Source organism: Diadema antillarum, unplaced genomic scaffold (assembly GCF_040938485.1).
Source record: "Diadema antillarum isolate AM-2024a unplaced genomic scaffold, OU_Dant_1.0 seq00001591_RagTag, whole genome shotgun sequence".
NCBI lineage: Eukaryota > Metazoa > Echinodermata > Echinoidea > Diadematoida > Diadematidae > Diadema > Diadema antillarum.
In genome coordinates this window covers 53,243-125,331 of record NW_027272308.1, presented here as the reverse complement: position 1 = coordinate 125,331, position 72,089 = coordinate 53,243, and the positions used below count along the sequence as shown (strand labels likewise).

The window sequence follows — 72,089 nt, the reverse complement described above, 5'->3', positions numbered from 1 at the left end:
ATCTTAACAATAAAAATAGTAATAATTATAATAACCAAAAGTGCTTATAAAGCTTATGGAAACATTCTGTATTATGCCTTTTGTGCTCAAGGATAGAAATGATCGAACAAAAACATACAATTGCAATTACAATGATACCTTGTTTAACGTTTAGACTGTAATGACAGGTGTTTGCAAGACAGACTTAGATATGTCAACATTTGCAATTCATTTTAAATTCTGGGTAAGATTATTCCATATATGGTAGAGACATTACAAGCAAATGTATGCCATTGCTTTTTTATTCAGAATAACAAATAAGACACTACCTTTTGAACAAAGGTTTGTCTCTGGTGTGTTTCCTATTTAAAGTAGTTCTTTCAAATAGTGTGGATTCAAAAGTTAATATCAACATTTTGATCTGTATATGAATTTTGACTGGAAGCTAGTGCAAGCTTGTTAGAACCGGTGAAATTTTTGTTCATGTTTTTTTTTTTTTTTTTAGTTTGGACACTACTCTTGCAGCAGAGTTTGGAATAGCTTGTAATCTCTGTATCTGTTTGACTGGCAATCCACAAAGTAATTAATGACAAAATCAACATGTCACATTAAGAAACCATGAACTGAATGTACTGCTGTGCATTTATTAGTAAAGTCTCAAATTTTCCAAATATTGTATGTGAAAGAATCAAGGAGACATTAAGGGACATTAATCCTACATACATTGTACTGTATCTCTCACTGTCACCTTATTCACTGACATTACTCTTGATAACCATCAATCCATGGGTCTCTCTATACAGCTTTGTCACAATGATGCAATCCTCAATTTCCACTGTATTATGCTTCCCCTCTCTGACTTTAAACAGTGCTCTTCACAACAAAACCATACCAATGTTAAATACCATATATATGTCTCTTCTTTTACTTTGTTTATGAACCAGCTCTCCCATCAAACTATTCATTTTGTCTCCCTTAGCCCAGCCACCATTAGGCCAAACCCATAAACAATTTTCAGTATGTTTTAATTATGCCTACCCCAGCATCTGTGACACCCACAGCAGACGTAAACTAAAGCCAGGACCAAGTCAAGTCAAGTTGTGCAAGTTAGAAAGGTATTAGTAGACTGCAAGAGGGATATAAGCAATTGGTTGCTTACATTTCCTCAGCTTGCTCTCTCTCTGCAACTAAAAAATGACTGATAAACTTTGACAGAAAATGTTTTTTTTTTTTGGATGATAGATGTACTGCAGTACACAGCCATATTATTGCAGTCTGTGTCCACATCAGAAATTATGGCCTAGACATCATTATGTATGTCTTTTAATATTGTATATTGTTGTGGATTTTATTTTTGAAACAATGATGAGTAAATGCAGATCTGATAGCCACTTCTTACGGAGCTTAGATAAGGAACTTTGTATATGGTATCCTCTAGCAGTGAAAGAAAAGGAAGGGAAACATGAGGATTTTCATATCTTGCAAAATAACATGGTATGGTAATAAATTAAATTTCAGGCACATACTGTGCATAATATGAGTGCTTACAAACTTTTACAAAGTTAGGGAAGATCAAGACTGTTTGCAGAAGATTTATAATACACTTTGTGAACTATCACAGCAATTTAAACATCGATTAGTTCAGTCACTGTCTACAAGATTGTATTGCTTTTAATATGAAGAAGGTTATCCATACCAAATCAGCTAGTGTCTTTGTAATTATGTACTTGTATTCATATCATCAAATTCTAGATTGATTATAAAGTTAATGTTTGGTAAACAGCATTTGATCAGGTTGAAGTTAGGTGATGGGATATGGAAGGAGGTGGAACATTTTGATTATCATTTTGTAAGATTTTTTAGCTTTAAAGGCAAAAGTCAGTCTAGTCTCATACGTCTGACTAACATTTTTGAATCTACAAAAAAAAAAGAAATATTGTAGTACCCTGAATGCCATGAAATCTAGATATCAAGGTGGGTGATACATACAGAGCTTAATATAAGTGTTAGAACATAACAGAAACCTTCGTTACATCTGAAAAATAAATGAAAGGTAATGTACTGTACCTTAACTTCATTCAAGTTGGAATCTGCATTATATGAGTAGTATGATCCACGTATAGTTTATTGAAAAGCCATATTTAAAACTCGTGTACACACGTACAATGTAGTAATAAATCTATGAATGAGAAAAGATACCCAAATAAAACTCATTTAGTTTTTATGTAATTTAAAAAGTTTTGTAAGGTGTCACGTGTAGGAAATAAATAGAGAGAGAGATTGTGTGTTTGTTTGTGTGTATGTGTGTGTTTGCGTGTATGTGAGGGAGAGAGAGAAAGAAAGCGAAAGAAAGGGTGGAAAAGAGAGTGATATTACCAGCGCAGAATTATTTTCTTTACAAGAATGACACATTCACAAAACAATAGAGCAAATTGATTACATTTCATATTCGAAAACAACATGCTTCGTGGTTATAGCACGAGATACAGTAATGCTCCGAGGAAGAGAGTGAATCTTGAAAATTATGATCCGAAATAATGTGCATAAAGACCGATGCAATGAGCTGAGAGCAATGATCAATGTGTAACATATGAAGAACAACTCAATAATAATGCCTTTCTGCGAATGGATGAGAGATTTAGAAGGGGGAAAGAAAAAAAAAGTACCAAACAAAATCTTGATACCCAATTCATATCACTAGTATACAAAGGAGCATCGCTAATGCGCGCGCTCGATTATGTGCGCGCGCGGCTATGAGAAATGATGAAGATAACCTAACGCGCAGCGCGTGCGCGCCGATGGTGTCACTTCGTGAAAAATGAAATCCGCACCATGCGCGAAGAATCAAAGCGGCACGGCCGACGGTGCCGGTTCGTGAAAATATTGGAAGCGTTGTTTACGTGTTTTTGTGTTTTCACGAACCGGCACGACGGACTTTGCCCGATATTTCAACGAAACTTTTGTTTTTCACGATGAACCAAGAACATGAAACACACAAACAACTCCTAATCTGTCGTGCAGTGTGATATTTAGGTAACTGGACGTGAAATGTAGGCGCAATCATGGATTTTGCAAAGGCAAAAACTTCAAACGCGATTATCTCGAAACTTACTTTCGCGACTCCGGGGCCGGCTGTGCCGGTTCGTGAAAACACCAGCGAAATATGTATGTCCAAGCACTAAGAAAAAAAAAAGACCGATGAAAGATAGACAAAACAAGAAAAGAAAAACAGACAAGAAGATAAAATGTGCACTCATTGCTTTCTTTTCATCAACTTATCAATGTCGACGTACTATAGTGACAGTCACGTCTTCAGCGAGTTTCAAGGGTATACTGCTGCAGGTCCGTCGCGTCGGGACTCACGAGATCGTAGGTACGTGGAACGACCCCGGTACGGCGAACTTCCACACAGCATCCTGTGGATCGGCAATCAACAACGTAGTGACACACAGCAACAACCTTGAGAAAGATGGCGTCGGAAATTCCTTCGTGTGGACACCCCCTGATGTGGGTGTTCAGGGCATTTATATTGCGTAAGTTTTGTCCAAATGTATGCAGTAAAAGACTGTATCTGACGCAGTCAGTATGTGCGTGTGTGTGTGTGTGTTTACTGGAAATACATATATAGATGATGACTGGCGGGGGAGGGAACATACCGAATGTTCCACCTGAAGGGTTTGAAATGCTATTGAGGGAGGTTACAAATCCCGAGACGAAGTCGAGGGACTTATAGCCTCCCGAAATAGCATTTCAAACCCTGAGGGTGGAATGTTTGGTACATGTTCCCGACAACAAAAGTCATCATCTGTTATGATATGGGTTAGTCAAATACGTCAACGTCAATGTCAACCACCAGCACAACGAACGCACTCGATCGCTCGCTCGCGCAGAGCCAAATTCACTGTGCGCGCTGTCCTAGGCCTCCTGTCATTTGCTACGTGAAAATGTTTTCCCATGGGAGAACATTACAAAGAATATTCGCCCATGGGCGAACGTAACGAATGTGCCTCCATCACGTGACTGTGTTTAGCCAATCACTAACCGGTATTTGACTAACCCATTTGATATTGTACATTGAAACATACGCCAAAATAGTTTTATGCTCAATTAGAATGTGAGCGAAAGCTGCCTTCTGGATTTTTTTAATATAATTAAAGGACGAGACGAAGAAGCGCGTTCAAGTATATAACAATGCTATCTACGGGTACGATCATTTATTTTGTTCAAGAAGTGGCGCTTTTCATAAATTACTTTTACTAATTGACGTTCAATTGTATTACATTTGCTAAGAATTCTCAGATATTTGTACATTTTTGCGGACGATTCCTGTATATAGGCCCTACTTCATTGCTCAACACGTCTTTCTTTTGATAAATAATTACTCATAGAATTACCCTATTGAATTCCCAATTGAATCCCTTCCCCTGTTGAATCCCATGTTTCATGTTAACACCCCCTGTTTTAGTCCTAATGTATCGAGATCTGCATGACAAAGTTTCATTTTGAATCAGAGTGACATCCCATCAACAAAATGCATGCACAAGGACTAAAATGCCACCCCCTTTCTATATACACTTGCAGGTAATTGTGTATCATGCAGCTGGCGTGGATGCTTAGGCACAGACAGACACACACACATACACGTACACACACACACACACACACACACACACACACACACACACACTTATTACAGAACATGTGTATGTGTCATTAGCTCAATCTTATATCTTATCAGAGACGGCGCGCCATACTCTGAAACGGTTTATATACTTTACCATTTCCATAAATGAATCGAGACAATCAAAATCCTTTGCAAACGCTAATTTTCAACAACGGGATACTTTTTCGCTTCATCATATTTTTAAACAGAAAGCACTGAATTATCTTTCCAAAAAGACGTTAGTTAAGAATCATTGAATCAGACTGGAAAATGATTATGTCTTTTGACGAACAGTATGTTATAGGAATTATAAGTTTGAGTTTTTATCATTATTCTAACTACATCTTAACGAGCATTTATTTTGTTTTTGTTTTGTTCTCCACAGCGCAACATTTGTGCAAGACTTTGATGTGTTTTGGGTAAATGTGACTTCAGACATCATTGTAGGTAAGATTTTTGTTTAGTTTCTAAAAGGAATGTGTTTCCCATTATTGCCTTTAATTCCATGAATTCGGAAAGTAGCGTTTAGATTATAGATGAACGTGTGCGTATAAATGTCGTGATTTAAAGCTGTATGTAACTGAGCCTGCAGAGCTACAAGCCAAAACATGTCATTATTGTAACATTGGGCAGCAGATAAGGACATACTTATCTCCAGATTAACTGTCTCTTGTAATAACTTTCATGGGAGAAAATCTTTTTCTGTAAGGTAAATCATGCGAAAATTATCCACCTTAACACCTGTTTTATAGACGTGTGCGAGACACTCGACAGCCAGATATGTACAGGGCACGGCGCATGCGTGAGCGCAGCGACGGGGAGTGTAACCTGCGAGTGCTTCTATGGCTACACGGGTGCGACGTGCTCCGAAGGTAATACACGTTGTTATTTGACAGCAGAGTTTACTATTTTCCCTGCAAAAGACGTCAAACGATATGTAATAATCAATATTGCACTGATAAACGATGTGCATAAAGTCTGCAACTGTTATGTGACACTCAGGAAGAGTGCGAGTATATCTTTTTTTTTCACTTTCCACAGTTGCACAACAGACCCTGCTTTTAGCGATGAGGTTTAAAGAGGCAATTTCTCCCAAGTGACTCTTCATGCACTGAAAAAGATTCTGACCTGCTATGATTTTGCAAATTTAGCTAAGTTCGGCGTAACATCACATCAATAAATGACGCGACCAGCAACAGGGTTTTGTTTTGCTTTTTGTTTTGTTTGTTTGATTGATTCTTTTTTTCTAGCGTTGTTGGCATGGTTGGTAAAACTTTGCAGGTAAAAGATTACAGCTTTTTCACGCAATTTCTGTTACGTATGAATGGATAATTTCCAGTGTTTTTGTTCAACACGGCGTAAGAGTTAGTGAGTGGTGGAATGAGCAGGTAAATATTCTGTGCTAGAAATAGTAGAAGTATAGGAGTGGTGGTGACAGAATAGAGCAACAAAAAATACAATCAGTAAAATTATCGTGACATTCAATAAAAAATCAGTAGTAAGTATAAACATCCAATTTATCTTTACAATCAAAATGTGTTATATTGCTTAACTGTCGAGCAGTCACTTTTGGCATGAATATATTTGTATCCCAGAGGTACCCATGACAACAGGGAATCCACCCACAGCTTCGACGGAAGGAGGTAATTATTATATTCTCGGCACAATATTATTGACCATCCAGTGGGCACGTTTGGCCTCCAATGAAATCGTCATTAAAAAAAAAGTCGATGATATTTTTGAGATCCCGGTCCCGAGGAGGGAAAACGACAATCAGTCAATCTAACAGAATTCACCTTATTTCATGATGATAGCGATAATGATCAATTTTATAATAATATCAAAGATGATATTAATGATAATGATAATGGTAATTATGTATTAGGAGGCCACGATGCCACCACGATACCTTTAACTCATTTTTCTTTCAATGTTCATTTTATTGTCGAAACATAGCGGTGAGTGGTACAATTTAAACAGCACTGTTCAACAACTTTCCTTAACCCTAACTAGGCCGGGCTATCTAGGTAGATGATAGAGCTGGCCTCCCAGGCCCCCCCCCCCCCCCCCTCCAGATCTCGGCCGTCGACCGCGCGATCGCGACGAAAATTGGCACACACATTGCCTATGATGTAATCTAAAGTACCATGGAGTTAATTTTTTCAAAAATTATCATTTACACTAAATTATGCTAATTTATGCATAATGATGCATGAAATCAGACAATTTGGTATAGATCACTAAATAAAGCTCAAAACAGGCACATTTTTTGTGTAAATATTCTTTTTAGTGTCCTTAGCAAATGTAAGAGAAAAAAATTGCGCAATCACAAAAAGTATTTTATTGTGTTTTAAACTTCTTATGTATTTCCTTGTTTTTCGACTTAATGTTTTTCATTGTTTTTTCGATGAAATTTGTCCACGACATTGTTTCCAACAAGAAAATATGTAATTAATTGATTTTAATCGATAAAACCCCAAAATAATCTTGCTTTTATGAAATTTGCCTGTAAACACAGTTTGCATTGAAATTGTACACGAATTCACGTTTTTGAGCAATTTTTGGTCTGACATGCACGTGCATATTTATGCGCAACTTCGGAACCGCGCGCCCGGGCATCGCAAATTTGGTGTCAAAAGATGCGGGAGACTCAAAAGAAAAAAGTCATGAAACATCGCGGCGATAGCTTCTCGCGATAGCGATACATCGCGCGAAACGTCGAGGGGGGGGGGGGGGCTCGGAGGCCCCCCCCCCCGGCCTAGTTAGGGTTAAAATACAGTTATGGCTTAAATATCGAGCAGTCACTTTTAATATGTAATATTTGCATCCCAGAGGTACCTATGACAACAGGAAAACCATCGACAGCTCCGACGGAAGGAGGTAATTACATTCTCGGCACAATATTATTGACCATCCATTGGGCATGTTCGACCTCCAATCAAATCGTCACTCTGTCCGGTTTGTGCACGACATCGATGGGATTTTCAGATTCTTGTCCTGAGAAGGGAAAACGGGGGCATCCCACGAGACCGACACCCACGAGTCATACGGTCCACGAGACCGACATCAATAATAGGTCCATGAGTCATACAGCCCACGAGTTATACGGCTCAGGAGTCATACAGCCCATGAGTTCGACACTACGCACAAAAGGCTCATGAGACCGACACTAAGCAAACATAGCCCACGAGACCGACACTAAGCAATAAAGGCTCATGAGACCGACACTAAGCAAAGAAAGCCCACGAGACCGACAGTAGGCAAAAAAGGCCCACGAGACCGACAATAAGCTAAAAGGGCTCACGAGACCGACACTAAGCAAAGAAAGCCCACGAAACCGACAGTAGGCAAAGAAGGCCCACGAGACCGACAGGATAAACAGCGCCATCTACATTTCAATCACCTGTACAGGGTGTTCCATGAACGGAAAAATAACATACTGGCGGGTGTAATTTTGTAACGCTATCAATTGAAAGATGGTGACCATCTACATAATTATGAACTACATACTTCTGGGGAGGGGGGGGGGGAGTGTGTCAGGGAGCGACATTGTTATCAATTAGAAAAATGAATTGTATTCTTCATGCCCCCGCTTCCCCCCCCCCCCAAAAAAAAAGAATAGAAGAATTAGTATTCTTCATCCCCCCCCCAAAAAAAAAAAGAGACAAAAACACAAATGAATTTAATAGAGGACAATAACGATGTATGAATTAATTTTAGAGCATTGATAATGCCATCGTGCTATTTTTAATAGGCTTTCCCGGTTTTTAGCTAGAAAATGGACAAGATATAAATTGTACCTCTTCTCTTTCCCGATTTACTAGTTACTTATTCTATCTTAGATATTTTACTCTCCTGCTTTGACGTTTTGCAGTAAGATCTATTTGTAGTTTTTTCTGTAACTATGATGTAATTCTACTGATTAAAACGTTTTATGTCGCAGGGATTCACCTCAATTTTGTGGCTTGTGTTATTCTCCTCCGAACAGTACCGTGAAATACATTAGCTGTTTTCATGGATGCATCTGGTTTTTTCCGAATTCCTAACGCTACCTTAATAGACGATTACGTTATTTTTTATTTTTTATTGATACTAAATCAACACCCTCGCAAGTTTATTGTAGAAAGATCTGTTACACACTTTTAATGTACTTTGTTCATTTTTTTGTTCACAAACACACACCCATGCAAACACAATTAATGATCCTGATCATTTCGGGGGGGGGGGGGGGGGGAGGCAACTGATGGGGTAACACCCTGCCGGAGATGGCAACTCTTCTTTCCGATCTCTCATATCTTCCTATGCTATTATCAGGACACCCTATACAATTTATTGGTCTATAGGTGGCGCTGTTCATCCTGTCGGTCTCGTGGGCCTTCTTTGCTTAGTGTCGGTCTCGTGGGCTTTGTTTGCTTACTGTCGGTCTCATGAGCCTTTTGTGCGTAGTGTCGGTCTCGTGAGCCGTATAACTCCTGGGCTTATTTTACTTGATGTCGAACTCGTGGGCTTTATTTAGTCAGTGTCGAATTCGTGGGCTGTATAACTGGTGGGCTGTATGACTTGTGAGCTGTATGACTCGTGGGCTGTATGACTTGTGAGCTGTATAACTTGTGGGCTGTATGACTCGTGGGTGTCGGTCTCGTGACGTGCACCCGGGAAAACGACATTCAGTCAGGAACAGCCTTTTCTCGTGATGATGGTGGCAATGATAATAATCATCATAATAATAACAATAATAATAATAATAATAATAATAATAATAATAATAATAGTAATAATAATAGTAATAATGACAATTATACACAAGGAAGCGACCACGATGTCACCGTGATACTATTTTAACTTGTTATTTTTCTCAGTGTTTATTTTAGATAGTGGTGAATTGTACAATTTCAAAAGCACTGTTCAACAAATTTCTGTAAAAAAGATAAGTCGTATTTTCTTGATAACATTCTAAGAAGAGAGCATAACAAAGAATACACAAGGACTAATTAACATAGGGCCTAATTATAATACACGGCTTGCAAACTTTCGCTAAAGTTTTCAGTATTCCGTGTTTTCTAGGCGACGACGAGGTATATGTTGAGCCGACATCTCAATCAGGGAGCGAAGGTGACTCTTTCACTTTCAACTGTACTGGTCCCTCGACGCACAACATTACGTGGAAAAGGGAGATACCTTCGAGCAACATGAGCGAGATTGTCGACGATGTCAAGTTCGACTACGCCGAGGGATTCACTAACGCCTCAAAGTTTCTCGCCCTGACGATTAACAATGCAACAGCGGCAGACTCTGGCGTTTACATCTGCGTCAGTAACATGACTCGAGTTGAAGCAACATTGACTGTTTACGCAGGTTGGAGTCAGTGCTCAGTAGACGCATCCCATGGTCGATTATTAGTCTTGACAAAAATTCAGAGCAAAATGGCAAATACAACCTAACCAATAAACTGTCGATCCTGTTGTTGATTTGCAATGCACTTATAAAGCCGGTATATTCACGTATTTGTTACATAACTATGATTTCGCAGAAATGCCTTGGATCGTTGAGGATATCAAGATTAGAAAATATGAGATAAGATGCTGGGACACGATTATGGGGTTTGTACTTTATAGAGTATATGCACGTGACAAAAGTACAATTGTTACACAATTCAAAGTTGGCTAGTATTCAATCATAACCCGAAAAAAAAAGAAAAATTCTACCACTAACTGTTCCAAACATTGTATCCCCTCGCAGGTGGCAACAACCAGGACAATTCCACAATGGTGATGACTACAGGAGGGAAACCACCACTAACCCAGGACCGGTTGTTTATCTACTTTATGTCAGCTTTGGTATTTGTGTGGTATTTGTCAATAATAGGCTCCCGATAGTGCGAGGTATACTTGAAAAAGTGCAACCCATTTGTATCACAATCGTTGTTTACACAGTCGCATCTCATCGCACATCTTTCCAACTTAATTCACATTTGATTTCATTCCCCGAACGATCAAGGAGAAACACAGACAATAGTGGATGGGATCAACAGAATGTAAGGAATATAAATTCATATCATCAGTTCCATGCCAGACGACATTGCTAACTCCGTACCAAGTGGAGATTTACGTCTCTAGTTGTAATATTTGTTTACACTTGTTGGCACAATATTCCTATATCACCGTTGTTCGTAGTGGACATTTGTCTTGTATAATTAGAGTAGGCTACAGCCAACAAACCAAGACATTTAATAGTCCCTATTATCTTCCACAACAAAATATGCATACGGTGTTCTTACGCTATATCATGAATGAAATCGATCGGGTGTCATTTTCACATCATGAACAATACGTCGTACCTTTATCAACCCGACAAGAAATGACAAGGTATATCATAATTCATGAATCAGACAGTTTCCTGGCAGCATCGTTAAATTCAGTCGTAATGAAAGCTAAAATATGTCAAATTGATTAAAAGTGATATATTTGTTGATTTTTAATTCATATTCATTATTTTATCCCATTTGATCGTAGCACATGGAATTTTCGACTTATAATCAAATGCGATCATAATTTGATCGCATTTGATTGTAAGTGACAATGAATGACAACTGAAACAAACATGGTATTGGGGTATAGGAAGTCATATAATAGTTCCACGTACGTATATGTATTAACGTTCATGTAATGTGCAACTAACTGTGCATGAAGTGTAAAAGCTGTAAAGAAAAATGTTATCTCAGGCCGACCGGATCTTAGTAACGTTACCGTGCTCTACGATCAAATGAGACGATTCTTTTTTTACCATGATTTCCTGTAATCATATTCTTTTGTTCTCTAAATTCATTTTACTTTGGCCACCATGATGTTAGTCGGTGTCTTGTTCGTTTTGACCGATCGAAGTTAAATGTACGTAAACTATAAACTACAACAAATGTGCACATGATGCGAATATCTTATAGGCATTCATAAAATGCTTGGGCATTATACTTGCAGCCTCAGGAAATCACACATCAATGCGAAACAATAACAGTGTGTTCGGTTCAAGGGTTCTCCGAAATGTGCATGATTCTGCTCCACACAGGCCTACCTAAGTGTCTTTGTCTTTTTTGTTGTTTTTTCGACTACTTCCCTGTAGACCGAAAGTCCTACTGAAAGAAGGTCCGATAGACCGAAGGTCTTGTTCCATACAACAAACGAATAAACATTTTACATCGACATAGCAATAAAAGACATAATCATCTTTGAGGTTGTTCTTTTCTTTTGCGTGCGTGGGTGCGTGTGTGCGAAAGCATCCTCGTTGAGTTTGTATTAAAGCTTGAAGTCTGATATTAAAGACGTGCACAAGAAATGTCCCCTTTTTCTTTTTTATTGATCTTGATACACATGTATTGTGATTGTGTATGTGTGTCTGTGCATAAGCTAGTGGGGGATGAGGTGTGTGTGTGTGTGTGTGTGTGTGGAGGGGGAGGGGTATATGTGTGCGATTTCATGTCAGTTTCAAACCTTGAAGGCAAACTACGCATGGCGTGCACTAGATTATTTGATAAAGTTTTTTATGGTGTGTGACGGGGGGGGGGGGGTGAGCGTGCGTGTATTTGTGGGTGTGCGTGTGTGTTTGCCACATGTTATGTCAAGCATTTCACACAGAAATGTAATGAAATCTTCGGTCTATAGGTGCCTTTTTGTATTCGGTCTATTGGACCGCCGGTCTAAAGGGATTTCCCCCTTTTTGTGACGCTGTCTGAAAGAAAGGAAAACAAAATATTGTACAACCTTTGACGGCTTTTATTATAGTGTCTTGCCATCCATTCGTGTGTCTCATGCGATGATGGAAGTCGCTTTTTGTATGGGGGAAAATAGGCATAACGAGCCATGCACTGCGCGATTGTTGTCGTCGATAACGGACTGCGGGGCCAGGTTCTCTAAGTCTGGTGCCGTCAGGTTTAGAAAAGACTGGTAGCTGGCGTGTTGTTCCCTGATGGCAATTTATTTGCCACTACTTCCTCCTATCCGCTAACTCGCATTATCTGCAATGTCCGAAAGCTGTCCCGTCCGGACTATCACAAAAGGGAACAGAATGTGAGGTGATGATTTCCATGGAGCCGGGATTAGAGGGTAAGTTAAAAGGGCCGGGTGGATACTGAGCAGACACTAAGAACTTGTCGAAGTACTTATAGTGTTTAAAAAAGTGGATTATTGAAGCACTCCAGTGACATTGTGACGCTTGCTTTCTTAATGCATTTACGACGGGAAAAAAATCGTCAAAACAGTAAGTTGCATTTTCATTAAAAATAATCTGTATGCGTGTACATAACGTGTGTGTGTGTGTGTGTGTGTGTGTGTGTGTGTGTGTGTGTGTGTGTGTGTGTCCATGATGGTCTGTCAGAATAGTCTTTGAGAGACGGAGACGGAACAAATTGATAAGAATATAGTGATAGTTTAGCTAAATTTTGTCAGTAGCAGTATTTTGAGGCAGCTTGCAGATGTTTTAAAGTAAAAGCCAATGCAGCTGAATTATTCTATGAATAATGCACAAGGAATAGCGATTGGCGGGAAGAGTTTTGTTATGATGATCAGACTGCGCCTATCACTTTAATTATAATATCTTTCCAGTGTGTTTGGAACATAATTTCTGATTTCAGGTGGAAAACAAGATCATTTGTCAGCACAAACACCTCCATCCATGTGGTGTGTGTGTGTGTGTGTATGTGAGTGTGTTTACGTGTATAAGTGAGTGTGTATGTGTGTGTGTGTGTGTGTTTAGGAAACTATTACTAACAGTACTTCCAAACTTTTTTTCAAACATCACCAAACGCAGTGACAAACGAAAAAAAAATAACAAAAATAACAAAAACATCCTTTACGACTTTTTCACTCACATAAACAACACAAGCACACACACACACACACACACACACACACACCTTTGATTATATTCTCGCGATTAGCAACGTTTCGGATCAACTACAAAGGAAAACAAAATCATGCTGAAAATGAATATGACTGTCCTGTTGGATGAAGTGTGCTTAACCCCAATAATTCGGAATGGTCACGTTAATATCTGTAGTAAAATTAGTAAACAACATCTTTAGAATGACAATTTAGAAATTTTGCAAACATCAGGCAGAAAAAACTAAAGAATTTAGGGGGCTTTTACATTTCATATGTTGGCCGTTTCACAAAACGATAATATTAAGACGCATCCACGTATAAATGCAAATCAGATTAGGTGACATCGCACCACAGTAAACTTCGTACTTCCATTTTGGACATTGAAATCAAGAAGAATAACGTATCCTTAATATGTTACTGTCGTTTTGTTATAGTCTACAGTTTACAGTCTTATAGTCTATAGGCATTTCCGTGAGTTGTGCCACATGACCACCAAAATTTTACCCGCATATTTCAGGACAACTGATAATCTTACTTTGTTAGCCATAGTTTGAAGTGTGTGAAACCAACTTTACCTTTAAGAAAAGCTCCCTTTTGTGCATTTTTATACCTTTTGAAACCAGAAAGCATTTTTTGACCTAAAAATCCCTAAAAATGCATTTTTGTTGCTCTTTGTGATTATTTTTTATATTTGAGGCTCAAATCAAACTTTGTTTGGTTTTACAAATCAAAGATATACTAATCTAGCAGTAAATAAAGTGGAGACCTCGATATAAGATATGTACTTTGGACACCAGCGTGCTCTTACATAGCTCGAGAAGCTGCTGTAACGTGAGTTACCGAAACATGAACTTTTTAACCTAGCAATTTTACTATGCCCAATTGAGACATGGTATTTTGGATTATCAAATAACTATGCAGCACACATCCAAGAAATATGATGAGACTTCATAGTCTTTACTTCAAATTCTCATAACAGAGGTCTTAAAATTGTAACGTGAGTTACCATGTAACGTGAGTTACCACAATGTAACGTGAGTTACCGACATGATTTTTCTTTAATACCAAGAAATGATATGAAGGTTGTGATTGTAAGTAACCAATGAGTACATGATTACTGAACTCTTGTATTAAGATTCTATTTCCAGTAGATTGTTATTCTCTTGGTCTCTCTCTATCACCAAACCAACTGGTCTACATGTACAATGTATTAATTACACATGTTCATCACATGTTAACTTCTGAAAGAAACTGTTCCATATTTACTATTTACAGTGGCGGATCCAGAGGGGGCGCAACCGGCGCACGCCCCCCCCCCTTTATTTTTCGTGAAAAACAAAAGAAATAAAAAGAAAAAACATGAAATAAAAACCGGAAGTGCCACCAGAAATATTAGTCACGCCCCCCCCCCCTTTACAGAATTCCTGGATCCGCCCCTGATTTAATATTACAGTGCATGTATACTGATCTGTTACGAAAGTTGTTAAAAGACATTTCTTCTAAAGCTGCGTGGACCTTGTTCCAGCAAATTATCAAAATTTTGTGATAACTATTAATAGCCTCCTGATTGGGATAATCACTGCATGATTACTCTTGAAAAGTTCTTGTTTTTGTAATTCAAGTGATTACTATTTGACATTTCATAGTTTATACCTACCTGTATAGACCAAAGCCATTGTTTATGAGGCTGAAACATTTACATGTGTGAACAGAATTTTAAGATTGGAGCTGGCTTCCTGCTGTTTTTTCTGAGATTTTTGAGAACTGAACATTGTGAATTTGACGCGCTTATGTGTTTTATACTATTCTACTCTGAGGTTTTAGCTATATTGTTGCAAAATCCTACAATGAAACTTTTCCATGTTTACTATAATTTACTTTACATGCTGATCTATTACCAAAAACTTGTTGAATGTGAACCTCATTATCAGACATTTTCTTTAAGAGCTGGACAGTCATGTACCTTAAAGCAAACTATCAACATTTTGTGATATTAATAGTTAGCTTTCTGATCACAAAATATTTACTATTAATGTTTTTCATTGGGATTTACTGCTTCAGTCTGCTTGATTACTCTAGAAAATACTGGTATACTTTTTAGATGTATGTACAATTTGAATAATGGCTACTTGACATTTCATAGACCAAAGCCATTGTTTTTTAAGGCTTAAACATTTATGAACATGTTTTATTAAACTAATCAATACTGGTAGCAGATAACTAAAATTTATCTGCAGTTTCTGTAATTCAAGTCTAATTTCTGTACCAGTTTAGTATAAGAATTTGTAAACAAATCAAACATACAAACAACTGATTATTGAGTAATTCAAACAATTATCAAATAATTGGAATATAAATTGCATTGTTAAAAAGTTAAAAGATTTATTGAAATATTCATTTCTGAACCTTTAAACTCTCCACAGACTACATGTACAGGTCTCTAGTCTCGTGACTCAGTGTATTTAAATGGAATAGTTTATGGATGGCTTGTTTTATCTAGATAGCCTGAAATCCATTTAAATCTAGTAAAATAAAAAAACAATTAAATCAAATTCTCAATTAAATCCTCAATTTCTGATGCATTTGTTAACTGGAAAAGAGTGTAATTTAATGAAATAGACTCTGTTTCATATCATTTTGTTGAATACAAAATTGTCTCAGTACAAAAAAAAAGCTTGGAAAACGACTCAATTAAAAATGAAATTTATCTTCAAGTTGGTATTCTAAATGTAAAGTTTCCAGCCTTTTGGTAATCTCATGGATAAAATGGGATTAATTGCTGTCAGATCAATGTTCAAACCAATTTAGATTCTTTATTCATGAAGTTTGTCGTGAAAAAAAGTTGTCTTGGTAAGTTTTCTTTGGATTATTAAGACAAAAAATCGTCTTGTGATCATGTGGACAAACTGTAACGTGAGTTACCGTAACGTGAGTTACCGCTTCACATGACGATACCTGGAGAATATAAGACAATTTTAATTTTTACCATACTCGGTGATGTATGTTGTTAGTCCATGACTTTGACACCATAGACTTTAAAGTCTCTCTGTTTCTTGTTTGAGGAAACTTTTGAATATAAGACATGCCAAATTTTTACATGTCCAAATTATGTAACGTGAGTTACCGACATTTGTAGTGGTTTTTTTTTGTCATAGTTCTCATAAGAGTCTGTGGATGTAATGTTGCTGTGAGGTAGGATGGAGGTGCATGATACTCATTCACATATAGTAACTCATATCACTAATTAGGTTTTAAGGATATTGATATCAACGACCTAATTTTGAGTTCAAAATGTAACGTGAGTTACCATGGAAATGCCCCTATAGTCAGGGGAAAGGTATAACATTGGTTGCTTCCTCATAAACTAATAGCATGTTTTTATGATCTTTTTGTTTACAAACCAAAGATACACTTGTAGAATAAAGACCGTATTATCAGTGATGAAATTATCATGCATATGTGGTTGTGTAGTTATCACCGATCTGTAAAATATGTTAAACTTAAACATACCACAATATTTTTTTTAATGGTAAGATTCCCGTCGTCATGTTCTCATTTTCTTTTCTTTTTTTGAATCAAAGGCATTTTAGAAATTGGATGACATTTCGTATATCACATTTTTTTTTTCAATTCAAAGCACGTCACATATTTCAGCCCTGGGACCGTTCTTCCGTAGGTCCATCCAGCTAAGATGCAACACAGTCTAACATGAATGAAAACAAAACTCATACATTAAAACAAAGCAAAACAAAGCAAACAGACAAACACAGTGCTGAAACTGCTGTACACATAGACAAAAACAAATATGATCAATCAAGGATATTTACATACAAAATTACTATACAAGCACTTCGACGTAGTTTAGAGTGAAAGAGACGAAAACAAAGGAGAGTTCATGAGTGAGAGAGAGAGACAGACAGAGAGACAGAGAGAGAGAAGTGTATGCAAAGAAACCTGAGGTTAGCTATCCATTAATGGTTTCGGTCCAGGGCTCTTTTAACGTTGATTTTTATTGCACCTCAAATGGTAACTAAAATTGCAACATGTTGATCCGGAATTTGTATAACTTTTTGTTTCAGTCAGGTCTTAATCCGAGGTAGCACAAAATCTAACGATGAATTTCTAACATTATAGCTGAAAATTGGAAAATAGAACAAATCTAACATATATTTAGGACAAAGTTTGTGCGCAATTCTATAGGCCTATTATGTTAAGTATGTTTATTTCGTCTCTTACCAGGTTTATCAGTGGATAATGTTGTGTATAAACGTTCAGTAGGGAACCCCAGCTTGTACATGTAGTAAAGCACGCAGTGATCTATTTTGAAGAATATGAAACCTTTACCTTTTACAGTGTACTTTAAGGTCCCTTATAAACAGTCAGGTCTCGGGTGTAAAGTTCTGTTGAGACACGCATGTTATAGTCCATGGGCCAGGCCAGATATTGGTACCATCTGAGGTGGCAAAACCTTTTTGGTGTCATTTTGTTTGTCGGGCATAGATATGCTTATCAAGCTATGATAGCATTTCCAAATGAGTAGCTTAGTCATAGTAAATGAATTTTTAACCAATTTGGTCTCGTTGTTATATCCCTATACTTCTGAATCGAAACTAACCGTTATACAAAGAAGAGCACTGTCTTCTGTATGTTCCATAGAGCTGTAAAATGCAGCTCTATGGTATGTTCACAGGTGTTCTATTGTAAACGCGGTGCGCTTAGTCTTTATTCAAGGCAGCGAAGGGAATATCCAAAGGTTATGATGTCCACAGCGCTTAGTCCTTATTCTAGACGGCGAAGGGAATATCCAAAGCGTATGATACAGTGTATATCTTTTTATCTAAAAACAACACAACAACAAAAGCAATTTCTCGTGAATTTTGCCGTATCTTTCAATTATTTATCATTTTCCGACGAAAACGCTACGGTGAAAACGCTGATACCACGCCAATGTCGCTTTATTTCCCTCCAACAATATAAGATATGCAAAAACAATGTACCGGTACACTACAATACATTATAATGAATGATATTGTAAATGAACAGAGTGATTTTTGTTTAAAATTGATGTATTTGTTGATAGGGTAGTATAAAAACAGTATAGATAATCCCTTTTATGAGGAACTTTAGATATGATAACGGTACATTGGTCTAGATAAAGACTAAGCGCACCGCGTGACAGCTGTGGACATCATAACCTTTTGGATATTCCCTTCGCTGCCTTGAATAAAAACTAAGCGCACCGCGTTTACAACAGAACACCTGTGGACATACAGAAGGCAGTGCTCTTCTTTGTATAGCGGTTTAGTTTCGATTCAGAAGTATAGGGATATAAAAACGAGACCAAATTGGTTAAAAATTCATTTATTATGACTAAGCTTCCATTTGGAAATGCTATCATAGCTTGATAAGCATATCTATGCCCGACAAACAAACTGACACCAAAAAGGTTGTGCCACCTCAGATGGTACCAACAACCCATTTTTCGGGTCTTGGCCCATGGACTATTATGAAAAGCAGGCCTACTGGGTGTGCCAGCTCTTCAAGTACAGTATGTCCCAAAGAAAGTTACAATCAAATTTTCGCATTGATAATACCCAATATGATTAACCTGTCTAAATGCTACTTCAGGGTCTTAAAATATAACATCTTAGCTCTATTTTGCAGAGCCCCCCCCCCCCCCATTCAATTTGGTTAAGCGGTCACAGAGGATTGCGGAATGTTGTAAAGCATGTGGTGAGCCTGATTCTTCCAAGTTTAGCACTTTGATGCTTTTGTGTATGAAAACAAATAGACAGAACTTGGAGGGAAGAGATTCTTGACATCCTCTACAAAATTCCTCATTTCTCTTTGACCACTGAAGCAAATCGAATGGGGTTTTCTGTAAGATGTGGGCAATGAGTTATAGTTTCATACCCTGAATTTGTACTTGGATTGATTCACTATTTTCAAAGATATCGTTGCGGAGTGTCCCGTTATAATTTTCTTGAGACATAGGGTACTACCTTTATTCCCTGCCCCCACACACCTCACATTGTTTGCTCACAATCATCATAATGCGAGTTTCGTCATGCAAGAATGCATCTATACTCAAGGAGAGAGAGAGGAAGAGAATACTCTTTTGAATATGTTTTTTTTCTCCCCCAGCAAAAACGTTCAGGGTGGTTATGTCTGGATTTTTAGAGTTACAACTTCCCGGTTTAGCAGAGTGCATGTTAAAACGAAAGCTAAGAAAATTCAGTCAGATGCCGATGGAAAGAGGTGAATATTATTTACCAACAGTAAGACAATCAAGAGGGCCTGCTGATATCGTAATGTCGATGTTTGTAACTGCTGTAAACGAAAAATATGATTTGTTTTGGTTTTTTTTTGTGATCCACGTGATGACTTGATAATATTATTTACAAATTAGTTGCCATTAATGTTAATGAAACACAAGTTTTCATTGGTTTTTTTTCCTCGTCACTGTTGATAGACACAACTGAAAGGGAAGAAGAAAATTTTCAGTTTTTGTTTTTGATTCATTAGTCTCTTTCTGTCTGTTTTCAAATAGTAAGAAATTATCAATGAAGTAATCATTCAGATAAATTGTGTTCTGTCATTTTCTCCGGTCGAATGTCAAATTTGAAACTAACGTCATAGCCTGAATTACTGACACAGACTATGTGGAACGTAGAGGACTCGAAAACAATTGAATATCATAGTCGGTTGGAACCAATAGAGGATAACACATAACATTACAACTCCGATATGGATGTTAATCCACATGATACGCATTCAAATGCATGGACCATGAGGGCCAATTTCTAATTGTCAAATTCATTAGACATTAGAATTTGCTTATCCCTCGTAGAAAACTATGCTATGGAATTGATGGATTTCATTTTCTAACCTGCATAATTTTCGAGAGATTATCAAATATTCCACATGTCATACACGGCAAATTGACAGTTAAGGTCCGTTGCATGTAGTTACAACTAGGTATGAAAGGTGTTATCATATCGTAAGCACTCATCATTGCGATTTGTCAGGCAGTATCTAGCTTCATATTATACTGGACTGTATTTTATTTACTTGTGATACAGGAAAGTCCCTCGTGTGCTCCAGACGGACTTACAAATGCAACAGATCAAGCAGCAAGTGAGATTTTGTAAGAGAAGACAAAGAATGTATATGTTTTAAGGTGAGATTACTACAGTGTACTTTCCCAGTGCTTCGAATGTGTGTCTAAAAACCACGAATACACTGTAAAAACATCGGTGTTAGATTTAACACCGATCAAGCTTCAATAGAGGACCACACCAACAGGTGTAGAAAATGTATTGTGACGGTGTTAAAAAGTCTTCACTTGGCACTTCGTGGTGTTAATTTGACACTGTGGCTGGTGATATTTTTGACACTGCTCTAGAGTTAATTCAATAATGACACCGCATGGTGTTGATTTGATATTGGTGGTGTTAATTTCAATGGTATAACACCCGTCCAGCTTCAATAGGAGACCACACCAACTGGTGTTACTGTGGTGTAAATGTGTTTACACATTTTTTTTTCAAAAATTAAGTAGTTTATCGGAAAATTCTTTATCGTCTTGTTGAAGTTAAAAATTAACAAGAAGTGCAGTAACTAAGAAACTATTCAAAAAACAATTTTATATTTTGAAATGACACCCGGAGGTGTAAATCTAACACCATGAATGAGCACCGGAAATTTAACACCAACTCGGTGTTTCATATTTAACACCGGACTTTTTGCAGTGTACAATTAAACTACCCAACCTCAACACTTGTTAATGTGTTATTCTACAAACCCAAGATGTTATGCTATTTTTACTTGTTGCTGTTTCTTTGACGGCTATGTACACCTTTTCTGTATTCATTTCGTACGTGTTTCCTCTCTGATGAAAGGATTTTCAGAATGATTGTTGACATTAAAGGACGTATGCAATGCAGATGCATGTTGACTTGTTGATTCGCGATAACCTCAACATTACTAATCACAATGGAATGCGCTTTCCCCAATATACTGAGCATAACTTGCTTGTTTTCATGTCACAAAAGGGATGAACAAAATACATTGCAAGGAAAATTGCAAGTATGCTCAGTCTTACAGGGGAAGGTGGATTCCAGTGTAAATGTCAATTAGATCTTCATGTAAGTAGTTTATCAGTGTTTGAATGATGACGACATTGACAGGATCTTGGTTTAGAAGATTCGGGGGGGGGGGGTATCAAAGCAGTCTGAAAAAAAGTAGAACATTTATTTTTGTAAGATGTATGGCACATATTAAGATATCCTGTTGGCCACACACGTGATGATCAGGGTATTAATAGATCAACACAAGCATGACAAGAAAACATGCATTGCATAGCTTCCGTATTAAAGCCAATGCGCTGAGAACAAGTTAATTATTCTGATTTTTATCTATGCACTATAGTTAATATCGTGCCTTCTAAACACCTTATTCAATGTGTCATGTTGACTAACTTATTTTCTCTTGATTTCCTTTTTTACTTCACAGCAAGCAAGATAAACACTCATATCGATAATTCATTGTTCTGCCGGGAAAAGAATTGGACGGATACCGTTTTCTTTGTCTATACGTCTGCATAATTCTTTGTCTGTCCGTACGTCTGGCAAGCAGGCCGACTGTTGTTGTTGTTCTTTTTTTGTTCTTCTCAAATTGTCATTGTCTTTGTCTGTCGTTTCTCATTCTTGAACATTTTTCAGTATATTTTGATATGTACATATACTAGCTAGAATAATTGTTGATCATGGAAATGTTACTGTTCACAAGAGTGACTTGGACATCCTTTTCATATTTACATCATAATGACTAGTTATGCCAATACGATATCAATGTCGTATCGACATGACTTCGTCATCATCATAACTCCGTTATAACCGTTACTCATTTCCTTCCCCCAACAGCTAATAAAACCTGAGAATTCAAGAAAATGCAAATTATTCTTGTCAGTACTCGTTATTTTTCGTGTCTTCTGGTCAATCATTCATAGTATGTGTGCGCATGATTGCTGCTTTCACGAATGAATGTTTGTGTTATCATTTTATGTTTTGCGAGATTGTACTCATCTTGTGTCTCTTTTTGCTTGTTTTCGCTATTTTTATTCTTTATTATTATTTTTGCTGCCACTGTCCTTTATATTGTTCAGAATAATACTTGTACTTGTGCTTGTATATGTATGTATGTATATATATATATATATATATATATATATATATATATATGTATATACATATATACGTATATGTATATATATACGTATATGTATATGTGTATATATATATATATATATACATATATACATACATACAATGTTGGTATTTAACGTTAGTCATTTGTCAATGAAGAAGATTAATATCAATGTGTATCAATTTGTCAACTCTTTATATTACACGAATGCTTTCTCTCTATCACTATCCATGGTCGGTAAGTATCCTATCTGCTTTTTATAGAATACACATTTCTAAACATGTTAACCGTTTTGCTACTTAAAAGCTACGGCATATGAATATTAAAAGTTAGATGAAAAAATATGAAAATTTCAATGAAAATAAATGATTAAATGTATATATATATATATATATATATATATACATGTATAATTATGTTCCTTCATGCTCTTATGATAAAACGTGAAAGCTGAGCAATAAGATCAATGAATAGAAACGCTGATTTATAATGTAAGTTATCATAATACATAATAATAAATTATTACCTTTTCTAACACCATTTTTTTTATTTGTATAATGTTTTTATCCTACTTGAGCAGAGGCAGTTTCAACCGACAGTCAGATAGCGACATCTATTGAGCCGACGTCTAAAGCGGGTAACACTCTTATCTGATTGTCATTGAAATGTTCTCATTTACTTCTTATGTTGTTATAATGTTATAATGATGATGATAATAATAATAATAATAATAATAATAATAATGATAATGAGAATAATAATGATAATGAAGATGCATATGTATATATATATATATATATATATATATATACATATATACATGTATGTATATATACTATAATCTATATACTTATATTGTGTTATTGAATGCTCCTGTTTTATGTTGATAATAATGATAATAATACAGATATTTATAACGGGCAACATATCCACTCAACGGTGTTCAAGGCGCTCACAATTAATGTGTTTAACCAAATTTACAATCCGATGGTACAACACATAAAAGTTCCTACAGCTGCAACATGTTACTCCTCAAAGAAAAGTAGACCAAACGTGCATTTTTAGTTTTCTCTTGATTCCTAATTCCTTAAGTTATACATGTATAACTGTTTGTGTGTGTGCATGTGTATTTGTGTGTGTTATAAGATGCACGGACATGTGGAAGAACAGCCTTTGGTTGGAGCAAGTGACCGCGTGGAAATGTATGAATGAATGCATGAATGACTAAAGAATATAAAACATGAATAAGAATGAAAGTGAAAGTGTTTGCAGGTCTTTTTGTACACAAATCCTTGAGAATACATAGATTATTTCTGTAAATTTTTCAATATAATTCACATATTACATTCGCCGGGTCATCGATTCAGACGACTGGTGAGTATCCAGCATGACATTCTATTTTACTTCCTTACGCGCGCGCACACACAACACACACAACACACACACACATACATAATTGTGTATATATATATATATATATATATATATATATATATATACATATTTATCTATTTATTTATATATATATATATATATATGCCCGTGTATGTGTGTCTGTGTCTGTGTGGGTGCGAGCGCACGTGTATGTGTGCGTTCATGTGTTTGTGCCGATTAAGCAAGAATATGACAATGAAACATCCTTTTCTTCATATCTTTTTTTTTTTTTTGCCTAGGAACTACTGCGTCAACGAGCGAAATCACACCTCGCCCTCCTACGAGTGGTAAGATAGTTTCTGTGTCATGAATGAAGAAGATATTGACAATTTTGTTGTTCTGCTCTGTTTGCTTGCTTACTTGAGATTTAAGACTTGAGATGGTAGGAGCTAGTTATCAGGTCACATCAAACATGTCATTCAGTAAATAATTTTGTTTTTAGCAGAGCTAGATTTAAGTAATTGTCAATAAATAACATTCTTTCGGGTCTTTATGCACATGTACATATTGTTATGTATGTCCCTGCATAATCATTTCTGTGTCATGAACAGCGGTTACATTATCACTGGTGACATTTCTTCATGTTGATTAAAACGCTTTCTTCATGGATTGTTCAAACATATTGACATAATTATGTTAGTAGAATTCTATGCAGCTTTGGATATGAATGTGTTGGCTTGTCTCTGGGCGTTTAATCTGCATGTACCTGCATGCAATTATTTGTGTGTGTGTGTGTGTGTGTGCCAAAAGTAGAAAGAATATATTCATGCTTATGTGACATATCGATATGTGAGAGAGAAAGAGGCAGTTTTTTTTTTTATAGCAGAAATGAGTAAATAATCATTATTTGTTCAGTGTTTTGTTTTTTTCATTGCCTGTTGCGGAGTATACTGGATAAAGAGTCATCCCTTCTGGCTTTTAACATCCATCATCTCCGTTAATGTTTTGTTTACTGTTATAGTTGCATTTCTATATCTCTTCGAAGAGCTGGCAATAGCTGCCTGTACAAACGTTTACAGACAATTATTCATGATTTTTACACATTATGATTCGGCTTGAGCAGATCAAACTCAAGGAACGTTGAAAAAAAAACTAATATCCAGAATCTTTTTGTTTCTTTTCTCCTCTGCAGACAATATAATTTGGATAGTCGTTGGACTCGCGGCAGCTGTCATTGTGCTCATCATTGTCATAGTCATCATTAGCATGATGTAAGTACCTATGTTCTATGCAGCTATGAGATGGAAGAACGCGCAATATAGCATGCGTTTTTGTGTACAACACGTGGAAAATCGTCCAATTGCAAGAATACAATTATTGAACATAACGTATTTGTGTTCGTGTATGTGTGTGTGTGTGTGTGTGTGTGTTTGAGCGGACTTGTATATACCAAAACCCGTGGGTATAGTGAAAGGGAATGGGAAACTTGGTGATTAAAAGTTAAAGGGAAAAGATACCACGAACTTTCATCCGGGCTGACGAAAAATCGACCAGATCACCAGACATGACAAGTCATTAACTCTGTTGGCAACTTCTGTTCTACCTTTTGAAAATAATATAATGGAGAGCTGTAATGTATTCATTGACTGTCAGATAAGATCACAGAATAGATGATCATGCGCCTCCTCAAGATATCAATACCGTATGTATGTTTAATGTTTAAGTCACAATTTATTTTTCCTGAAAATAGCAACCTTTTGAACTTTGGTGTATCATCTACTCCAAACACTGTCGAAGTTCATATATCTTTGATCTGTACATCGAGAGTATCTGTGGATGTGTAATCTCTGATATATGATTACTGGTGAAATGTTAAATTTATTTCATATTGCAGTGCCCTAAAGATGCGTCGGAAAGCCACGGCGTCGGCAGGAAACATCAGAGTCATTTCAGTTCCTGTGGATAATCCTACGTATAATCCTCAGAGCGCTGAAAATGAACATGCTTATGAAGAACTTCCCGAAACAGGTGCTTATCATGCTTATGATCAGGTTATCGAAAGAGGTGGTTATGACGAGGTTCCCCCAATAGGTGCTGATGAAGATATTGCTGCAACAGATGGTTATGAAGACGTTGTCACAGAAACGTAAAGCGTGTCAAACCGACTGTACTAATTTGACTAGCGTGGACCCAGAGGCAACGCTCATTGACGCTTAGCGATATGAATCGAACTAATGTGATCACAAATTGTATCAATATGTTAGTCAATGACCCCTCTTATTGGTAACCAGTTTTGCATGTTTGTCGCCCTCAAGCGCCAATAATGAGTATAGACACACAGATAAATCGTTCTGCATAGTGCATAGTGCAGTAAATGGGAAGGCAGGTGGTCAAGCCTTAATGGCTTCTCAGGTTTTTTATTCCTTTTCTTTTCGTACCCTTTGTTTCTTTTGTCATGTCCCCATTTTTTCTCTCTTCCTTCTTTTCCTTATGTCATGTCCTAGTTTAATTTGTTTGGTAGTCTGATAATGACTCCTGTCTGGTCGACAAAAAAATGCTCCTTCGTTAAGAGAACAGAAGATACTAGATTACAATTCTTTTCCCCTTAACACTGTGGTTTGTTTTTTTTTTTTTTTTTAGTAGATTGCATATTGAACAGGGCGTATCCCTCTCAAGTTGTCTTATTTGTCACAGCTATGCACAGTCCGATTTGGTCTCGAAGGTACTACAATTTCGTTAGCCATAGCCCAGGGGCACCCAAGAGAGGAACAATACAAGGTCAAGCTGTATTAGTCGGGTGTTAATTTATTTTTTCTTGTTCTTGATTATTCCTCTTCATTTTACTCCTTTCCTCTTTTTTCAGATGCTGAGCAAGAGTTATGCACTTAGATAGGTATAGGGGAAATCATTGCATGTGTCCATTCTTCGTTAGTGCAATGCAGTGGGAGGTGGGGGGGGGGGGAAGACTCGTTTCGTTGGTTATGGAAGTGTACATGGACGTCCTTCCGGACTCCACAAGTGTAAGTGTAATTGTGAGTGTAATCGGTGTGAGTGAGTGTGTGTATAAGTGGTGTGTTTGTGTGTATGCAGATGGTAGCTGTAGATGTATTTCGTAGTCAGGTGAATTAACTGTGCTTGTTCTGGCGGTACTCGTCTGTAACTATGGCTTGGGATGATTTAGATATTCGCTGTAATTTCCTTTCGTTGAATGTAAAAGGTATTAGGGATGCAAGGAAAAGAAAGAACATTATTAACTGGCGTACGTATTAAAAAAGCAGATGTTGTGTTATTACAAGAGACGTATAGCTCTCCTGAAGTTGAAAAAAAGTGGAGAGAGGAGTGGGACGGAGTATCCTATTTTAGTCATGGTACACCACATAGTAAAGGTGTTTGTTTGTTGGTTAATGCAAATTTAAAATTGAATGTTTTATATGTGGATATAGATCATGAAGGTAGATATATTTTGATGAAATGTGTTTTACAAGGTATGGAAATTGTTATTGTAAATGTATATTTTCCAGTGAGGGGTAAAGAGACAGAGAGGAGAGACTTTCTGTCTGAAGTTGAAAAGATTCTGCATCCTTTTGTTGATAATGGAAATTTGATTATTATTGGTGGAGATTTTAACTTGATACGAAATTTTGAATTAGATTATAATGGGAGAGCAATGGTAAAGAAGTATACAAATTTTGATCAGTGTTTTGATAATTTTGTCGAGGAATGTAATTTGATAGATATATGGAGGGTCACCCATAATTTAGATAGACAATATACTTATCGACAGGTATTTCCGTTTATGCAAAGTAGACTTGATTATTGGTTTATTTCGAGTGAGTTGCATGATATTGTAAAGGAATGCAAGATATTAACTTCTATTGCGCCAGATCATTCAGCAATTTTTTTGCAACTTTTGAATAAACCTAATGATGATAAGGAAAATGATAGATGTTTTAAGGCGTCATATTGGAAATTTAATAACAGTTTGTGTAAAGATAGTGAATATGTTAATAAAATGAAAGATGAAATAATAAAATAATGAATAATAAAAATATTGGGAGAATTTCGGAATGAAATAGAAGATAAAAGGGTTTTGTGGGATTTTTTGAAAATGAAAATTTGTAATTTTACTAGGAAATATTCTATAAATTTGGCCAAACAACGTAAGGAAAAAATTCAGAGAATTGAGGAAGAAATTGAGTTTTTAGAAAATGATGTATTTTTGAGATCAGATAGTGATAGAATCACGTTGTTGGAAGATAAAAAGAAAGAGTTGAAAAAATGTTATGATTACGTGAATGAAGGGATAAAAATTCGTTCAAGGGCTTCGTGGTATGAAGGTGGAGAAAGTGACTCATCTTATTTTAAACAGTTAATGGAATTTAATAAGAGGAAAATGATTGTTAAAAGTGTACGGGTTAATGATGAGGTAGTTTGTGATTCTAAGGAAATAATTAGAGAAATAAAAAGGTTTTATAGTAATCTTTATTCTGAGAATTTTGATTTTATATCTGGTGATAGTAGATATTTTTTTCAAGATTTGCCAACATTAAGTAGGGATTCTATTCAATCCTGTGAGGGGTATATTTCAAAAAGAGAATGTGAAATTATTTTGAATCAGATGAAGTTGAATAAATCTCCAGGAAATGATGGATTAAGTGTAGAATTTTATATTACATTCTGGTCAGTGATAGGGGATGTGGTGTTGGACAGTTTTAATGAGGCATATAACAGAAGAGAATTGTCTGCTTCTCAAAAACAAGGTGTAATTACTTTGATTCATAAGGAAGGAAAAGATCCTTTATATATAAAGAATTACAGACCTATTTCATTATTGAATGTAGATTATAAGATACTTGCGAAAGTTTTGTCAAACCGTATTAAGCATGTTTTGCATGAAATAATCAATGTTGATCAAGTTGGATATATAGAAGGAAGAAATATTGGAGAGGCTATTCGATTGATTGATGATATGATCTTTTATACATCGAGCTGTGGTTTACCTGGTTATATGTTTGCTATTGATTTTGGGAAAGCTTTTGATTCGATCCGTCATACATTTTTGCAGAAAGTTTTGAATATATTTGGTTTTGGATCAATGTTATGTAATTGGGTTGACATATTGTATCTGAATAGCTGTAGTTGTGTTATAAATGGTAAGGAGTCTACTGGTTATTTCCCAATACAGAAGGGGGTAAGGCAAGGAGACCCTTTATCCCCGTATTTATTCATTATGTGTATTGAAATTTTGGCTCAGGCAATAAGGAAGAATTCTAATATTCATGGGTTAATGGTTGATAATGTTGAAATTAAACAAATTCTGTATGCTGATGATGTTACTTTATTTCTTCAGGATCGATATTCTGTTGAGGAGGTTAAAAGATTATTTGATGTATTTTATCAAATTTCGGGTTTAAAAGTTAATAATGATAAAACGTATGTGTTGTTATTAGGTATTCCGAGGGAGGATTGTGTGTTGCCTTTTGGTAGAGTAGAACAGGTGGTAAAAATATTAGGAATATATTTTTCTTTGAACCCTGATGTTAAAGAAGTTATGAATTATAAGGAGATTTTGAGTAAGATAAAGAGATTATTATTATGGTGGAAACAGAGAGATTTAACGCTGATGGGGAAAGTTCAATTAGTAAAGGTTTTTGTTTTACCAAAGTTGATTTATATTTCTTCACTCATGGTAACACCTGATTGGGTATTTGAGGAGTTAGATAAGGTGGTATTTGATTTTATTTGGAGGGGTAGAGATAAAATAAAAAGGAATATTTTGTATTTAGATTATGATAGGGGAGGATTAAAGTTCATTAATTTTCGAGTGTTTGTTAAAGCACAAAGAATTATGTGGATTAAGCGTTTGATTTCTGGGGATCATAGTATGAAGTGGAAGTTATGTTTTAAGTTTTTCACTAAATCGGTGGGAGGTATTTTGATTTTTTATAGTAAGGCAATTTTAGGGTTGTTGAGGCTAATTTTACCAGAATTTTATAATGATATGTTGCAGGTTTGGATGGGAAGTAGAAGTTTGATTCTGAAAGAGGATTCAAAAAGGAATGAGGTAATTTTTAATAATAAATTTATTTTGATTGATGGACATACAATATTTGATAAAGAGTTATTTCTTAGGAATGTATATAAAGTTCATCATTTGGTAGATGTAAATGGGGACTTTAAAGGGAGAAGGGAGTTTTTAAGATTAGGATTTAGTGAAGAAATGATTGGAAAAATGTTTGAAATATTTTTAGCTTTACCGTCATCATGGAAGGGTACATAAAGCGAGAAATTGAATTATTTTTGCAGAATAAAATATATCATATACAGGATATAACATCAAAATGTATTTATAAAGCATTGATGAGGGATGGAATTGAAACATCATCAGCATATAATAATTTAGTTGGTTTATATAATTTTGAGGAAATAGATATTAGATTGATTTTTCTGAGGCCTCGGAAGTCTACTCTTGATTGTAACTGCGTGAATTTCAATATAAAATGTTGTATGGTTTAATATATACAAAAGCTAAGTTATTTTCTTTTGGTTTTGTAGGAGATAATCAATGTACATTTTGTTATTCAGGAGGAGACTTATGAACATTTGTTTTTCCATTGTAGGAAAGTCAATCAGATTTGGAAATTGTGTATTGAAGTTTTTGTTTACCCCAGATGCAAAAGTTAGATTGGCAATCTGTTTCATGTTGGTATTAAAACGCAGGATATTGGAAAAGGACAACTTATAAACCATTTGATATTATTGATAAAATGGATGATATTTGTATTTTCAAAGGAAAAGAGCAAGCCCCCTTGATAAGAGAAATTAGAGAAAGAATGTTAGAAAGTAGAGAAGAAGAAAGGAAATAGCAATGAAACGAGGTACGCTGGCCCTGCACAGCAGGGAAAATGGAATCAATTAATGACACGGGATACTTACTGCACTACTATTTTGATACCTTTTTTGTGCTTTTGTTGTTGAGTGTTTGGTGAACAGGTTCGATGTTTGTGGCGTGTGTGTGTGTGTGTGTGTGCGCGCGCAAATATGTGTGTGTATCTGTGCTGGAGTGAGGTATACCTGGAGTATGCCTATTTAGAGGGGGAAGTGTTGTTGAGGTTATACGGGTGAGCGATGAAGGGTAATGTTTATAGGTATGAATTATGTACAGACATTGATCATGAGATTTGTAAAATGTTTGTATATTGGATTGTGTGTACATAGGTATGTAGGCTTTTGTGACAACCTGATGCATAGGTATGCAGACCTTGTGTTTGACCCCTTAACAATATCGATTTCATTATCTCATAATCACTGCTGTGACGAGTATACGGACGCAGTCAATGGGTATATTTTGTAATGTGTATTGTACATACATTTTGGTTTTGCTGACCCATTAGGCATTAACAATTGATTTTATAATTATTGCGGGGATGATTATATTTGTGACGCAGTTACTGTGTATTGTATACTAGTAGTAGAACAATCGGAAATTTACACAATGACAGTCCTCAGAATTATTTTGTAATATTTTGATATACGTTTGAAATGTCACGCTGCAAGCAACACAATTAAATATTGAATTGTAATCAATGATGGATGATGAAATCGAAATACAATATTGTTTGAAACAAAAAAACAAACAAATGGAGGTTAATGATCGATTCCAATCTCTTGTATAATGATCATACTACTCACACTCTTTATGTGTCACTACAAAATAATGCCATCCAGTTTGCTACCTATACTCGGATTGTCTGAAGTAGTTTGTATTAAATCATTTATACAAAGTAAAATAAAAGACACTTATGCCGTGGAGAAAGAGGTATTTAACTTTAATATGTAAAAATTCAATCATTAAATGCTTACACTTTCGTTAGATGATCACCATCTTGGGTTTTTACGGACATTCAGAAGTAATTTTTCTATGAACCAGAAAAGATGAACTTAAAGGGAATCTATACCTGATTTTAATCATGAGTTAAGCAAGTACGAGATTATGCAAGATTCATGCATTGTGCAGGAGGATCATCAGTCGTTCTTCACCAGTCACAGGGAGTTTCGGCTCGTTATATGAACAATGCTTCCTCTTGATCGAGAGCCAGCAGTGCAATAATTTGTTTGTTTGTTTTTTCTACAAAGCGAGTTCTCTGATACTCTGATTCGGAAGCGGGATGGAAAGGGTTTTTTTCTGTTTTGGTCGTGTGTGTGTGTGTTTTTTTTCAAACTACATGACTCTGAGGCTGCTGGTCTATACTAATAATATTTAGCAATGCAATGGGAATGAGAAACTGTCTTTTTTATAGGAATGTAAGTTTGAGACGCTGTGAGTGAATCGTTTTTATGAGAAAACACAAACAAACATATGAATAACATCATAATATATGAAGAGTTCATTTCCGCAATGTGCTGAATCCAGTTTTCATCAAATTGGACCTTTTTCAGATAGGTATTCATTTCTTGTAGTCCAATACAATAAACTCTGCGAAATTCTTGAGAAAATGGACAAATCAGGATATGAAAATGAGGGTTTTTTTTTTTTTTTAATCCAAAAGGTGTTATAAATACATTTCTTAGTTGATGCAAAAGTGGGTAAAACTTTGACCCCTGAGTAATGAAGTCTGGCTAGCTCTATATAGCTCCCAAAGGTATTAGCTGTAAAATGTTTCATTTCTTTACATAATCTAGATTCCTTGACGAGTTGAAGCATGCACAAGGAGAATGTGCACAGATATTATATCATTCCAGTAAAATACACAAAGTCAAGGAAATAATCGCTAAAACAACATTTCCATGTTGTCCTTCGCCTTGCTATAAGTCTTGCTCCAAAAGGTGTGAAATCCACTAAATCTCCAAAACTGTTCTTTAAATCAGTGCAGACACGTAGATATTTCGGAGGCACATTCCTTCATCCAATTATGGGGTACTTTTGTCATGGCTGTGGGATATATTTAGATTCATCGCATGAAAACACTTGGAAGCTTGGTTCTTATCCTTACCATTAAAAGTGGATTTAGCAATTTTGGAAATGAATTCTTCACGTAGTTGATTATAAAAGTAATAATAAACTGCGGATTTCCCAAAGATTTTTTTTTTCAATTTTTCATTTTTTAAATCTTTATATATTAATGAATATACATATATATTTTAAGTGAAATCAAAATAATCAACCGTTGCTACCTCTCCTAAAAGTCTGCTGACACGGAAAGGTCTTTGAACAGAATGAATTTGTTTGTGAACACTGGTATAGATTAAAATTTACCTTTCACAAATGATTAATGTTACATTAAAAATGAGTACGCAGCATTGGTTAGCAATCGTTTGCTATTCGGAATGTATAGAGACAATTTATGGTTATCCTGAAAAAGACATTCATACACATCTTAACACAGGAATAGTGCAGTAGCAGTTTAAAGTAATTTCAATTTAAAAGACCATCCTATATGCACTAAAGGAAACATGCCCGCATTTGAATTTTTCAACAAAATTATCATGTTCTTTTTGTGATGGACATGAAGAGACCAATTAGCATATATTTTTCATTTGTGAAAAATAAAGGTTAATATACATATAATGATATAGATAATAAGTTTAATCTACTGGAATAGTAAGCATAGACTTGGATGAAGATAACATTGATATAAAAGTTTGAAATGTATGGTAGGAGCTAGTTATCAGGTCACATCAAACATGTCATTAAGTAAATAATTTTGTCTTTAGCAGAGCTGAAAATAAGTCCCCAACTCTTCAGGAAGTCAAATACGAAATGCTTGTGATTGTCACCCCATTTTATAAGCAATGGAATTTTTTTCATAGATATGGGGGAAGCAAAGTGAATGAATCTAATCATGGAATGGAAGGAAATACGAAACAAGTAATTGTCTAAGGCTGCGATACGCTACGCGTACAGTATTCTGTACATATTAATTGTTTGTATGTTAATAGGTGGCATGTGAAGGTGTGTCTGTCTGTATCAGTGCGCTTCAGTGTGTTGTCATTGATATGTGTTATGCAAGGGCGTAGCGAGGGGGGTGTTTTGGGTGTTCAAACACCCCCCTTTGCCAAAATGGGGGTGTTTGAGGTGTTCAAACACCTCCCTTGGGCAAAAGGGAGGTGTTTGAGCTGTTCATCACCCTCTTCAACAATGTTTAGATGTTAAAAAATGAAACAAAAGCTGTCTTTACCGCTTTTATTTCCGTTTTGAATTCCGCCTTTCCTTTCTTTTGTGTTCATTTTCTTTCTCTCTCTCTCTCTCTTCCCTGCTTTGCTTTCTGGCCAAATCGCGAAGATACATTGCGCATAATGTTTACCGTTTACCGGTATTTATACCGTACGCGGTACCGTAAATTGTGTATGATGCATAATATTATGTGTGTGCAATGCATGCTATACCGATTCTGTGACGCGCTTTGTGTATTATCGAAGCATCGACGTTTCTACTTCTTCTCTTCTTTCTTTTCCTCACCTTTTTGTCTTTTTTACTCCTTTTTTTCTTCATGTTTTTTCTTTTTCTTTTTCTTTTTTTTTTTGCGTTTTGGGGGCGACCACACCCATCGTCCCCCTGGCTACACGGGTGTGGTCTGGGTCAGGTTCTCCCATTTGTTTATACACAAAATGCGTCGGTTACTTATCCAATGCTGTTTTGCGCCCTTTTCCATATGCATGGCAGGCGTTACACCAAAAACGGCGATCTATCCGGTCTTCCCCTCTCCATTATCTTTTGTAAAAGTAATTCATGAAATTGGGGTCTTAAGTCTTAACTATACTCAAAATATATCAAAAATTTCAAGCTCACTCGCATTTAATCGCTATGCCATTCTGCTGATGTTGGTACCAGTAATTGCCAGCAGTTGCGCCGGGTGCGCCCCCCCCCCCCTTAATTTCCAAAGTGAAAAAATACAGCTACACAAACGGCAGTTTGGGGACTGTAAAATGTCAAAATTTGCAGGCTCACTCGCTGCGCTCGCTCGCATATTATAATCTTTATGTTATTCTCCTAATGTTGCTGCCAGTAATTGCCAGCAGTTGCACCCGGTGCCCCCCCTTAATTTCCAAAGCGAAAAAAATATAGCTACAACCGGCAGTTTGGGGACTGTAAAATGCCAAAATTTTCAAGCTCGCTCGCATAATTATCGTTATGTCATTCTCCCGATGTTGCTGCCAGTAATTGCTAGCAGTTGCGCCCGTTGCGCCCCCTTAATTTCCAAAGCAAAAAAATATAGCTACAACCGACAGTTTTGGGACGGCGATCTATCCGGTCTTCCCCTCTCCATTATCTTTTGTAAAAGTAATTCATGAAATTGGGGTCTTAAGTCTTAACTATACTGATGCTTCATACATTTATTACAAGTAGTAACATTGGTTACTAGTATACGAGCACAATTTCACCGGCGGAGGGGAGGTGAGCTGAACCTTTCGGCTTTTTGCCAGATTATCAACTTCCTTATTTTCCCAAAATAAAGTGAGAAAAAATGCTACACAATGCAGTGCCTCAAATTTTGATTTTTTGTTCTTAATAATTGAAGTTAATTTAAGCTAATTTGTGTGTGGGGGGGGGGGATCCAGACTATTAACACTAATATAAAAACAAAAGCCTTTAGCTGCCACTTCCATTTCCGGAAAGTGAATAATTTTTATTCCTCCAAAGTTAAGCTACTATAGTACTCTGTCTCATGATTTGACCACAAATTTTGAAGATAAAATGATATGCAATAATTTGAATGAGTTTTGATAATATAATTATTAGACCCATTCATATCCGGGTTTTTTTCTTTTCTTCCTTTTTTTTTGCGGAGGCGCACAAAACTAAAAGTTCCTAATTTTTCCACGATCGAAACTCCTAATAGCCCTGTCATGACGTGCCAGTATCGGCAGACCTAAGTTAGTTCTGTTCTGTAGTGTCTGGTGTGGGAATATTTTATTCGCAAACGCAGTGCATCTGTGCAAGACGAAAATGGGAAGTTGTTGCAATGAAAGATTTTTTGTAATGATTCAACTAGGTATCGACTAAGATTTTAAACTTTATGTCTAAAATCATTTAATATAAAATTATTTGCATTTAATGCCCCTTTTTGAACACCTCCAATATTATTGGGGGATGCATGTATGTTCTTGAGGGACGCACATTGCACCGTGCATTGCCCCCCCCCCCACACACACACACACCATGGGCGTAAATCCCGGGGGGGGGGGGGATGTGGGATATATTCCCCCCCCCCCCCCCTGAAATGGAGGAGGGAGGATGGCCTGTAATATCATCCCCCCCCCCTGAAATTTGAGGGAAAAAATGGAGGAAGCAGAAATGTGATTGCATCAATTTTGGCAGATTGCATGACGTTCGTACGCCCGCCTCCAGACAGGTAACAGAGCTGAATAGTCTTGTAGGATAATGTATACATAATTTTCTCAAGCGCTCGCTCGCTTCGCTCGCTCGCAAAGACAGTAATATCGACATGACCCAGACGTTGACAACGTCAAATAGTATAGGCCTATACATTGTAAACATGTAAATCCAAAATTTCACCAAAAGTGTGCACCAGATCGCTTAATTTCAGGTCTGAAAATGCAAAATCTTCCTCGTCTGAGAGGGGGGTATCCCCCTCCCACACCCTCCCCCCATTCGGACGCTCCGCTCCCTCGCACAGATATTCCAACTCCAAGTCCCTCCCCCACCCACCATCATTACAGAACGATGCCTCTGGGATGATTGCTTTATTGACTTAAATCAAGAAAATAGAAAAATACAATACCTATAGGAAGAAAATATCAGCACGTTATTACATACAAAGAAATTGAGATCCATATTACCATTTCATTGAATATATTTGGGCATTATTCAGGGCTACTAGTATGCTACGTTTTTAAAGGGGGGGGGGGGGGTCAAAATCACCTGTCAGTCAAGAAGAAAGAAAATCAAAAGATAAGAGAAACAACAACAAAAATTCCTCGTTCTTTCAAGGTCTGATTTTCCGCCAAAAGTCGGCTGACAAGCAAAAGAAAAGAAAACAAACAAACAAAAACAAAAAGTCTTCATGTTTTTGCTGCCACTTCCCTCATACTTTATATTTCATGCAAAACAGTGGTACATTCGATCCCTGTTAAGTGTGTGTGTGTGGGGGGGGGGCGCCAAGCTCCCCCCCCCCCGCATCCGCTTGTAAAAAAAGAATGAAAAACTTACCAAAATGGTAATTCAAGGGTTACTAAACTGCTTTTGAAATCGACATGAAAGGGGGATCAAGAAATAAGATATTTTTCTAAGATTTCTTTTGACCATAATTAAAGAGGTATATAACGTGAAACATTGTGCAAAAAGTCCGGAGCCGACAAAAGATTGCGATTCAGCATGACTCCTGGTTGGCATTCTGAATATAAGCAGGATGTGCGCAATGTACTCAGAACATCCGAACGGCAAAAAGAGTCGCTGTAACGTTGCGCAATGTGATGTAGAATGTACACCTTTGTACCTTACGCTTCGTATATATCAAAGCTAGATCATTAATGATTTTGCAGTGTTGCTTTACATACTAGTCTATATCAAAATGCCTTGCATTGCCAGTAATAAGACTTGACCTGGGCTATTTCCTAACTTTTTCATGTATATAAAACACACACACACACAAAACACAAACAATAATATTAGAGGATGTTCTAAAGTGCAGATTTTGGATATCCTTCCCCCATTTGGTCACTTCGACGTCCCTTCGCTGGTCATACCTCCCCAAATCATGAACATAAACCGACTCCATTGACTACCAGTGGCGGATCCGCCCCCCCCCCCTCAATTTCGAAAGCGTAAAAATATAGCTACTAAAGACAGTTTTGGACTGCAAAATGTCAAAAATTTTCAAGCTCACTCGGTCCGCTCGGTCGCATTTAATCGCTATACCATTCTCCTGATGTTGCTGCCAGTAATTGCCAGCAGTTGCGCCCGGTGCGTCCCCCTTATTATAAAGTATAGCTACAAACGGCAGTTTTGAGATTGAAAAATGTCAAAATTTTCAAGCACACTCGCTCCGCTCGCTCACATTTAGTTGTTATGCTATTCTCCTGATGTCACTGCCAGTCATTGACAGCAGTTGCGCCCGTTGCACCCCCCTTAATTACCAAAGCCAAAAAAGTATAGCTACAAACGGCAGTTTTGGGACTGTAAAATATAAAAATTTTCAAGCTCACTCGCATTTAATCGCTATGCCATTCTGCTGATGTTGGTACCAGTAATTGCCAGCAGTTGCGCCGGGTGCGCCCCCCCCCCTTAATTTCCAAAGTGAAAAAATACAGCTACACAAACGGCAGTTTGGGGACTGTAAAATGTCAAAATTTGCAGGCTCACTCGCTGCGCTCGCTCGCATATTATAATCTTTATGTTATTCTCCTAATGTTGCTGCCAGTAATTGCCAGCAGTTGCACCCGGTGCCCCCCCCCCCCCTTAATTTCCAAAGCGAAAAAATATAGCTACAACCGGCAGTTTTGGGACTGTAAAATGCCAAAATTTTCAAGCTCGCTCGCATAATTATCGTTATGTCATTCTCCCGATGTTGCTGCCAGTACTTGCCAGCAGTTGCGCCCGTTGCGCCCCCTTAATTTCCAAAGCGAAAAAATATAGCTACAACCGACAGTTTTGGGACTGTAAAATGTTAAAATTTTCAAGCTCGCTCGCATATAATCGTTATGTCATTCTCCTGATGTCGCTGCCAGTAATTGCCAGCAGTTGCACCCGGTGCGCCCCCTTAATTTCCAAAGCGAAAAAATATAGCTACAAACGGCAGTCTGGGGACTGTAAAATGTCAAAATTTACAAGCTCGCTCGCTCCGCTCGCTCGCATTCATTTTAATTGTTATGCAATTCTCCTGATGTTGCTGCCAGTAACTTGTCTTTTCACACCGTCATTCCATAATCCATAAGGAAAAAATGACTGCGCAGTGGAATGTATCACATTCCGTTATGTATTGCAGTCCCCATTACAGTTTCCAGACTGACAGCACACGCACATACGCGCACACACACATACACACGCACGCACGCGCAAGCATGCATACCATAGAGATGTATACTAAGAACACTAGAGGGCGGACTCCGTAAAATCCCTGTGACCGATAGAGGGCTCACACGGGTAAATAATTCCCCATAGAGACGTGTGTTAAAATTCAAATTTCAAAAAATTCTGTAAAATAGCTGGGAGAAATCAGGTGTTTCATCTTCACTAACCTGAATAAGTGAGATATTACCTTTCATCCATCAGATTGCCAGGGTGGGTTGTTCTGCTCTAATTCTGTCCAGGGGTCCGCAAAGCCAGACTACGAGTTCTTGTCACTCAAAAAATCACCTATTTTCCGTACACGTACCCAATGAAATATAGTCCCCTCAAATTCCATCAGAAAAGCTTTCATCTTCCAACCAAAATGCAGTTTGTAGAGGAATTCATACTCAATATCTACAGCTATTCAGTTTTTTGCCAAACTACATCATTGATTTTTAATTAATTTTTTTCTTCATTTATTTTGGTATCTTTGGTACGAATTTGTGAAGGGGTCTGGGACAGTCCATTTTATTTACAGGTGTGAGCCCTATAGTGGAGGTCATATTTCTTATTTGACTTTTAAACATCATAAATGTGTTTTTTATGATATTTGCCCCTACATCATATGAGAAATTATACTTTCAACGATTATAAAGCTTCTCAAAGGGACACTTTTAGAAAATCATGCCCTTTAGGGTTTTTTTTTAAAATAAATCTTGCAGTTTTGATCAGTTCTTCATAAGATGAATACATAGATCCAGGCAGTTATCCTTGATTGTGGGTGTGTCATCATCACCTTATAGCCTACAAAGTACTTGATAAGACTTTGTTTTGTCAAACAGACTAACTTTATGTATTTTGAGCTGTTTCAGTGGTAGCCAAAACAAGGAAATACATTAAAATAACACAGTCATTCAAAGTTGTGTGATGCTGACGACTGACTGCTATATACTAAGATCTAGTGACAAGAACATAATATTAAGAAAAGAAATAGTAGCAAGGCAGAGTTGAGGAGGGGGGGGGGGAGTAGAGGAGAGAGGTAGAGAGAGGGGGTAGGGAGGGGAAGGGGAGGGAGGAAGAGATCTGACACTATACAAGATACACAATACAAGATTAACACAGTCATTCAAAGTTGTGTGATACTGATGCTTGCTATTTACTAAGATCTAGTACCACAAGAACATAATATTAAGAAAAGAAATTGTAGCAAGAAAGAGTAGGGGGGGGGGTAGTAGAGGAGAGAGGCAGAGGGAGGGGGGTAGGGAGCAGAAGGGGGAGGGAGGAAGAGAGATCTGACACAATACAAGATACACAATACAAGAAGTCATTCAAAGTTGTGTGATACTGATGACTGCTATTTACTAAGATCTAGTACCACAAGAACATAATATTAAGAAAAGAAATTGTAGCAAGATAGAGTTGGGGGGGGGGGGTAGAGGAGAGAGGTGGAGGGAGGGGGGGGGGGAGTAGGGAGGAGAAGGGGGAGGGAGGAAGAGAGATCTGACACAATACAAGATCAACATAAACCAGCAGAGCTTGTATGGGATGAATACTTCCCATAGACTTGCATGTATTGCGTGCATTCTCTATAGGGCTCACACGGGTAAATAATTCCCCATAGAGACGTGTGTTAAAATTCAAATTTCAAAAAATTCTGTAAAATAGCTGGGAGAAATCAGGTGTTTCATCTTCACTAACCTGAATAAGTGAGATATTACCTTTCATCCATCAGATTGCCAGGGTGGGTTGTTCTGCTCTAATTCTGTCCAGGGGTCCGCAAAGCCAGACTACGAGTTCTTGTCACTCAAAAAATCACCTATTTTCCGTACACGTACCCAATGAAATATAGTCCCCTCAAATTCCATCAGAAAAGCTTTCATCTTCCAACCAAAATGCAGTTTGTAGAGGAATTCATACTCAATATCTACAGCTATTCAGTTTTTTGCCAAACTACATCATTGATTTTTAATTAATTTTTTTCTTCATTTATTTTGGTATCTTTGGTACGAATTTGTGAAGGGGTCTGGGACAGTCCATTTTATTTACAGGTGTGAGCCCTATAGTGGAGGTCATATTTCTTATTTGACTTTTAAACATCATAAATGTGTTTTTTATGATATTTGCCCCTACATCATATGAGAAATTATACTTTCAACGATTATAAAGCTTCTCAAAGGGACACTTTTAGAAAATCATGCCCTTTAGGGTTTTTTTTTAAAATAAATCTTGCAGTTTTGATCAGTTCTTCATAAGATGAATACATAGATCCAGGCAGTTATCCTTGATTGTGGGTGTGTCATCATCACCTTATAGCCTACAAAGTACTTGATAAGACTTTGTTTTGTCAAACAGACTAACTTTATGTATTTTGAGCTGTTTCAGTGGTAGCCAAAACAAGGAAATACATTAAAATAACACAGTCATTCAAAGTTGTGTGATGCTGACGACTGACTGCTATATACTAAGATCTAGTGACAAGAACATAATATTAAGAAAAGAAATAGTAGCAAGGCAGAGTTGAGGAGGGGGGGGGGAGTAGAGGAGAGAGGTAGAGAGAGGGGGTAGGGAGGGGAAGGGGAGGGAGGAAGAGATCTGACACTATACAAGATACACAATACAAGATTAACACAGTCATTCAAAGTTGTGTGATACTGATGCTTGCTATTTACTAAGATCTAGTACCACAAGAACATAATATTAAGAAAAGAAATTGTAGCAAGAAAGAGTGGGGGGGGGTAGTAGAGGAGAGAGGCAGAGGGAGGGGGGTAGGGAGCAGAAGGGGGAGGGAGGAAGAGAGATCTGACACAATACAAGATACACAATACAAGAAGTCATTCAAAGTTGTGTGATACTGATGACTGCTATTTACTAAGATCTAGTACCACAAGAACATAATATTAAGAAAAGAAATTGTAGCAAGATAGAGTTGGGGGGGGGGGGGGTAGAGGAGAGAGGTGGAGGGAGGGGGGGGGGAGTAGGGAGGAGAAGGGGGAGGGAGGAAGAGAGATCTGACACAATACAAGATCAACATAAACCAGCAGAGCTTGTATGGGATGAATACTTCCCATAGACTTGCATGTATTGCGTGCATTCTCTATAGGGCTCACACGGGTAAATAATTCCCCATAGAGACGTGTGTTAAAATTCAAATTTCAAAAAATTCTGTAAAATAGCTGGGAGAAATCAGGTGTTTCATCTTCACTAACCTGAATAAGTGAGATATTACCTTTCATCCATCAGATTGCCAGGGTGGGTTGTTCTGCTCTAATTCTGTCCAGGGGTCCGCAAAGCCAGACTACGAGTTCTTGTCACTCAAAAAATCACCTATTTTCCGTACACGTACCCAATGAAATATAGTCCCCTCAAATTCCATCAGAAAAGCTTTCATCTTCCAACCAAAATGCAGTTTGTAGAGGAATTCATACTCAATATCTACAGCTATTCAGTTTTTTGCCAAACTACATCATTGATTTTTAATTAATTTTTTTCTTCATTTATTTTGGTATCTTTGGTACGAATTTGTGAAGGGGTCTGGGACAGTCCATTTTATTTACAGGTGTGAGCCCTAGAAGGAGGCGTTCGCCATTTTGGTCCGGGCAAATTTCGACTAGCGACCGTACCGATAACGTGTAGCGCTACGGAGCATGCAGGGAGATCGACGACGGGATGCAACGGCAGTAGGCTGGCATCTATGCCAAGGTCTCCATCGGAGTTTGGAAATCGAAAAATGTTCTTAAATTCGCAAATTCTACTACAAGTAGCATAGATCTATGTTGCAAAATGCCTGGTTCATGTGCTGCTTTTGGATGTAGAAACAGGAGAAAAGAAGGGGAGCGGAGATTACTTTCACAAGTAACTAAAATTACATTTATAGTGTGTGTTAAACAGATTGATTCAAGGCAAAAAAAAAAGAAGGAAAAAGAAAAGAAAAGGTCTTGCAAAATTCGTCAGGGGCACTCCGCCCTCCCTCAGCTATTCTCGATCTATTGCTACTATAATATAGATAGCTAATACAGTACATAACTATATGCAAGGTCGGCGGAACGGGGGAGGGGACATTTGCCCCATTAAAAAAAAAAAAAAAAAAAAAAAAAAACTCCCCATTTTAAGTTTAAAAAGTGCTCATTTCTAAGTGCCCTATTTGGCCCTTGAGCCCCCCCCCCAAAAAAAAAAAAAAAAAATCGTTCCTCCACCCTTTGCTATACCAGCAGTTAATTCAAGTTCACTAAGATAGTGTGAGAAAAGCTCAGAATACGTAATATATGCCTGGTGACAGGACATATGCTCCGGCATTGATATCTTTCTGAAAGTAGAATTACCATCATGGGTCTGATTGGGCTTTTGGTTCTTGTAAGAAAGGCAGGGTGAGGATTAGGATTAGGGTCACCGTGGGTGTTATGATTTGGGTTAGGGTTTATGTAAGCTTCAACATTAGCATTTCGAGCTTGAACATCAATATGTCATGGAACCAATATGCCTACACGTACTTATAAAAATGATTTATTTCATTTCCACCACCACCAGAAAAAAAAAGAAATACAATGAAACACTCGTATACACAGATAGGACTATAGAATGCAGTCCCCTCATACAGAAAAAAAAAATAACTGCAAAAAAAAAAAATACAAAAATTGACGCAGTATACTGTATCACAAGGGGCATCCGGCAGTCTAGAGACCAAGAGAACCCTTTGTATTGCATGGACCATGGTCGTGTTGGTCGGCTTGAAAGTATTACCTCGTTGAAAATAAAGTGATTTTTTTTTCATTTTCTTTACCACTCATAATAAGAGATTGCTAGCAACTTAATTTTTGAGTTGTTTCCTTCTCTCATCTCCGACCCCCTCATCTTTTTGCTGAAAGGCAATACGTGTTTGAGCGCTTGTTGTATACGTGTTCACGTGTCCACCACTACTGCGCTGCCCGGACCGATGCTTGTTTTTGCCCGGACAAAGATGGCGCGCGGCCTCTTCATCTCGGCACACGAGCACTGCGTACGCGCCACACGCAGTCCGCGCTCTAGTATATTATTAGTATACATCTCTATGATGCATACACATCCTCAAAATTACTTTTCCACGAGGTGCCCCCCCCCCCCCCCCCCCTTGTCTTGACCAACCCGCCACGGTACGTCACTGGCTGCAGCCGTCCGGTTATGGGCTTGTAATCGTGGTGATGGTGACTATCGCCGATCATCCCGCCCCCCCCCCCCCCCACTCCTCAGCACGGATTTACGCCGTTGACACACACACACACACACACACACACACACTTGTTCAACGTCCGTTGGCAAAAGTATACGGATTTGGGAGCCCACAGACACGACGTAGCAATTTTAGGCTACTGCATGAGAAACTTCTGCTGCGTCCGGGCTGTGTTTGGGCCGCGGATTCACTCCCCGTATGGATGATGCGCGTGCTCTCTACAGCCAACGAGCGCACAACGAATTGACACCGTGCGTCTTTTACGAAAAAATATAAAAGACGCCCGGTGTCAGTGAGTTGACCGTAGAGAGCACGCGCCTCACGCAGCTCGATCAATCGAAGCGAAAGATCTTCATGCACTAAGAGTGCCAAGACGTGTCTGCGTGTTCCAAAATCCGTACGGAATCGGTACTCCCCACGTACGGATCTCAAATTTTGCCCACGTTTTTGCACGTAAACAGCGTGCGGGCCACGTACTTACACCTTGCGCAACCGTACGGCCGACGTGCGTTGACGTACTCCCTTCCGGCGGTTGCCACTCCCTCCGTTTTCAGAAAAAACGTGGCGGACGTGGCCTCCGCAAGAAAGGTACGGGCAAAAAAAAAAACACGCATTGTGGGTTACCTGGGCAAGCTGTTGCCTTATTGAATTATTCTGCTATGTCTGAATTAATTTGGCTCTTTTTAAATTAATGATCCTTGCGTCGAGTTATTAATTTGAATAAAAATATGCAGCACTCGCTGCTATTAAGGGATTCGGACCAACACTGGCTATCGGGCGAAAGCTCGGTAGTCTAGTGGATATGATGCCTGTCTAGTAATCAGGAGGTCGTTTGTTCGATTCCCATCCGAGTATGTAAAGCCCATGATGTTTTTTTTTATATCATGGCTTACTCAAAACACACTGAATAATCGGTGTTTATACATGCTGAGAAGGGCGATTTGTCAATCAGTTGCATTCAACCACTCCAACCATGTTTAACCCAGTGACTTCCTGGGATACTACATTACATCTATAAGTTAAAGCAAAATTCAATGTAACTCGTAAGAAAAAGAATCAAGATAAATTTCCTTCATAACAACAGGGCTCTGGCACTGTAGAGGCGTGGGTCTGCCGCCTTCGACGGCCCTTCTAGTTCATATTGCCCATGAGTCGCATTGGCATAACTACGGGAAGGGGCATGGGGGGCACATGTCCCCTCAAATTGGCTGGTCAAAAAACCCAACAAAACATTTACGAAAATAGGAAAGGAAAAGAAAGGAAAAGAAAAGGAAAGAGAAAGGAAACTTGGAGAAGAGCAAACAAAAAGAAAGTGGAAGAGAAATACCCGGAAGCGTTCGCTACCTTCGCTCACTCGCATTTTAAGTATCTTAAGCAATGCAGGTTATATTGATAGTTACTATTCTTATAAAAGGGAATTGGTTTGTATCTTGTGTCTCTATCTAATGTCATATTATTCTTTTACTTATAAAGAATCTTAGTATATAATATAACTGCAAGGAATCGGGCGGAGGTTGACCTAAAATAGATGAATTTCAGTGGATAATGGCCTGTGACCAATAGCCTATTCCTATCATACCCACTATGAGAACGGAAGATGCCGATAAAATATACACCATCATTAGAATGGAGAAACAATACACTAGAACCTGGGGCGTTTCATGAAGGAACTTGTCGGATATTTAATGTCCGACAAGTCAATTATATCCGACAAGTTCAGAGAAATCAGCCAATCAGACTTGAGAATTTCTCAAAACTTGTCGGATATAATTGACTTGTCAGATATTTTATCGGACAAGTTCCTTCATGAAATGCCCCCCTGTTCTCAGTATACAAAATTCCAATTTTTTATCGCTCGTAAAATCTAGGAACAAGATGGTTTCCAGTAGCGTGATCTGCCCTGCCTGAATATCATAATACTTGGGTACCTATATTCGAATGCGGCATGAAGATGTACTTAATAAAAATCAATTATTGTATTTTGATGACGAATCTACGTTTTAAAGAAAATAAAGTTTCTTGTCGGTCGCTCGCTCGCAGAATGGTTACGAACGGCAAGCGAAGTGCCCAAACAGTCATATTCGACTGATAGCTTGCGGCTGATAGTATAGCTTAGGTGATGGAATTATCTTATAGGCTTATAGTGAATTTTGGTGACGAAATCACACTTCTATACCGTGAAAAAAGAGAAGTAAAGTTAATGAAATGTCAGATGAGATCACTACGAACACAATACAATACAATAATAATAACGATAATGATTGATAATAATAGTAATAATTATAATAAAAATGATTATGATGATAATAATAATGATAATAATAATAATGATAATAATAATACTAAACAGAATGACAGAAATAGTTAAGATAGATATGAAATAATTAAATCTGACATTTCCCTTTCCTTGTTTCCTGTTAATGTCACTTTCATATATTTGCATGTTTTATTTTTATGTCTACATGTCTCTGTATCTTCTGAATATGTAATTTCCATTGAGTTACATGTAAAGAGAACAAATTCCCATATGGACAATAAACGATGAATTGATTTAATTCACATTATTATCATAATTGTTATTGTCATTATTATTATCGTTATTATTACCATTTTTCATGTTCATCGGCAAAACTCCTTTGAGCTTCTTCCCGCTTCCCACCCCGTCTCTCCACCATACTTCCAAAGCGTTCCCGCTTCTCCTGTCAATCAATTATTTTCAGTTAAAATAAAGAATAGATCTAATCTTAAACACCCCCTCTAAAAATTCCTGGCTACGCCTATGGTGTTATGAATAATCTGTATAATTTGTTATCAATGATGTCAACAATTTGTATTTAAGTTGAGAGAAAAATAATATGTCATTAAAAAAATGATGATACATAGATTTCAATGTATTGTAAAATCCTTGAAATACAGACATGTAAAATGCCCTTTAAAAATCATAAGGCTGATACCAGAGCAGGTAAGAACTATTTGGGCACCCGTCCCGCTTCATCATGAATATTTATGAGGTAGTAAGATACTGTACTAGTAAATGACATAACGCTGGATATGTGCCATATGAATGTAAAAACGTATCGCCGGGAAATGTAAAATTCTCGAAAATTGCATCCACGGGGAATGTAAAAACGTCTCGCCGGGAGATGGAAAAATGTTCAGTTTTGCCGAGAAACTTAAGAACGCTGCCGGGAAATGTAAAAAATATGTATTTCCACGGTATTACGGCTACCTGTAGATGATAAATATTCATGATGAAGCAGGACGGGTGCCCAAATAGTGCTTACCACCAGAGCACATGTGAGTTGTAAGATGGCTGACCTAAATCCTGACATTGCTAGAGAAGTATGCAGTTCAGTCCTTATCTTTATTTTCTTTTTCTTAGTTACGATGAACCACCTGTTGGCTTTAATGAAACTTTTTTTTCCAAGTCTGATTATGTCAAAAATCTTGCCATGGAATACTGAAAGCAAGATATCAGATAAGTACAGCTTTGAGGAGTTCCGGTTATGCTGGCAGAATATGAGACTTTTTTTTTGGTATAAAACAGGTTAATGTGAAATGTCATCTTAACGTGTCCGATTTCAGATAACAAACTTTCATTCTATGTTACCAAAATTATCAATATCATTTCTTGTTATGTTAATCTTTTTGATATTATACTTTGTTGTATTATGCCATTATCGTAGCAGTTTTCTCGCCGTCAGTGCCGAGTTATTGTAGTAGAATCACTATTTTATGACTATATCAATGTACTACAATGCTATGATATCCTTATCGACTGAAAAACGATTATCTCATATTTGCCCTTTATCTGCTGCGTCAATATGTTCTCAAAGAAAACCCTTAGCACTGCAAACACTATCCAAAGCTTATAGCAGAAAAAAAGCTCACAGAATAAAATCATGATTTAACAAACGTGCGAGAACATACGTTACGATACGAAAATAGACTGAAGTTTGTCTGACTGGCTTTTTGATTTTGTGTGATATTTATGTGTATGAAAACAAAACAAAAATAACAAGGTGTACATATTTCACAGAAAATTCCTTTGAATTTAATGTTTACATATCTGCTTTTCAAAAATACAGTGTGACAGTGAAATTAATAGTCTATACGCGTATAAATAGTGTAAATAAAAATCATTGTACGTAATGAAATAGAACGGATTTCTAATAATGAGTGCAATGTAAACATTTCACAAACACATTTTTTTTTTAACCACGCCGTAATGACTGTCATCATACACATCTCTGATTGAATTGATTGAATATGTTTTTATTCAATTAGTTTAGTTTGGAATTCAATTGAAATCTGCCACACGCAGTTCAAGGCCGAAGAAGTTCTCTACATAGTGCTCTAAATAAAGATTGCGTATACTTGATAAATCACGATATATCACAACGTTGGTAAGTATAGTCTGTATTAATGTGTTCAGCGCATTAATCAATACGCTATGTAATGCTAGTAGTTTGTCACTGTTATTATTACTTATATTTTCACTAAGATTATCATTATCAAAGAGCAATTGAAAGCAATGTTTGATTCACAACTGGAATAAAAATTACCATGTTGGACCAAAAAGAAACACAACACACAGACAAGCAGTCATTTTCACGTCAAAGGATTCATATTTACACCAAACAAATTTGAAACATGTATACGTAAAGAAAGACAGAAAGAAGCTATTCCATATATTTAAACTTTTACAATAGAAATTTTCCAAATCAAATCGATATTGATGAGTAATGTCTATTAGGGCCACATTATGAGCTTAATCCAGTCAAGAAAAAAAAAAAAAAAACCAGTGCCAACGAGAAACAAAGCGCATTTTACTATTCTACGTAATATACAGCTATATATCCCAGCGCCACGAACCCAGATCACAAGTGACTTTCGAATGGGAAAGGTGTTTTATATATTCAGTAGCACAAAATGTATGATCATGCAACGGATATAATCACGATGTTTCATTTATGCCTTTGAATTCTTTTATTCTAGTTTCACATTAGGAATTTGCACCTTATTACATGTGATGGACATGCTCCAGCATAAATTAATTTAAGAACAAAATGAATTACATATCTTCAGGAAACTGTGTCGCCATACTTCCGTTTCACACTTTTATTTTCACATTCTTGAAATCTGTATACTGCAATGCATCAAACTAGTGGAATGCCTCTGATAAAAATGACATGAACTTATATAGAGAAGAAAAATTTGTTAACATATTTTTCTTTTTTCCCCTTGTTTCTACTAGAATAACTTGCTTGTATTATTAACAAAAAAAAAATACTACGGTCAGGTTCCATAGTCCATCTCTGTATTGTGGTACATTTACCTAGCAATGCATATATATCACCAAGAAAACGAAACAAGTTTTAATAACACATAACAGACTAAGGCAATATCAAGCTTATATTTGATTTTATTCATTTCACAAAGAACTATATACAAGACATAATCAATCGGCCATTCTCGACCATTGTTAAATTCATGACACTGATTTCTCAAATGCAAATATACATTTCATTTCAAAAGTCTCTATTGTTAGATATTTTTTTACATTTTTTTAATATCATATAATATATCATAATTAATATTACCCATGTAATGACATTGGTCACCTTTACACTTCGAAAAGGAGATGATAATAGATTACATTGTCTGCCGCGTATTCCACTGATTTGTTGCTTTAATTTTTTCCATCCTTAGAAGGCACAATTATGCATACAATGTTCCAGAATTACCCAAAGATAAAAAAAATATAAACCCAAGGTATCCTGATTACAAGTACATTAGTTATCATTATTGCAGATGTATCCGTAAATTTTCGTGTTCGAATCTCCTACACATCTATGTTTGTTCCCAATCCGAGCGTGTATGGTTCACTCGAGGGCAGAAGAAATCCAGACATCGGAGTTTCTCCTCTTCTTTTTCACATGCGCACAAAGGCAATTTCAGTCCGGCGGTGTCTCCTGATTGCGCTAAGGATGGACAGTAGACAGTAAAAACAAGATGTAATGCGTGATGATCTTGGTTGCCATTTTGTTTACTGTAATTTATGCCTCAAATTCAATACTCATAAATATTAGGAATGTTAGAAATACCTATCTTTATAACAGAGAAGAATCATACTTATTAAGCAAAGACTCTCTCTATTGTATATTATATTTTTGATTTCCTTTCATGTACAGTTGTATTTTCATTTTCAGCAAAGAATATAAGTGTCCATAACTTTGATATGCCAAAAAGCAACATAAATTCTCTACATAACAAAATATAATAGAAACACAATAAATTGTGAATCATTCTATATACAGAATTTTACACAATATACATGGTGCCCAAGACCTACTTTGGTTGGTACATTAAGAACTTTTCAAGCAGCTTGTATTTATGTGAAGGTATTGAATATCAAGTCTGATGTTTCTACTCTCAAACTTGGCGTATACATTGTATTCACAAAGAAAGCAAGGTTGTCATTTAATTCATCGCGTGATGTCATACATAATATTGAAAATCATCTTTTACAGAGAAGGTCATTGCCATGCACCATTGCTCTGAAATGATGTATTCTTAGTGAAGAAAAAGGAAAATGGACTTTCAATGTCAGTTCTGTATCACATTCTAGAAGCGTTTTGTTTGTTTGTTTTTTTTTTTTGTTTTTTGGTTGGATTTGGAGACTAAAGAGGGAATAGGAAATGCAGGTTTTCTTACACACGAATTATTCCGGAAATGAGAGACACCACAAACACTCCTGCAAAGATCCCAGCAAGAAGACCAATGTTCACCGATCCACCTGCAAGGTTGTTTATAAAGAAGAGATAAAAGTTTGATTATAAATCTTATAAAATAAAGCGTGGCAAAAAACTTTAGAAACTGTATAACTAATAATCTGTGTGCAAACAAAATCTGAAGAGATTAAGTCAACAGCCTCTATAGCAAGGGGCAGGGCATAAGAGTTTGTGACTTAAATCCATTTTCTTCTTTTTTTGAGGACATAGCATAAACTGTATAAAAAAAAAAGTGATATACTGACCAATTTTTGAATAGACTATGATAGGAGTTCCGGTAGATTCTTCATTCGGCCCGAAAGGCTCAATCGAGCTACGATCGAGCCGTGCAAACTGTTCATTGGCATTCCAGTCCAATCTCATTCTTAAAATGGGGGGGGGGGGGGGGCTGAAAATATGCATTCATGCACAAATAATCACACACGCACACACACACACACTCACACACACACACACACACACATTACTAACGCAGGAATCAACAACGATATTAATAAAGCACAGACACACTGACAAAGAAAAATACATTTTTCTGGACTCACTACTGGGGCAGTCAAGTTCGAAAGTGAACGCCCAAGAGAACCTCCACACGCCGTTGGCGGCGTCGCAGAAAATGCTGGCTGTGTCGTCAGAGTACTTGCAGCTCACTGTCATTTGACTACCGTCCGCGTAGGCGTCTTGGTGCACGTCGTATGTGGCGATGGATGGATCCACGTTCGGCTTGCCACAATGTGGGCCAAGAGCTGATCGCAGTTTAACAATATTAAGCATTATACAGTAGTATTACATCGCATCATTTCGAATAGACTATCACTAAGATACATTCACGGCGGTCGTGATATACAGTAATAGAATTTGAAATAATCTTAAGATTATCAACAACAGAAAAAGCAAGAAAAAATCATCAATGGGAAATATCAGTTGCAACCATAAAAAGAAATACGTACCTAAAAGTAGCTCAGATAATGATGTGGTAAATACACAAGTATAAGAATGAATCTGAAGAAATATGTTTTTTGTCGACAGTTTAGCACCAACAACCCTGGATTTCATCCCCTACCCCACCCCCCCCCCCCCCCACACACACACAAAAAAAAAACAGGTCACCTCTTCGAGATAATTATAGCGCAACAAATCATTGATGAGAAGGATACACTCTCCTTTTTGATATAACGTTACAAGGTCTTGATCGAATATTTCACTACGGAGAGGAAGAGAATTTTAATATCAGACCATGAAATGTCATGATTTTCAATAATCTTTACATGTGGCTTCTATAATCCCTGTCACTCTTTCGCGAGTACTGTGATATTTTTAATTCAATGACTGTCTTATCATATGCCCAGTTTGCTGAAACCTCACCATATTTGTGACCGTGCACCTCAAAACGAACATAAAGTCGCACACACTGATTTTGCGTGAGGACTGAAAATAAGTGAAATGGGTCAACCAAGCCGAACTTGACTTTTTCATATTTTCTGAAAGAGCGGGTCTTCTTTTACATTATGCTAAAATTTGGTATCATAAAACGGGCAGGAAAGTGTTTTTTTTAGCAGTTTATCTCGAACATTTTTGGTAGAATAGTGTGATTAGGTGTGTCTTTAGAATCCCTTTTTCATTTCTGAAAAACCTTGTCCATACTCTTCACTTTCAACTCTAATAACTTTTGAAAGGATAGTGCTACTGCTTCCAAAGTTGGCATTAATTATGGACAGAATGTGTTGATGAGGCACGCTTAATTTCAGTTTAATTTGATAATCTCTTCATTATTGTTACTCTGGTAGTTTACTTCCTTTTTTTGTCCCATTCATCACACAGCCAGCACGGTTTGGTAAAGATTAAGCGCTTGAATAGACACTGTACTTCAGAGCCTCTTTTCTCAGTTTACACTTTTCCTGAGTTTGTGCTTTCTTTCCAATATTTAGATAGGTTAGGAGAGTCCATTTGATGTGAGTTATACATCATTATAAAGCTTAAGGTCTGCTCTTTCAGTATATGGCCTTAACTAAAAATTCATGTCTGGCGACTTTTTGTTTGTTTTGAGGTGCAGGGTCACATTTTGTTCGATACTAATCGATCTATTACAAAGCCAAGTATATTAGAGTACAAGATTGATCTTGACGGTCAGTTTCCGCAGCACTATAGGCAGTGCTGGAAGATAGATTTTCCTATTAAATAAACTTCATCAAACATAATAATTTTTCAATAGAGTCCCCCGTCGAATCCTTTGAACCACATTAGCTATAAACCGTGCTTACCACCGTCTGGACTTCGTAGTGAAACTTACCGGGATCTTCTGGGCAGGAGAGGTCTCCAGCATAAAACTCTTCTGTGCCACTTTTCCAATCGCCGTATACCTCACAGTGAACGGTGAGTCTTCTATCGGTGTATTTGCACTCCAGGGTGATATTAGAGCCAGGTGGGTAGGAGGCAAGGGGTGTACCCATTAAGGCTACCCGGCTGGAGTCCACAGACGGAGGAGAACAGGGCTGCGGCGAGTCTGGTAGACGTCAGAAATCATGATGGAAGAACGGTAGCATAAGCTTCGAAGTCTTCTCAGAAAGTGTTCTCTCTTTGCAGATGTTACATGGAATAAGATCACAATGTGTGCATAATGTTGCACGTGGGGAGCTCTTTTTTTTTGTTTCTTTTATTGGAATACAATGTCTCACCTAATCAACATATGTGATTTCCTGCGATCTCCAAGATATTGTAGAAAACATCCATATTTTATACATACATAGCACATCCACTGTGGCATGCTTCATGGCAGTCTCAAATCGGGGATATTCTCAATGATGGAAACGAGCAAGCTGCCTAAATGAAACTGATCAAGGTGACTCGCGAGAATGCCGTGGTTTTGAAGCATATCCACATTGCACTTGCAAGTACATCAAGAATGTAAAACAAATCACTGGTTTAAGATATATTCCCATGTAGATCACAGTCACCCTATATATATATCAATATGATATGATTATACGGCCCAGATCCTGATGAAGGCCTACTGACAGGCCGATGCTCGATTGAAAGGGAGAAAAAGATCGAGTGCAACGTCCGCATCAAGTCTAATTTCTTTCACTACATGCTACCCACAATGAGGCATCGCGTACGTTTGGGAAAGGAACAATCTCTCACATTATATAACACACACACACACACACACACACACACACACACACACACACACACATATATATATATATATATATATACATATATATATATATATATATATATATATATACTGTATATTCAATGCGAGAGACTGTATATCATACACACAAACATACATACATAAGCAAGTCGATATATACTACGTCTATATGCCTGTCTCTATATACATATCTATCCGACTTGCTTATGTATGTATGTTTGTGTGTATGATATACAGTCTCTCGCATTGAATATACAGTATATATATATATATATATGCATGAGATTAAAACCTAAGCCATTTTAGGTTTTAATCTCATGCATATATATATATATATATATATACTGTATATTCAATGCGAGAGACTGTATATCATATACACAAACATACAAGTCGGATAGATATGTATATAGAGACAGGCATATAGACGTAGTTGTAGCTGTGATGACATATACTATGTAAGTATCAGTTTACTGCAGCAATATAGCAGATACAAATTCGTCAGCTCACCCTGGCAGGTCAAGACAAATGCTTGGTCCCTGGACGGATCATCTTTCCATATTCCTTTATCTCCGTCACAGTAGATCTGTGGCCAATTCGTCGAGTACTTGCATTCAACCGTTACCCGCTCACCTGATGGATAAACCTCCTGCTCGGGCTCGTAAGTTGCCACGGAAGGGTCTATGTCGGGTGGCAGACAGGATGGACTGGTCACTGGAAATATCAGAAAGAAACCCTCAGAATTATAACAGTGATGTGGAGTGAATTACAACATGAACTTTTGCTTTAGGGTCGCCCTGTTTTACAGATGTGTCTGTTTGTGCGTTTGTTTGTGTGTGTCATATACGAAATTATTGGCATTTAGTAACACATATGTGTATTGTGTGTATGTTTGTGTGCGTGTGTGTATGCTACCTTTTTGATAGCTCTGATGTGTTGTTTTTGGTTTTTTTTTCAAAATGGAAACAAATAGACCCCATCCCCTCCGTGTTTCATTCATGCTATACCGAGGTAGCTTTTGAAATACTAATTCGGCAAGCAATTTCTCGGACAGCGTAAATCTGTAGAGCCGATATTCAGAAACAACCACTACGGAAAGGGTGGGAATGGGTTAAGTAACAGATGCATGAAAAGACAGATTGATAGACATGTAGTAAACAAATATGGAGAGCAAGCCACACGTAAACAAAAATTGTGTGTGTGTGTGTGTGTGTGTGTGTGTGTGTGTAAGTGTGTGTACCTATACACAGTATATACGGCACTGCATATACATATACATATACATAATGCGTTTTCTTAGGTGAGTTTACCAGGATTTGTAGGACACTGGAACTTTTCATCTGCATTGGATAAGGAACCAGCTTTCCACTGTTTAGAGTCACCATCGCAGAAGATCTCGATGCTCTTGTCGGAGAATTTACACTCCAACGTCAGCCGAGTGTTGTTGTCATACATCTTCTGATAGCTGTCGTAGATTACCAGAGAATGGTCCACAGATGGGGCTGGACACGTAGCACCTGTAACAGTTCATGATTATGTTATTTGCCTTGTGTCGATCTCATGGGCTGTATGGCTCGTGAGCTGAATGACTCATGGGCTATACATGGCTCATGGACCTCTATTCAATGTCGATCTCGTGGGCTGTATGACTCGTGGGTGTCGGTCTTGTAGGATGATCCCGGTAATTCGAGCTTTGATAATCTTTAGCTTGTTGTCCATGTGATGATATTTGAATAAGCTATCATACAAAGAATACTCTTAACCTAACTTAGACTAAAATTAGAATACATTTCAGAGAGAAGACGTGATATAGAAAAAAAGAACAACTGAGCCACCATTTCAATTATAAAGGCCTAACAAAGTAGAGTACTTGAAATAGAAAATGAGTTTTGAGCTCTTGGCAAACTATAGATTCAACCTTCTTATCATTATGTGTTCAGCATCAATAAAAAAAAAAAAGCTCCAATGAACAGCTACAGAATACACATCTAACAAATATTATCGCTGTCACAAAGGTCTGAAATCTAAAGTAACTTCAGGGTGATATTCATTCTCTATATAATAAGAGCTTGCTTCCAAAAGGCGCTAAATCCATTGAAAAATGATGGGTTTAGCGCCTTTTGGAAGCAAGCTCTTCATTATGTGTATATGGGTGAGAATTTTGAACGATGTACAATTGCCAATTTTCGTACCTTATGACATTCTTTCCGTTAGAACACGCCAGGATGATCTAAGAAACCAGATTTTTTCATGTCATCTCAAAGATTGGTAAATTTCCTTTCAGGAAATATATGGTTTGGTTGACTTTTGCCTGATATTTTTCATTTCACAAGGACTTAAAGCGTAAAAATACGGTAAAAACGCTATTTTCACAATAATTTTTGTTTTTCAAACTAATGATGTGCATTTTTAATGGTACGTGGCATCTAATATCTGACCATGTTCTGGATCTGACATATCATGGGTATGTACCACAAAATTATAAGAACTTTATGAGCACGTATAAAATTACAGAGAACAATTAAAATATCAAAGTCCTAAACAGACGAACGTCCGTGATGCTTTTATTTCTATCGCTGCTGCAAATTCTACTTTGTTGTCCCAACTGTAACGTATACGAAAATTTGGTGTTCCACCTAATGAACATATCCTGCAAAAATTGTACGTATGCTGGCTGTACATGGGACGTAATATTCTTTTATGCAAAATTATACTCAGTTTTCGTCACGGACGTGCTTCCGCTATTTTCTAATAAAGATCGTAGCCCATGAAACGTTATTGGCGATATTGTTCTGAGTCGTAATCAACTAAGATCTAGCAACACGATAATATGTTTGTTTTGAGTTTCTGTCCATCCTATGTCAAATAGGAACCGAAATTATATTTTTAGACGAACCTCCAAGAAAAAAAGAACGTCCGTGATGATTAAAACGTTTTCGAGTGGGACACCATCTTGCTTCGATGGCGAAGGTGCATTTTACCTTTGGCTCTCTAGCCGAGGAGCTGCATGCCATTTTGGGAGCGGACTGAGGTTCGTCCGCAGTTTTTGGACCATGCAATTCACCAAAAACCAAGCATATAATTAATATTTTCTCTGAAAATTCACCTCCTGAACCCCCTCTGAGCAATACATATGTTGTAAGGATGTCAAATTTCTTATAATTTGCATTGACAATACCTTTTCAAATTTTTGAAAGAGTTGGGAAGGCTAGGTACTCTCTGCCGATTAGTTATCCGTTCTGGAACATGACCCTAGTAGTAGAACGAACGTCCGTGATAATTCCAGAGAACGTCCGTGACGTATGCAATCCCTCTGATAGGGATAACTTGTCCCGAAAGTGTCCTGTATTCTTTAAAACTTTTGGCTCGAATAGCGACAAATAAAGTTTTACAAAGTAGAAAATGAGTTTAGAGCAGTAGTTTCAGAATTTTTAAGGCGTTATGTGATCATGATGAACAAACAATTGAAAATTTACTCACAATTTTACGCTTGTTTTCCCTCTAATTATACAAAAAACAGCTAAACACTTAAAACAAAGTGATAGGAAAATGAAATTTTGCGTAATCTATAATTTCTGTGCGTTTAAATTTCTTTCTAATGAGGTTCTGGCGACAATTTGTACTGTTACAGGTTCTGAAAGTTTCGCTCACGGACGTTCTGTCCGAGGAAGGAAATTTCTGACAATTACAAATATATCACTGCACATAAGATTAATGTTAGTTGAAAATATTACCAAATCACCGAGCCGCTCATACCCGAAAGTGAATAGCGTTCAGCACTCAATTTACCTGTAATAACAAACGGAAAACGTTGTTTTCACGGATGTTCGTTGGTTGAATAAGTCAGTGTATTACATAGTAGGAGAAAGAGGATCAGTGCCACTTTTTAGTGACAGGTGCTCTAAGTGTTTATCTTTTGAGTATGGTAGCTGCCGTCTCAAACAGAACACATCCAGTTTTGGTCTCCATAACGGACGTTCGCTGTAATTGTCATGATATTAAATGCCTTAATTCATTCTTATTTTTCTCTTCATGACGATTTTTCTCTCATTCCCTCAATAGCATGAACATGCTACCACCAAATAGAAAACAAAAAACAAAACAAAACAAACCAAAACAAATCCGAAAAGTGCTACGCAATCACATTCAGGATAATGACGGAAGAAGTCTGTAATGAGCATGTGTTGAATAAGAAACGGAAAAGTTTCAAAAGGACGAGGAAGCAGTTGAATGAAAATGACTGAGAAACAGAGAAGGGATCGAGCTCCAACACACAGAAAAAAGAATTGCCAGTGCACTCCCGTTATACCAAATTCTTCTGGAGAAGTTTTTGTTTGTTTGTTTATGTTTTTTATTCATCGAAATGCCGTCACAAGCGAACAAAAATCATGCAGTATACAATTATTGTCTGATGAAAACACACAAATCCTCCGCTTATCATCACATGATGTTGTTTTATACTCATCAATGAAAAGCAATATTCATTTGTAATTTTTTCCAAGATTTTTTTTTTCATTTTACATTTAAGAGACAGAGAGATCGTCAATTTGTTTGTGCATTTGTGCTTACTTTGAAAACACATGTTAAAAAAGTAATGATTAAGAATAGGTTTAAGGTTGCACTTTGATACGTTCGCTCTTCCATAGAGTTGTTACTCCGATGTCCAAAGGTTTGTTATTCCAAAATGAAAAACAAAAATTGTAGTTAATTCAGGAGTTTTGTCATTAGAAATGTTCTTCGAAAAATAGATATTAAGGATCATTGTTTTTAGGTCCGTTCTTCTAAAAGTGGAATGGGCCTAATATTCGTTTAGGTGAAAACGGTTATTATGAGGTTTTGAAATGGGAGGATTTTAGTTGTTAACTTGTTTCTCCACATTTGGATAAGCGAACATAATTTTTCATGTTCCAATTAATAAGCCTTTCGGTTAACCTTCGGAGATTCCTATCATTTACCGAATAAAAAAAGCTTTATAATTATACGAACTCTATCAAATTTTGTATTGACAAACTGTATGAATAACGAGCCTCCGAAATGACGCGCTACAAAAGGTTTGTTATAACAAACCATATTGTATAATATCGAAGTCACAAACATCCATCCAAGTTATATGGACTTATTATGGACTTGTTATGACGAAACTTCGTAGTATCGAACCAATTATCACTTCTGACTCATATAATAACACAAATTCTCCTCGATAACAGTGTGTAACACAAGGAGCAAACACAGAGGGATTTCTTCCTAACGTATTCGTTTGCCCTCCACAGCTAAACTTCGTATTTCTATAACGGAGCACATTTCTGTTGTTTTTCTATATTAATTCTTTGTCATAATTTTAGCTGTGACCATGTTCGTTATATAAAAAGCAAATTTTGCATTGTAGACTTCATAATTATAACAACTTTAGGACCTGAATATTTACTTCATGAAAACGAAATTTTGATAAATATATTCGTTCTCAAGGATGGACTACGTCACTGAGATTACACGTACGTTTGTACGTTCATTTACGAGAGATGGAAAAATTGTTTTCTTTGATTCCCCAGTATGAGAAGATAAACAAGCTTGTATAATTGAGAATTGGTAATGTCTATTCAGGATTTTGCAGAGGAGTTTGTTCTCGACATGAAATTGCTGTTTGTTGTGAGTAGAATGCGTTTCCAACTCAAGAGAGCTGCATTGTCCAATGTCTTGTTTGTTCCGAACGTCCGTGAGCTACATGCGAACCTCCGTGATGAAAACTATGCTATGTTTGTTGGGTTATAGAGACTGCCCAGATGAGATACATCTTAAAAAGGTATATTGTTATTTGGGAGTGAGGATTAAAGTATGGGATAGTGAAATAAGAGGTGAAAATATTGAGTTTCTGTAAAATGCGCGTAAAGTTAAGAAAGTGTTTAGCGGAAGAGCAATATTTCCACAGAAATGACGAATTTAGTTAAATCATCAGTTGTCAACCATGACGAACAGGTTAAGAGTACAAGCTTAATATTCTGCAATCACGTACACATGTCCCTTAAGATATTTCGTTAGGATTTTGAACTGAATCAGATCTTTGGACACTATGTTAAATGGTATTCAAATGTATGTGCAGTACTATTCCTCACGGACGTTCGCTGCTCTGGACATGGTAAACTTCAGCGGTGAATAAAAACTTGTTCCTCTGGGAAAATCCTAGTATAATTGGGTTCATATTAAAGCTTGAGTTATACTCTTTCAGGTAAGATGAATGATTTGGAGAATTTCCTACTTTTTAAATTTTGCCTTGTTTTGGCTCAATTGTACATCGTTCAAAATTCTGACCCATATATATGTTTAAATGCATATATATATTATATATATATATATATTATATATGTATACATATATATATAATATACATTTATATTTGTTTGTTTGTTTATTCATTTACCTATCTATCTATTTGTTCTATTCATATCTGTTTTATTTCAACAGGGGAGCTCTTGCAACACTCACCACTCCAGGTAACATACTGAGATAGAAGGATGACCAGAGTTGCGGCAGAGGTACTGAGTCCTATCCGATCCATTCTGCTTAAATCAAGATATATTCTCCGCAGGCTCTTGAGTATGAAAAAACAAACAAACAAAAAGTCAGTATCGCATGATTAGATTTTATCATAATGCAGTGTTAAGAATGATAAGTGCCAAAGTAGTTGAGTTTGAAGCAAAATTTACTCATGAAATTCACTGGAGCGGGTGCTCTTTTCTCGGTTCTGTTCCTGCAATAGGCTTATGCACCTACATCATGATAGCCATGCAGGTTCAACATGGTTTCGCTATCATGAATGACATTATATTACACGGGTTTACATTCGCAAAACATATTTTTCTTTGTGGTCCTATCTTGATAATAAATGATGTAAATCTTAAGTGCAGATGCCTTTCATAAAAGAAAATCAGAAAGTTTTAAGATTCCTTGAATTTTTTTGGCTTTTGCTGTCCTCTCTGATTAAGTTCACATTTTCTGTACGTCATTTGTACGTAGCGGATAAACACCCAAATACGAATGTAGCCCCCTCCCCCCTTCCGCAGTATCATCTATCCTATTAAACAGCTCTAATGAATTGAAATGATAATACGAGATGGAACGCTTTCTAGCTTAGCGTAATGTCTCATACTCGACAAAATCAATGCTTGCCAGCATTACATGAGACTTATAAAGCCTACTTATAGCCGACTATATTATGAGATAAGACACTACAGTCATGACAGCATATGGTATAAATGGATGTAATTGCTGCACACATAGTATCAAGGCGCCAGTAGTATAGACGTAATGAATGAAAAAAGTAGCATAATGATACTAACCCCTTGTATTATGATCAGAATACTAGGTTAGTCACAACATGTTGTCTTGTAAACCTCTGCTCATTGACATTGTTTTGGATTATTCTATTGCCACCCGTTGGCTTCTTATAATTATCACTCCACAACAATCATGCAGAAAAATGACTCTGTTGATTGGGTTTGCCTAACTTGGTTTATCTGAGAAGATGAGAGTCTGTGTGACTGTGCGAACATTGTCTGTGTTATGTGTGCGCGTGCTGGCTTCACATTCCTGCCTATAATGGCGGCGAAGTCGTTATAGACGTGAGTGCGGGGTGGTGCAAAGGTTATTTCTTGAACAAATACACGTATTGTACATCATATTTGGCATTTCTCATTCTAGGCTCGACGACAAAGAGCTAAAAAAATGGTGGTCATGGTATTGCACGCGATGTGGTAACACAAAAGAGAGCGGGGCCTGAATAGATTTTTTTCATATCCATTTTCATCAAGGAAATGTCACGACCAACGGAAACAAATTTTGAGTATATGAGTATATCTATGTAATTCATAATGTTTCAGACATTTCAGTGGAAAGTGGTAGACAAACCGTTGCTATTTTAATCAATTACCCGGATCTAATTTGTTAGAAAAAAAAGCAAAAAAAAAAAACAGCATCAAAAAAGGGATGCATTGTACGTTTCAATCCCTAAAGCCCACTACTTTCACAGACAACTGAGAGCTTTTTTTTTCAGCACCATAATATTATCGAGGGAATCTGGCACGTCAAATGTCATAAACAGAATGATTCCTTGAGACATCGTTGGGAGTTTTGTTGTTTTGATGGATTACTGCGAATACAGATGGGGGCTGCGGCTGTCTGGTCGCACTGTTATGTCTTTTAATGTCCTATAAGGCAAAGGGTAACCAATCCTGACTTTTTGAAATAAATATTTCTAACAGCATACATTGTATTCCAATGTGCAATAGATATCACACTTTAAAGACGTTTGTAAGATTATCTGTGCAAATTGTGAAAGGATTTTCGAGGATTACTTTTCATTTCATTTCTTCATTAATTGTTGCACTAAGCTTTCATGGTCTGTTTCAACTATTGCTTTCCTTTTATTCACATATCATAAAGCAACATAAATATAAGTTAAATAGATTTACGCACTCACAGACTAAAACATAAACATATTCCCTCTACGTAAAAACGTATTTGTTCCACATATGCTTCGCATCATGTTTTTAATACCGTTTTGGAGATCATTTTGATCTCTATTTGAGCATTATTTGCATTGATGTATTTCTTTGGTTTGTTCTTACATTTGTATATTTGTTCATCCCTTGTTGTTTAAAAATATGAAAATGATTACCACCAATGCATTTTTTATTGATTATCCGGGTCGGCCAGATTTTAAGGAAACTTTTAATTCCTCGTTGGCTGCTTCCATTTAATAGCTTTATGTATTCTATAGATCCGTTTTTACTTTGTGCTTGTTATGGTTGTTAATCATTGTTATTCTCTGTTGTTGTTTTTATGCTGAACAAATAATTTCAATTCAATTCCAATTCAATTTAATTACTCCTAGAGGATGTCCCACTGGATTAAAAAAGAAATGATATCAAATGTGATGCAATTACATACGACTGATCAGTGTCACGAGAAGTGCTATAATTTTAGTTCATCTTATTCTACCAAGTTCATGGTGTATAACAAACGTTTAACACTATTGAATTAAAGTCATATGATACTCTTTTTCATTTTCAAGTGCTATAAATTCGTTATCAAATGCATTTTTATATCTGTATACAAGCGTATGATAATAACTAATATGAAATAATGGATGTACGACAGTGCCCAAGATTTCAACCTAAAACTTGCGCCTTTTTATCTTCTGAACGAATTTGATACTTTTAAATAGCATTAGTAAAAACATATATTTTCAGACATGATAAATTTGGTATTGACTTGCGTCTTCATGCTCAAACTGCAATAACAGTCACTATCTACGCGATGTCTGAAAAAAAGTTAGAGCTGTAGCTACAACCAGGACTGCTTTCTCAACGTTTCCACCTTTATCGCTTCTTTTTCTTCTCATCTCCATTCATTTCTCCTACATTTCTTCTGCCGCTTCTCTTTACGCTTATACTTCAGATGCTCATGGCAGTCACCGTGAATGTGAGGTCAAAGGGTTGCCTCTCTCAGTCTGCCATTACTGTCAGGGACCTGTTTGAATGGCATGTCACTGATCGAGATTTGGAGTTGTCTGTCCTAAGGGAGCGTAAGCGTCCCGAGGAATATTCCCCTGGTTAATTCATGTGAACCACCCAGGTAGAATCTGATCATGTGCAGATAAAGGTCATTGCAGACCTTCTCTTGTAATTGACTTGTTACTGAGGTATTTTAAAAATTGGATAGATCTTCATGAAAATTATAATATAAATATCAATGTATGAACATAGTGAATATATATGAATATACAGGTGAATATGTATTCGTTTCAACCAAAATTAACAGAAGATTTTGATGCAGAACGTACATTTAATTACTAATTTCTGCTCAGCTGTTTGTAAGGCCTCTTAAAGATATTATTTCAGTTTAGTAAAATCTATGGCTCCAGAGGACACTGCAAACTTGATCAATTAACTGTGAACTGGTTTATTAGCGTCTATGGCAGGTTATACCATTACCCTTCCTATTCCACCACAGATTTGGCATTGCTTTTTGCTAACCATGCTAACCCTTTGCGTGCGGAAACGTGCGAATTACCATGGAATAGGAAGTTGCAGCAGCTCGTAGTCGAAGGGTTAAATCTTTCCTGAATAATTCAATCACAAAGCCACACCTTCCATCCCTGCCAGCAATTTGCTGTGCGGTGTCATTTAAAAACATTCGCCTTTTCTATTGACAGACAGAAATGCCTGAGTTACACTCCATGGGAAGCCTTAATAGAAGAACCAGCTGTATTTAAAGGCATAGAATGTTGATAAGTCGTTACATGATTATACGTACACTGAGAAAGGCAATCCGCACTTAGATTGCATTTGGGTGGATACCATGTCTACATGCATATTGTACAGGATCTCATTATCAACACAACAAGTCTTGACACTGCAAACCATTGGTAGACAAACCTATAATATTCAATCCCAAAATTGTAGAAGGGATTGTCAGCATTAAATATGCCCATTTATAGAAAACAAAATCATAACAGGTCCATGGCTGAGTCCACAAACCACATCAGATACTTACCGAGAAAATCACGACTGGGGATTTCAAGCCTATAGTCCGCACAAAGGTGAGTTCTGTATGCCAACAGTATTCTCTTCAGGTAGCAATGATACCACACCAGAGACGTGAAGTATGGAGAGTCTAATACCAAACAGAGCGATGATGATGCATGGATCGTGCGATATGATTACAACCATGCAGGCTGCACGTCTGCGCAGTGAAAGGTTTGCGCCAAACGCTGAGTGTCGTGCTGAGTTTCTGTTTGGTTTGTGGCTCTCTCTCTCTGCCTATGTCATCTGTAATTTCACTTTGGCGGACTTAATGCATTGAATGTGCTACCTAAATTCTGTGGCGAAATGGGCGGGCGCATGCGGCATACCTCTTTAGAATAGGATGCTTTGTTCATATGACACGGGGAAATGGATGCTTGAGACGCTACACACCTTAATCACTCACGCATTTAGTAATCCACACACAACCCCCAAAACACACCCGGAACGTATTTGAAGTGATTGGCCATTCGAGCTCTGGAAAAGAATCATTAGCTTCCATGTTTATCATATTCTTAATGTTTTAGATTATGTGTGTCTGTATGCACAGTGTATGCACGTTATAAATGCATTATGTATAAAGTGTGTTTGTAATGTGTACAAATGACAATGCAACGGAAATACGGCATCTTTAGACTGGTGAAATCCTTTTGATGGACAATTACATGTTAAAAAAAATCTTAAAAGATATTTGTCCTGAATCAATGTGGATCCAGTGTGAAAAAGTGCAATTTGTCATTGTTGTCTAAAAGTTCATGTGCTCAGTCATGCATGACGTTTGTTAAAATAATTAGGTATCAATGGAAAGAGGAAGAGTTCCCCCTTCCTCACAACCAATATTGCCCTTTCCATCAAAATAGTAGCCCTCTAAAGTCGGATTACTTTTTTTTTCGATACGCACTGTACAACGCTAAAAGTAGAACCAGGCTCGGGGATAAAGAGTTCGTTGCCTAGAACGTGCGATTGTTGGTGATTTAGGTCGTTGATTGTAGGACTAGTAACTGAAAATAGTTTTAACTTAAATCGACAAGAGAAACCCATCTCCTCTTCATGTCCACGGATTAATCGATATTAATATATATATATATATATATATATATATATATATATATATATTATATACAATATATACGTGTATTTATCTTTGAAGTGTTCGGAGTATGCCAGTAGAGTAAGCCAGAACACGTCTGATTTTTTCCCCCTAATTGTTCCTAGTGTGCTGGCCTCGGGTTATTCTAGGTACCACCAAGGAGCTTGAAGCTCCTTGGTATCACTAGACCCTATCCAGTTAGCTAATCGTACAACAGAAATAAAATTGCAGACAGTCGAGTCGTACGTTGCACTCCAGGCTTTATTCCATTCTCCATCTTGTTGTGCATGCGCAAGTGCCCAAGTGCGTGTGCGCATGTGTGCGAGCGGTAAAACTGCAAGTGAAATAATGAATGATACACTGTATGAACATACATTTCAGCAATCACAGTAGGTTTAACAAACATAGTTCTCCATATAAAAAAAAAGTTGGCTTCTTCTTCTCAACAAACAGTAGTACACTGTCTTGCACTCCATTATCATTGTACTTTATAGGGCCTACACATTTAGTATCCATGTAGGCCTATTCACTAAGCATTAAGAAACGACAGCTGTGTAATTACTGTTTTACTGTAGCAATGCCAATACACTGTTACATTATCAATTCACTGTTTTCAATGTCAAAAAGACTTTGTTTACACTGTAACAGGTCGTAATTAACATGTAAAGACCTTATAACAGACTTTATAGACTTGTCTTCCAAGCCTAGAAGCTATAGGCCTATTTACCCTTCTGACGCATTCGTCAGATGTACATGTATATCGTGTCCCATACTGTGAAAATGATGTTATGATATTGCAAAAGTTTATTTGAAATATCCAAAATACCGTACCGGGTACACTAAAAGGGTTATGCACAATATCTTCCCTTAGCCAGCATTGTTTAGAATCCTCTAAGTACCGGTACACAATGAGTAACTGTCAGACCTATACGTGCCATACCGTATGTCTAACCTACGATAGCTTTACTTACGCTATACAGTTCATGGAATTCTTAGCACCCAAAAGGTAATTGAATTCTCTTTCATGGAAAACTGTAAACAAAGTGATAGCCTTTAAACCTCCGCAGAACTAACAGATGAAGGACTTCCATCCTGAACCGTGTGATTCTCGTAAGATAATTTACATATTTGCTAGGAGGCACAAACGATCAATCCCTCGTTTCGTGCGCCATTTTTCCAACCCATTATGGAAGGCCGAAATTTGCATTATTGCGCTTTGCGCGCATTCCATAACACACAACATCGCTTTGTTTGGTATGCTATTTTACCAGCCTATGTACGGGAAGCCAAAATTGTTTACCATCAAATACGTAATAATACTCATGAAACTGGTATTGTGGTCCCTTTCAAAGACTGTAATTTCCTAAAGGTACTTTGGAAATCGGAACATATCAATCCTCCCAGTAACATCTTTCATGTGGGATTCGCATGGATAGTGTATACACATAGCTCGTCGATGCGGGCTAGTGGTGCCGTTCCCTACTTCAATATGACGTCTCTGCATAAATTATAGATCGACAGCCCTTTTCCGGTTTTGGCGAAGAAGCGCTATGTGAAACTGTTATTATTTCTTCATAATTACAAACGTATATAGTATAGTGGAAGACAAATGTTTTATACTACTGAGATCTAAAGATGTTTTTTTTTTTCGAAAACTGAAACAGCTAATTTGATGAGGCTTTCTTATCGCCGCTGGATGAGATCGACTAATTCAAGATTTGACAAACTTCGGAGAACTGAATTTTGATACCGCAAGTCCATGAGTCCAAAGCACATGAACTCATGAATGTACAAAATTATTCATAACACTTAATAATTCAACGAATGTAAAGAATTTAATCACCATTTAGACATTACGTTTGTTTTTTATCCTTCTATTGTAGTTTTATATTTTTACATATCCACCTTTTGATTGGCATGGGGATGTTTCAGTATAGAACTCAAAATGACAGATCATCTCAAATAGCGACCGAGATGTTTTTCTTTTCTTTTCTATCAAGTATGAACGACATCATCCTTCAGTTTTGCATCAGGAAAATGCGGGATATGCTTTCATTTCACATCAGTTGTATTTTGACATTCTAGAAATCCGTACAATATTGCACATTTATATATCATAATTATGCAACGCACAGGGATGTCTTCAGAGCACCTTATAAGGGAGAAGGATAATACTACCATGGGATTGTCTTCTAGATGTTGGTGTGTGTGTGTGTGTGTGTGTGTGTGTGTGTGTGTGTGTGTGTGTGTTTATGGTTACACTTCGTTATTCCGAAGGTTCCTTATTCCGAAGGTTCTTTAGTCCGAAGGTTCGTTATTCCGAAGGTTCCTTATTCCAAAGATTCGTTATTCCGAAGGTTCGTTAATCCGAAAATGTGATAAGGTTTGTGATTCCGAAGGTTCATTCATCCGAAAATGAAATAAGGTTCGTTGTTCCGAAGGTTTGTTAATCCGAAAATGAAACAAAGCTCTCTATTTCGAAGGTTCGTTACGGACCCTATATTTCATTGTCGGATCAACGAACCTTCGGAAAAAACGAACCCTATTTCATTTTCGGATTAACGAACCTTCGGAATAACGAACCCTATTTCATATTCTGATAAACCAGCCTTCGGAATAGCGAACAGCACCCGTTTTTATTACTTCCTGCAACAAAAGAATTAAACATATACCGTTACAAAACTGTTATATGGCTATAGAGTTCCTTATTCTATCTTGCCACTAAGGTAAATAAGCACAGCTACAATACAATCAGTGTAATATCACGAAGAAAGCTGAACAAGTTCTAAAGAGGACATAGCCCAGTTTCTATTTTAAAAAGTATGCAGCTGGTACTAGCAAGAAAAGTATTGTTTTGGATAGTTTTTAATGATATAGGATCATATTCAATCATTCATAGTAATATACAGAAGAATAAACGTCGGAAAATGTATCGTGACCAACGCCTTTCTTCATTGATTCTTCATATGAAATACACATTTAAATTGGAAAATCTCTGTGATCAGAAATCAATGCATTTTCAAAATCAAAACGGACAAATACACACCCTCGAATATTTACACTACTTAACAACATAAATGGTCACGTTCCATCCCACCACTAAAAAAAAAAAAGATAAACCTGTAAATAGTCATTTATTGGGATTTTAAACACTTACTGGTTACTTTGATTTTCTCATCCCTAGAAGACACAAACCTATGACACTCTAAGCTTATGTAACTATATCTAAACCAGGTACTAGTATATCCTTGCAACTTGAATGTGTTCTTGTGTCGTTTCATCCACAGTCAGTCATCATTTATCGTGACTGCAGATTTGTCCGTACATTCTACTCTACGGTGATTCTCTTCGGTGCTTCCAAACATTTAAGTTGTTCCCAATCCCTGTCCCAGCATGTCATGGATATCCTACGAGAACTGGAGGGCAGCGTATTAATCATGCAGGATTCGAAGTTCGTCGTTCCTTCATTTCTTCGCTTTCACGTGCGTCAAAGGTAATGTCAGTCTGCGTGTGTTGTTTCCTGATTGCGCTAGAGATGGACGGTATAGATACAGAACAAGATGTGTTACGTGTGACGTCACATGTTCATTTAAACAATACTCACAAAACCGATGCCAGAAATGTATTTTTCGCCGCGAAATCCATGTACTTCCATCTTGTAATGTAAGCACTATAAGTCAATGCGAGGAGGAAAAAGATTTGCTTACAACGGTCACAAACCAGCACCTGTATTTCAGAGTGTTGATGTCCTAAATTTTCCTTAATGTACGGATACAACGTTTACCTCGCAACGTCACGTGACGAAAATCTGACTAAGATTAGGTTTATCTTCAGTCCCATCATCTTCCCCAGTTGGTAGTTTATTCTGTTAGTAAGTTCGATGAATATGAGTGGCCCCCATTCATACAAACTTGTCTTTTACGTGGGTCGCTCTTTTTATTAACGCTATCAATTTGAATCTGTATCGATTACAAGCATATTATGTTACTGGAAATTAACTTTCATTTTAATTAGATTTGAATTGTAGAATGCATTTATTTGCACTACGAAAGGGATAACTTCACTTCTTCTCGTTACAACGACAGCAATTAACATATCCCAATAGTTTATAACCGCCAACACCTAGAACCATCTCTGTAGGGTATCCGGTAGCTATGGGTCCATTGTAGCACAGAACAACGACTCACTTGGTGTGCATATCCACATCGGGTGCACGTCACGAGACCGACACCCACGAGTCATACAGCCCACAAGTCATACAGCTTACAAGTCATATAGCCCACTAGTTATACAGCCTATGAGTTCGACACTTGAGTAAATAAAGCTCACGAGACCGACACTAGGCAAAAGAGGCTCCCAACACAGACACTAGGCAAAGAAGGCCCACGAGACCGACAGGATTAACAGCGCCACCTATAGACCAATTATTGTATAGGATGCCCAGATAATGGCATAAGGAAGATAGAGATGGAAAAGGAGAGTTGGTAGGGGATTACCCCGTCAATTGCCCTCCCTCGCCCCCTGAACTGTTCAAGATTTTTAATTGTGTTTGCATCTTTGACTGTTTGTAATAAATATAAACAAAATTCAGTAAAAGTGCATGAGATATTTCAACAATATTTTCTAAAAGGCCAAAACACCCTGGTTTCCTTTCTGCAAAAATATTATACTGGTATACACTTGCTTAGAAATAAAATAAGATTAAAAAAAAATGAAATAAACTGATGTGGACATTCACAAGAACTATATCATAGAATAATACCTAGATGTGAAATGAAGTTTACAAGAAAATATTTCACAAAATGGTTAATGTCGCAGTGCATACTTGCTTTGCATGATATGGGAGGGGAGTAGTCATCTGCAAAGCTGCTGATTTAGTATAAATGCGCAGAAATCAAATGTAATCGTCAATAATATCAAGGTATCTTTAAGTATTCGGGAAAAGAACATGCATCCATGAAACCAGCCATTCTATTTCATGAAATTAAACCATTTTGAGAAGAATGATTTTACAAATATAAGCTACAAATCGAGGTGAATCACTGCGATATAAAACGTTTTCATCCTTTGAAATGTCATGTATACGTTATATTCACAGAAAAAAATTACAAACTGAACTCTAAGCAGGCGGGTACAAGCTGGACGATGTTGGGAAGGCCTATCAAAGATAGCATGATGGCATCTAAAATCAAAGCATACATCGTTCTTGTCCTCTATTATTTTTTCATTTTTTTTTTTTTTTTGGGGGGGGGGGGGGGATGTGGGCCTTGACGAGGACAATTTTATTTTTAAAATAGAGATAAATTGGTAACAATTTCGCTCCTTGTAGCGTGACAGAACAGCCCTCTAAAAGCCACACGTGTAGAAATACAAACTTGATGTCGTTGATATGTAGATGGTGCTGTTCAATAAGTTATTAGTTACAATCTCTCTCTCGATAGCGTGACGAAATTGCACCCACCCCAATGTAATTTTCCCCTTAATGGAACACCCTGTACAGGTAATTGACATGTAGATGGCGCTGTTCATCCTGTCGGTCTTTATTCTTTGCCTAGTGTCGGTCTCGTGAGCCATCTTTGCCCAGTGTCGGTCTCGAGCCTTCTTTGCCTAGTGTCGGTCTCATGAGCCTTCTTGCCTATTGTCGGTCTCGTGAGCCTTCTTTGCCTAGTGTCGGTCTCGTGAGCCTCATTTGCGTACTTTCGGTCTCGTGAGCATTTTGTGCATAGCGTTGAACTCATGGGCTGTATGACTCGTGAGGCGTATAACTCATCTGCTGTATGACTCATGGAGCTATTTTTGATGTCCGTCTCGTGGACCGTATGACTCGTGGGTGTCGGTCTCGTGGGATGACCCCATCCACATCAATTCGGTTGTCGAGCTGTACCCCTTTATTCGGGGGCATCCCACGAGACCGACACCCACGAGTCATACGGTCCACGAGACCGACATCAATACTAGGTCCATGAGTCATACAGCCCACGAGTTATACGGCTCAGGAGTCATACAGCCCATGAGTTCGACACTACGCACAAAAGGCTCATGAGACCGACACTAAGCAAACATAGCCCACGAGACCGACACTAAGCAATAAAGGCTCATGAGACCGACACTAAGCAAAGAAAGCCCATGAGACCGACAGTAGGCAAAAAAGGCCCACGA

At 37.2% G+C, this 72,089-nt stretch overlaps 1 protein-coding gene and 2 long non-coding RNA genes across 3 annotated transcripts; 1 reads left to right on the top strand and 2 right to left on the bottom strand.

The window, feature by feature from the left end:
• Nucleotides 1-23,166: 23,166 nt before the first annotated feature.
• On the top strand, nt 23,167-27,333 carry LOC139710947 (uncharacterized). The gene is made up of 4 exons (XR_011709488.1): nt 23,167-23,359; nt 24,396-24,443; nt 25,289-25,367; nt 25,991-27,333. It is a non-coding gene; the product is annotated as an uncharacterized lncRNA (long non-coding RNA).
• A 22,898-nt stretch (nt 27,334-50,231) lies between these two features.
• Nucleotides 50,232-55,645, bottom strand: LOC139710950 (uncharacterized). The gene is made up of 6 exons (XM_071622871.1): nt 55,594-55,645; nt 54,771-54,974; nt 53,391-53,603; nt 51,646-51,846; nt 51,027-51,108; nt 50,232-50,293 (listed from the first exon to the last, which is right to left on the bottom strand). Exons 1-6 carry the CDS (start codon nt 55,643-55,645, stop codon nt 50,245-50,247), a joined length of 801 nt encoding a protein of 266 aa, XP_071478972.1. The 3' UTR covers nt 50,232-50,244.
• On the bottom strand, nt 55,644-65,015 carry LOC139710946 (uncharacterized). The gene is made up of 3 exons (XR_011709487.1): nt 64,812-65,015; nt 60,741-60,846; nt 55,644-55,777 (listed from the first exon to the last, which is right to left on the bottom strand). It is a non-coding gene; the product is annotated as an uncharacterized lncRNA (long non-coding RNA).
• Between the last annotated feature and the right edge of the window lie 7,074 nt (nt 65,016-72,089).

Excerpts from the sequence above, each read along its gene's own strand:
- LOC139710950 (XM_071622871.1), bottom strand. The coding sequence starts at position 55,645 with ATGGTGACTCTAAACAGTGGAAAGCTGGTTCCTTATCCAATGCAGATG. Across the intron at positions 53,604-54,770 it reads ATTTGTCTTGACCTGCCAGG|ACTCGCCGCAGCCCTGTTCT; the intron begins GTGAGCTGACGA and ends GACGTCTACCAG. Across the intron at positions 51,109-51,645 it reads CGAACTTGACTGCCCCAGTA|GTGGATCGGTGAACATTGGT; the intron begins GTGAGTCCAGAA and ends ACAACCTTGCAG.